Source organism: Mustela lutreola, chromosome 7 (assembly GCF_030435805.1).
Source record: "Mustela lutreola isolate mMusLut2 chromosome 7, mMusLut2.pri, whole genome shotgun sequence".
In the NCBI taxonomy this organism is placed as follows: domain Eukaryota; kingdom Metazoa; phylum Chordata; class Mammalia; order Carnivora; family Mustelidae; genus Mustela; species Mustela lutreola.
Window position 1 is genome coordinate 143,348,303 of NC_081296.1, and position 70,012 is coordinate 143,418,314.

Here is a 70,012-nt window from a genome sequence, read left to right on the forward strand (position 1 = left end):
TTTATCACCCTGGGTTTTGTGCGACTCACTGGCTCCTGGGACTAGGCGATCTTGGAACAAGGGTTCTGGCCATTACCTGTGACCAGGCTCTGACCAGGTACTAGGCACCTGTCTCAGGTGTCCATGGATTCTTTCTCCTTGCTCACCTCAGCCTGCACCAGGGGCAAATGTGAAACCAACCTTCTCTTGGCAGTAACTTTAAAAGATCTGGTAAAAACATTATCATTTCTTTATCACTGCCTGGGCTTAGGTCTCATATGCCAGATATGCCAAAACCCAGCACAAATTATTCTATCTACATTTAATGAACGTTGGCTATATTAGGTTTACATTTACATTTTTATGTGTATTATAATTTTTTTACATATGGTAGAAAAATTCTACAATGGTCCTTTTACTCACCTTTCTTGCCCTCTTTAGGACTGGTATTTTTGTTATTTAATTTTTCCTTGATAAATTGGAAGATAAACACTTGGACTACTCTGTCAGGGCTTGTCCTAAAACCTGCAGCATGTGTCCTTTGATTTGCCAAGGTACAATACTAATTAGTACTTTGATAATACAAGGAATTTAGAGCACTTAATTTCACATACCTCTGTCCTAACATACAACTTATGGTTGTTGTGTATTTTCAATTCCATATAAATTATGCAGTTATGTTATTATTGTTGTATACAGTCATATTGACTTAGGTAAGCCCCTGTTTGTTGGTTTGCGTTCTCCACTTCTTCCTGCATTTGACCTTCCTTGACCTTCCCTCTTGCTTATTCTTTCTTTTAATTTGCTGTTGGCAAATTTTCTCTGCTTCTCCTCCTCTGAAGACATTTTATTTTACCCTTATCTAGGAAAGTAGTTTTGCTGGTTGACAGAATTCTATTTTCTCTATGAGCACTTATTTTCATTTCATCTTTTATCTGTTCCCATTGCCCTTTGGTTTTCATTCTTGTCCTTGAAATGTTAGAGGTCAGTGTCCTCCCCCTTTGAAGACAGTGTAACCACACCACCTGGGCTGCTTGAAAAATTAGCTTTGTTTTTTAATTGTGTGGAGTTCAAAAAGATGTCTGTCTGTGTTTGGATTTCCTTTTCTTTTAAAAATGTGATTCTCCTTGTGATTTATTAGGTGTCTTAAATTTCACGAGATCTTTTTCATCAGTTCTGGAAAATCCTTAGCTATTATTAGAAAGTGCTTCTGTCCATTCTCTCTTTCCTGGCTTTCTTACTTTAGTTATATGTATCTTAGGTTTTCTCATGACATGTTTATATCCATTGACTCCTCCTTGTATTTTTAGCCTTATCTCTCCATCCTGCACCTGGGAGAATTTCTTCTGACCCATTTTCCAGTTAACTTAATTTCATCTTCTCTTTTTTTTTTCAGTGCTATAAATTTATTTTAATTTCATCCCCCCGAGATTGAACACATAGTAAAAAAAGGTATAACATATCATCCCTTAAAATCTCAAATGAAAAACATCAAAATATACCGATTATACTTTGTTTAAATAACCATCACAAGCAACTGGCTGAAAAACAGAGCATGAACTGCTTTTACAAGAACACTTTTGGAAGTGTTCTTTTGGAAGTGGAAGGACCTAGGATGAAGTAGATGAATTTGTGCTTAAGTGCCATGTCATAGAACATATTCCTCATATTCTAAAACTGGTTCTTCCACAGACAATTTGTTTGTGAAATATCACACAACCTCCAAATATCCAGAGGAAAATACCTTCCTCCTGTCATGAGGACAGTGAGTTGCTCTCCAACAGGTGGCAATGCTTTCTGATTTTACAACATGATTCTCTATGTAATCTGCAAGATGGTCTTTGGTACCCATTTCCTCCTTCATGTGGATTATTCCCGGAAGCATTCCCCAATAAGCTTCCTGCAACCAAATCTCCGAATTGAGTCTCAGAATGTTTGCTAGGACCCCCAACTGCAAGGGTAAGTTATGAACTACTCTGAGCTTCTATTCTTTCACCAGAGATGATCATTGCAACTATGTCAGAAATTCTTGCAGGGGTTAAATGAGATAATACATGCAAAGTGCCTGGGAAAGTGCTTGACACACTTAGCACTCAAAGGAACTCATTAGTAAGATTATTAATAAAGTGGAGACATCATTATCTCCATTTTATACATGAGGAAACTAAGGCTCAGAAAGATCAAGTAAGTTGCCAAAGTCACATAGTCAAAAGTGGAGGTGAGATTTAAGTTTATGTATGAGTGTGTGCAGTTATATAAATGTAAGTACATATATATATATTTATACTTATATGTGTCTATGTGTATATGTGTGTGTGTGTGTTTTATTTTCCATGTGGGTTTTTTTCCTTTTTTAAAAAAGATATTATATATTTATTTATTTTGGAGAGAGAGGATATGAGCAGCAGAGGGAGAGAGAGAATCTCAAGCAGATACTGTCCTGAGTGTGAAGCTCGACAGGGGCTCGATCTCATGACCCTGAGATCATGACCTGAGCTGAAATCAAGAGTTGGACACTTAGCTGACTGAGCCACCTGGACGCCCCGGTTTTATTTGTTTGTTTGTATTTTTCTCCTGATACTGCTTTATGTTGACTGCCATTCTTTGAAGCCAACATAGAAGTTTGGGCAAAAGTTTGATTAGAATAAACAGTTTGTGGAGGAAGTTGACAAGGGCAGAGAGAAGTTTGTCTCTTGAGGTTTATGGAAAACGATGTGACAATCAGCTTCAAAGAGGTGGAAAGAAGAGCCAGGTGTACAATAGATCTGTGATAAAGGGATGGAACTAGAAGGATGATTGAGCGAGGGAGTGAAAGGAAACGATTCTTCGCTACCGCCATTGGTATTGCAGAAATTGAAAAGCTGAAGCAGTGTGCTTCTCAGAAATTTTGGTGATTTTCGGAGTTATTTTTAACTAATTGCCAAATTCGTGGAACTGGGGGGAAAAGTTATTAAAGGTTGTGTTCTCTAGACAATTTGCACAATCCACATGCAGTTTTTCTTTTTCTTTATCCACTCCAGAATAATGGAAATAATAACTTCTTTTTGTAAAGGATTCTCTTGAACACCTGCAGCTGAGAACATCGGAACATAAAATGAAAAGAAAAATGAATAAGAAGCCCTTTCTATTAGGGCTGGGAATCAACAGAAAGAAGCAGATGAGGAGACAGTATTTAAAACATCATTCATGCTGGTTCTCAACATCCATCCCTCCCAGCATTATTCTCCCAAGACACCTACTGTGGCCTGAAATCTCGCCATTGGTTTGGGGTAGAGCAAAATCCAAGAGAAAATCAGTGAAAACCTCCTGGTCTTTTATCTCTTCCTGCTCTGTCAGACCTCTTTTAAGGAAAGCAAAGCTCACATTGGCAGAGTACGTGCTAGAAACACAATTAACTGTCCTGAGACATGCCCAAGGGACAGGAGAGGCTGGCAGCACAGTAGAGCACGGATGGGCCACCTCCACTGGAAGAGAGGGGTGGCTCTCTCAGGCTGAGGCAAGGGGGCTCAGAGGCTATCAAAGTTCATGCAAGGGAGGAGTAAAGAGGAACTTTTGATCAGGAGCTGTTTTGTGCACAAAAATCACACATGTCTATAGGTGCAGACGAATCATGACCTCTACAGCTAAGGAACTAAAGGCTTTGCACCAGGAGAGTAAAAATCCAATTTTAGAACTTTCCAGCCAAGGCTACCTTTTGCTGAGATAATGGCTCAACTCAGACCCTGCCCTGCTTACAAATCCAAATTTCAAGATTCTTCCTTCCGTCTCTGGTCTGAGTGGAACAAATCATCTGAACAAAAAAATAATCATTATATGCAGATGATCTACATGACAGCAATGGAGAAGTTAAGAAAACCTGAAAAGTTTGTTGGGCCCAATCCTTATGCTCAGAATGTTCATGGAGGTGGTCAGTTAAGATGTGAGCCCACAGTGTTCCTATGTGTGGTGTAAAAGGCAGCTAGCCAATGGAAGAAAAGATTTTTATACACAAGAGCAAAAAAACACAGGGTATGCCCTGAATGATATTAACAAGAAATGTACAGGAGCTTTAGGAAAAAAAGAAACAGCAAAAAAGAAAACCTGGTGAGGGCCACATAAAGATGAAGGTAGGAAGAGATTCCTCTTGTCCTTAGATGGGAACAGTCTGCATATTATAGGGTCTAAATTTCCTTGCAATTGACTTATGGATTCAGGATAATTCCTATCAACATTCCAGCAGAACTTTTCTTGGGATCTGACAAAAAGATTCTAAACTTCATCTAGAGGGGCGCCTGGGTGGCTCAGTTGGTGAAGCATCTGCCTTCGGCTCAGGTCACGATCCCAGTATCCTGGAGTGGAGTCCCGCACTGCTCCTTGTTTAGCAGGGAGTCAGCTTCTCCCTCTGCCTGCTGCTCTCCCTTCTTGTGCTCGCGCCCTTTCTTCCCTTCTCCGACAAATAAATAAATAAAATCTTAAAAAAAATAAAATTCATCTAGAGGCTCATTTTATTTTTTAAAAAATTCTAGAAAAATCTCTTCAAATATAAGAATTACATGGGACACTTATTCCATGGAGTCAAACCACATTATTAACATGTAAGGTACTAGAACACAAAGATAGAGATACTTTGCTCTAGCCAAGAGAATTGAGACACAGATTGTGTGTATATGAGAATTCGACTTCCAAAAGATCACAGTTCAAATGAACTATGGCTTTCCAGTTGATCTGATACAATTTTCTGGGAAGGAAATCAGTAAGAAAACCTTTGATATCCTGTAATCTGCATATCCTTTGAGTGAGCAATTTGACTCCCACCTATAGAGTTAAAGGCTATGCATCTCGGTATTTTATAAAATTTGAAAACAATTGAGAAGCCCATTCAAAGAGAAGTTTAAAACTAAAAACTTAGGGCCCACCTCAAATATGGTATATGATACAGTCATAAAACAATACATTATTGTGTCAAAAGGTGTTTAAAAAGCAGTGTGGTGAGAAGGTTTCTATTACGGTAAGTGTTTGTGGTTGTGTGTGTGTGTGTGTGTGTGCGTGCACGCGTGTGTGTGCTAGCCTGCCTCTATTTTAGTATGAGTGTATTTACATAAGAAAAATATATAATAAAAGGCTAACAGGACTCACTCTGGATGGTGGGTTTTTGCGTGACTTCATTTTATTTTTCGTATGGCTTTTATGAAATGTGTATAATGATCGCCTATGACTCCTGTAACTAAATATTAATAAAGGCAGCTTTCGTAGAGAGGATTGAAAAGCCCTCTACCAAAACCTGGTAGAATAGTTCTGTCTCCTTTGCTAAACCCTATGATCGATGACATCAAATGTTTTACTCATCTCGCCATGGAGTGCATTGGTCCGGAGGAAGAGCTCTCTCCGGGGGCAGAAGTGTCTCCGTGGTCAAGTGAAAAATCCGCATCCTGATTTAGCTTCCTAATTTGTCTCGCTTTCCTGAAACCTGAACTTAAAATTCAAAGCCCGGTTGTTCAGATGGTCTTATCTCGTTCAGCAAAGCCAGACGTCTATGGCATAGCCTTGACCTTTTTAGAGCCATTGTAGGTGCCACTCATTTGGACAATAGTTCAGTGTCTTTTACAATCAGAGCAGAAAGAATTGTGCTCATATAAAGCCCAAGTGGAGCCGGATTCCAGGAAGAGACAATAAAAGCATTTGATGCCCACAAACATCCACGAGTCACTAAAAGCTCAGTAGGTTACAGATTCCCCTTTGCTTCACAAGCCAAGATCTTATAACTGAATTCTGCGCAGTGTGGACAATAGAAATGATTGGCAACATTGATTTCTGCATTTTTAAATACTCTTTAAAATGGCTTTTCTTGTAATTATTTTTAATCTTGAGATACATTATTTCATATGACTTCATTTTGTAAATAGCCTCAGGTCTTCTTGGAAGAAGCTTCGATTTGGAATCCCTTCCCAAGGGCAAGATGACCAGGAAACCGTGACCTTCAGAGACATGTATAGCCAGTCTGCCTTGTAGGAGGCTCTGTGCCTCAGGTTCAGACTCAGCCCCTAGGACTAGTGGGGGCCTGGGGTGGGGTCCTCCTAGTAGAGGCGTCCTGTGCAGCGGTTTCTCTCACTCTCTGGTTTCTCTCACTCATGAGTCTTGGAGGGAGCTTCCCTGAGTGCTCCCAGGCTCTAAGACTCAGACCCCATCCTTGGGGGGTGGTTTGACCCCAGAGAGGGGACTCTGTGCGTGGTGGGGTAGAGGCCTCTGAGCCAAGAACAGTGTCTCCTGACACATGTGGAGGGTGGTGGTGGCTGCTGAGATACGGGAGCTCACTCCATCACTCAGCAACTGTGGACCTGTGACCATGGTCCTGCTCTTCAATCCCAGGGGCTCCAGAGGCTCGGATTCTCCAGCCAGGCCCCAGCCCTGCCTGCCCATCTGCCAAATCATTCAACCTGCTCTGGCTGGAGGGCGCCCTCTGACCCTGGGGCCCTGCCTCTGTGTCCCTGGGTGCAGAGCTTAACAGAGTGCCTGTCAGGGATCTGGCCAAATGCAGAGCTGAACCTCACTAGGAAGTGTGTCTGTCCTTTGGTGTCACATCTCCTTCAACCCAGAGTTTTCTCTTGCCTGCCTCTCAATCCCCACAATATCGCAAACCAGTGCCTTTGACTTAATACTGGGCAGCAGAGACCGCTGTTCTAGCTTTCCTATATACAGGTTCAGTGGTTTCTAATGCTGCCTAGTACTGTATGCTGGTGGGGCACGAGGCTTCGTCCAGGGACTGGGTGACCTTGGGCAGGCCACCTTTTGTCTTTCCGTCTCAGGTGCTTCGTTAATAAAAGGGGTGGGAGGAAGAAGGAAGAAAGGAATCAGACACGATGCAGAGCACGGAGTGCTTCCTTAGAGTGGGACACACAGAGCACCAAATCTATGGGACGCTAAGAAGTTTTATAAGAAAGAAATATTTCTGGGGTGCCTGGGTGGCTCAGTGGGTTAAAGCCTCTGCCTTCGGCTCAGGTCATGATCCAGGGTCCTGGGATCGAGCCCAACATCGGGCTCTCTGCTCAGCAGGGAGCCTGCTTCCCTTCCTCTCTCTCTCTGCCTGCCTCTCTGCCTACTTGTGATCTCTGTCAAATAAATAAAATCTTAAAAAAAATTTCTGTGATCAAATGACATTGAGAAACACTGGGTTAAACAAAGCAAAGCAAATTTCATAGCAGGATTTTTCGGTGTCTTTGATATGATTATGCATTGAAAATCTCTGAGGGAAGTAGTGCTGTGCCCACCCCCCCACCAAGTTATTTAATTCTAAGCTTTTCATGGAGCCCCTGAGGGACTTGTGTGTCATACGATCCCTTTCAGGAAACTGACAATAGTGACTCTACCTTGTTCTCTTTTCGGGCACCACCTGGCATCAATGAATGAACGAACGTTCAATGAATGAATGTGCATTTAAGCACCCTAGGAACTCAAAACTTATTTTTAAGTTGAGTTTAACTGATTTCGCTGACATCCTTCCAAACATTTGATTCTGCTATTAAGGGTTTGGCATGGCCTCTCCTCGACTATATTCAATCCATAAACCTGAATTCTTTATGAAGCAGGATTTTGGAAGTGGGGACATAGTCTTAGTCAGGCAGGTGTCCCCATGCTAATGAAGTTACTGCAGAGGAAGTAAGTCAATCAATGCAGTGAAAAAAACCAGAAGGGTTTCTGGCATTGAGACATCCCATGAAGGAGAGAAGGTTCTGAGGTGAGCGTCTGCAGCTCTCTAGATCCAGAGATCAAGAGCAAATTCCTGGGGCCCGTGCCAAGTACGAGAAGGGACCTTCTCTCTTGGGCCACTGTGAGTCTTTGTGCATGTGTACTTCTAAATGATCTCTGCTTCTCCATTTCTCGTGTGGCCTTCAGTGACGGGCCCATGACCTTTCAGCTCTAACCCCACAGTGCTCTGACAAATTACCAGAAAGGCCTTGACTGGTCCAGGCCACGCAACTCATTGGTGGTCAGCCAATGGAGCATTGTCTGAGCTCGGTTGGCCCTTGAGGGCTGGCAGATCCCAGAGATGGGGGACATGAACAGGTACTTGCTGCGTCAGTCCTTAAGGAAAAGGTTGGGAAGGACTCAGAAGACTTGGGTGTTCTATCATATTGCCTTCTCTGTCTGAAATTCCCAAGTCCCATTCCCCACCCTTGCCCTCCCCTTTTCATTGGTCACCTATGTGGTATTAGAAGCCCTCCAGGAGATAGCTCATGAACCTGCAGGTCAGCTGAGCAGTTCTGGCCTGGGTTAAGCTAGCCTGACCTTGGCACGGCTCAGCACCTACAGTCAGCTGGGCTACTGGTCTAGGATGGCCTCTTTCAAGGTTTTGCCATTGGCTAGATGTCAGCGAAGGTGTTGGTGGCACTGAGCCAGGAGTGTCTCATCCATTGGCAGACTAGTCCAGATTTGCTTACACAGCAGACACAGCATGCTCAGCTGGCTTCACCTCATAGCAGTCTCTCCTCTGAATCCTCTTTTAACAAAACTCACTGCTCCTTCCACCCTGATGCCCAAGCTAACTTGCCTTCAGCTTGATGAACTTTCTTTCCTTCTGACCCTCTCACAAGTTTTGAATCTAGACACCCCTCCCTGGCTAGCCAGATTTCACAAGCAAAAATATAGGACAACCTGGTCAAGTAATTTGAATACTACATGCACAACAACAACAACAACAACAATAACACATCTTTTTTTTAGTGTAAGTATGTCCCAAATATTGCCTAGGATATATTTACACTAAAAGGTTATTAAGGTTTGTTAAAATTCAAGTTTAGCTAGACATCCTGTATTTTATCTGGCAACTCTCCCCTCCCATAAATCCTGAGCCCAGCCTCAAGAGTGAAGAGGGGGCATGGACCTGTTTCTAGGGTGCATTGAGGACCCTCTGTAACCAGTAGGGTATGGGGCCAGCCTTTGGTATTAGGGCAGTGGGTGGAGGATCAACATCTTTTTCTCTCACTGCCTCTTTCCAAGTGACTAGTGGGTGATAAAATGGAGCTGAGGGTAAGCATTATTTGAGGGATCCCAATTAATTTGAGAAACACTGGGGCATCCCTTTCAAACATGGAGCTGATGGAAGGTATTGGCAAGAACGTATGACAGCGTCCATGTTACCCTGCTCATCTTACTCTGTTTGGGACTGAGGTGGACTCACTGGACTTCTCATCCCAGGCTACCCTGGTATTATTTAAACAGTTAGAAACTTAAATGTTTTATAATATTTCAAACCGGTGGCCTACAAGCTGAATTTGGGACTTGGACTGGGAGCTTTGCCCAAGCGTGCAGATGTCATGGGTTAAAATGTCAGTCAAAGGACATGCTCTCATCTTTGGCTCTCTGCCCACACAGGAGAAGGCTGGGCTATCACACCTACTTTTTAACATTTCTGTGTAGGTCTTATAATGCGTAGGTCCAGGGTGGAGCCCTTCAAGCAGGCTTTGGCCATCCCTTCCTCTAACTTGGGGGGAGGGCTTTCTTTCTTACGTGGACAGCCAGAGCAAGATGGCTCCCCTGTCACACATTCAGCACGAGGCATTGGGGCAAACATTTGGCTGTTTTCCCCCACTGGAATGTAAGCTCTATGAGCTGGGCTTGCTGTTTGCTTAGTTCGCTGCCCCATTTCCACTGCCTAGACAACAGTGCCTGGCACATAGTAGGTGTTCAGTAAATCTGGGTTGAAGCAGTGAATGCACGTGTCCCAAGAGCAGTGGCTGTCTACACTTTAATATAAGTTATTGTTCCATGTCCATCTCCTCTACAAGTCTACAAGTCTGTGAACCCCATGGCATGAGACCCAGGTTGTCAGGTTCCTACCTCTCTCAGAATCTTCCAGAATGCCTGACCCAATTAAAAAAAAGTGCTTGATTCTGGAACCTCTTCCTTTAATATCTCTGACGTGCGTGCCCCCAGGAAAATCCATCACTTACTTCTGCAGGAACCAGTTCCACGACTGGAGTGTTGGCAGCTCTTCAAACATTTGAACATACTTATTACTCAATCTCTAGTCCAAAGCAACAGAAAAATATTGCATGTGCCAAGTTGCCCAGGGCATGGGGTGGGCTTTTGGGGGTTCCTTTCCTTCAAATAAGAGAAGTGGTGTCCATAGGACCAATAGGCAGGGCGGGTAGGATGGCGGTTGCTGAAGGCCACAGGGTGCAGGCTGGGACAAGGGGTTGTGGGAGCGGGTGGTCTGAAAGAGGAGGGATGTGGGATGGGCCAGGGCAGGGCATGGTGGCACCTTCCTAGCTGCCCCTCACCCTGGCCTCACCACACTGTCTTATCTATGCTCGGCTATCGGTTAATTTTCCCATCACACTTTGTCCACAGCCATATGTGTTTGTGGGCATACAGCTACTAACTCCAGTCTCCAGGGCAACGTCCACACTGCTTATCTGGCCTCCAAAGCCTTTGAACTCCAAATGCCTCTTGAGCATTACCTTCCACTGTTATCCAACATCAACTTTCTATTACTGCAAAACTGGGTCTCTCTCTTTCTCTCTCTCTCTTTCTTTTTTTTTTTTTTTTATCAGAACTTAATTTTCCTTTCTTTCCTCACTGCCCCCGCCCACAGAGGGTCTCCTCCACCCTCCCCCAAACTGCCTTACCCTCTTATCTTTTGTTTAAAACCTACCTGGTTTTGAGGATCCAACTCAGGTCTGACCTTCTTAGGGTGTGTATGAGTGTTTCTTCCAAAGGCACCTTTCAGGATGACTCCTTCCTAGACACATACCACCCACAGCCACTCTCTAGTCTTGGCACTGATGTCATTGTAGGGGTGTGGGGATGGGTATTTCCACAAACATGACACATACATGCAGCAAAGTTGGCATCCCACTGAGTTTCCCCATTAGATTTGGACAGATGCCTCCTTGAGACCAGAGGGGCACATTTGTGGTTCACAGACTCCAATAGCTAAAGATGCCCCATTGCAACCGGATACTGTCCCCAAATTCATCCCACTGACCAAGTTTGTGCCCACCTGGCCATGTGAACCCTCTCATGTTCTTTGATCTTGGGTTTACCCTTGGCCAGTTGACCTCCCGTGCTACATCAGTCCATTATCACACCCCCTTCTTAGAGCATGATTTGGAGCCCTGACCCTAGTCCCAGTCTCCCCTGAAGGTGACCTATTCTCAACCTTCCCTTGTAAACACTGCACCTCAATGTTCACACAACCCAAAGTCAAATTTATTAGGATATTTGCACATGTATTAGCTGGTCCTCACTGCAGCCTATGGTACAGGCTGGTGCTGGCCTTTCTGATTGTTCAGGAGAGTGGGAGACAAGCTGCCACCTGGCCTCCCACTGTGGTCACCCTGCAGCAGGGTTGACGACTTTGCCCAGGAAAAGCAAGCTCTGCGTGGTCACCTCCCACAGGAGCACCAGGAAAGGCCGGTTGAAATGGGTCTGGGGGGCCGACGTTGCATTCAGAGCCTGGGGCTGGGAGAGGAGGCCGGAGGCAGCCCCTGCCCGGGTTCCCCACACATTCATGTCCATTGTCGCCTTGTGTGACACCTGGAGGAGGAGATGGGGACAGAGCCAGTGTCAGCTCAGGGTGCTCTCAGGGGCCAGATCCCACATGTGTGGTTCTAGGGAGCTGCAGGGAGTCACCCCCTCAGGTCCCAGGGCCCTGTCTTCCTAGGAGGCAATGCCAGCCTTCACTGCTTCAGCCTCTTCCCGGCATTTTCTCCCTGCCACCACTGCATCCTTGGGGATGGCCTTAACAGTGCTGTTTGCTCTCTGGCAAACCACAGATGAGCCTGAGCAGGGCATGCAGAAATCAGGTTGCAAACTCCCAACAGCAAGTTTTAGGAGCGTGCTGGAAACACCTGGGCACCGGGATCCTGCTCTGAGCCTCACCCGCCAGGCCCTGCTCTGAGCTGCACGCACGTCTTTAACCCTTGCTGGCCTCTTCTTTTAAGATGACCTGCTTAGCCTAAATCAGTGGTTTTTAACATGAGTTCAGGGAACAGGGTTGTCTCATATGCCAAACCCTCTACCAGCTTCTGTAAGGATTCCTTTTTTAATTTTAATTTTTAAATTTAAATTCAATTAATTAACATAAAGTGTATTATTAGTTCCAGTGGTAGAGTTCAGGGACTCATCAGTTGCGTACAATACTCAGGGCTCATTGCATCACGTGCCCTCCAAAATACCTGTTACCCAGATACTCCAACCTCCTCAACCCCCCTCCAGAATTCCTTTTTTTAAAACTGTCACCTTCACATACCATTTTAGGAAGAAAGGATTCTGAAGCTTTAAAAAAGGGTTGAAACATTTTGGCCTGACAAGCCTTTTCGTTCCTAAAAAGTTCTATGAAGAGACACACCTAGCATTTAAGGTCACTGCTAAAGGAATTCTTTAAAAGGTGATGTTATTTCTTCTCCTTCTTGTTCACCCTGTCCACCACGGGCATACACACACGCACACACACACACACACACACATGCATTCATGTGCACACACAGGACCCCATCCCTATTGCCTTGGTTCAAGTTCCTAATCTCAGCTGGCCTTTCACAAGCAAAAGACAGAAAACCTTCCTTATGAAATTCTTAGCAAAGGGGAACCTGGGTGGTGCAGTTGTTTTACCAACCAGCTCTTGGTTTGAGGTCAGGTCATGATCTCAGGGTTATGAGATGGAGCCCCACAGAGCCTGATGATGGGGTTCAATCCCAAATCTGCTTGAGTTCTCTCTCCCTCTCCCTCTGTGCTCTCTCTCTCAAATAAATAAATAACTACATTTTTAAAATGAAATTCTTGGCAAAGCCTCAAACAACAATTAATGACTCTATCCTAAAACAGAAAAGATAGAGCAGGGAAGGAAAATTACATTGTTATACCCAGCTATTAGCTCTCCTTTCCTAGTAGAGTCATGGATTCCCAGCCATGCCCTGTAACTGGTAATGCCTCCTACAGGAGGAGACCAGAAACTGCCCCCCTCCCAAAATGATGGCCATCTTGACTATGGGATTTGCTTTAGCCAGGGACACGTGACTGGCCTTGGCATAACCCAGAGTGAAAAGAAATGTGAAAAGCCATCCTACAGTTTCTCTTACTTTTTACCCATTGCCCTGCGAGTGTCATGTCCCAGATAGGGACTCCTCCTTTCACCTGCATCCTGGAGGGGAGAAGCAATGGGAAGTAGGTCTGTAGCCCCATGGTCATGACACACTTCGGACATGGAACATAAATAAGAAGTAAGCCTGTTCGGGCTCCGAGATTTGGGGGGATGTTTGTCTCTGTAGCAAGGCTGACACATCTTGCCTTCATGCCTCACTACTCTCTATAACTATGACAAAGAAAGAGTTTCACTGCCTGCCCTGGAGGAAGTATAAGGAATGAAGACAAAGCTAATCCCCACTACAGAAATTTTGGGTCCATGGATGACCCCAAATGCATGTCTACTTTATACAGCACTCAGTGTTCCTGCTCTGAAGAATCCAGAGGAGAGACAGAAAGGGAACTTCTTGTGAAAAGAAGCCTCATAGATTGGAATCAAGACCCAGAATGGGAAAAAGAAAGAGAAACTTGACTTTCAAATGCACACTTCAGAGGAGAAAAGACCCTCTCCTCCGTCCATGTTCACCACCTTACCCGAGAGATGGTTTGGTTGAGCTGTTCAGTGATTCCTGATAAGTCAGCTTCTAACTTGAAGATGTTGTTGAGACCGATGTGGGGAAGTATTTCTTCAAGGTTATATGTCCCAGAAATGGAAAACCTTGGCAGATGTAAATCCAGGAGGCTGCAGAGAGAACCAGCCAGAGAGCCCATGCTTTCAGGTTACATGGGCTGCTCCCACCCTGTCTGTGGGCAGTCTGAGCTTTGGGAAGAAGTGTTTCCCAGAAGGAGGGGGATCTGGTCCTACCACAACACTCCCCACTGTACCAAAACATTCCAGAAACCCAGACCCCCCTTCTTTTCACACCTTGCAGGCCTCTTGTGTCTGGATCTGAGAAGACTCCTGGCATGTCCATGTGTCTTCATCTCTGGGACGTTTATGGAGGACTTCTTCCATGCCAGACATCGGGCAATGGATTTTACAAGGCGTAACTGATCAGATCCAAAGAATAACCATGCAGGGGAAATACTGCCCATGTTTTCCCACCTCCATGTCTGGTTCATTGGCAGGTTCTGCTGGCTCCACTTCTCAACTGTATCCTAAATCCAGCTCCTGGCAATGCCCCCGGAAACTGTCCACTCTTACTGTCTGAGTTTTGGGCCATTGATCTGAAGAGAGATGGAGTGTGTAGACTGTGGGCCACTCTCTGTCCTGAGATTGCCCTTGCCATCGGATCACTGCACTGCCATCGGTAAATTCACTGCCTGCGGTGAAGTTTTATTTGACACTGAGCAAATCTGACCTTTTCTTCTTGGGATTGTTCTTCTAGATTATTGTTTCACAGTTGTCAGGGCAGGGGGCCCTGCAAGTCTGGCCAGGTAATAACCTGCTTGGAAACTTCTGCCTCTGATGAGTTCAGATTAGATAGCCTAAATCAGCTTAGAGATTCATTGCCAGCTAACTTCTGGGATAATGTGAGTGTCCAGATGTCTAATCAAAGGGATCAAGGGGAGGTCAGGTGTCAAACACTAAAGAGGAGGGAAAGGATATGGAGAACAAAAAACAAAGCTACCTTGGCCCACTTGGCAAATTTTGCACAGGCAGCCCTTGTGGGCAGGCCCAAGACATGGAGGGGTCTGAGCGGAGTCTAGCACAGGAGCCTGCTAGAGAGCCCTGCACACAGCAGGTGTTCAACCCATGTAAATGAAAAATGAACAGTTAGTGGGGATAATGATTCCCCTGGACAAGTGAACCTTCTTCACAGCTCAACAGAGGGAAGCCTGGCAGTCTGAAGTTTTCATGTTGGAAATCCCATTAACATGCTGCTGTGATATTATAACTCTCTGGCACGAGACACAGTAACAGCGTGCCCTGTTAAATCATCTGAGATTTCGAAAAATAACTTGGGTTGGTTTTGTTTTTTGAAGGTCAAAGTGAGAGGCCAAAACAGACCTTCCTGGGTTTCCTGGGTGGTTCAGCCCAATAAGTGTCTGTCTGACTCTTGATCTTAGCTCAGATCTTGATCTCAGGGTCATGAGTTCAAGTCCTGCATTTGCTCCATGCTGAACATGAAGCCTACTTAAAAACAAAAACAAAAACAAAAAACTCCAGACCTTCCTGAGGGAAAAATCTAGAAGATTCTGTGGTAGTTCCTCCTCTGCTGGGGGAAGGGACAGGTTCCCCCCAAAAGACCTAGAGAATATGGAGCTGGAATCAGAAACTGATCATTGCCATGTAAGTTCATAGACAATAGGAATAGTCTCTTATCCTGATCTCTGTCCTTGACTTGTATCTTTTTTATTTGGTATTTGAATCTCTGCCCAAATACGAACACATTTTCCTATCCCTCAGTGTGGTTGGGGAGCTGAGGGAAGGCTTTTGTGGGTACTAGGGTTGATTGGTGTCTACCAACTGCTGGTGGGTTAAGATGAAAGTGGCCATCAAGAGCTTTGGTCTGTACACCCTCCCTCTGAACTGGGGGTGGGGGGAGGGGTCCTGTGACTACTCTGACCCAAAGCATATAGCAGAAGAGACACTTTGGAGCCCAGATCTTAAGAGAGCAGGAACTTTCACTTCCTATCATTTGGAACACTCCTTCCTGGAGCCCTGAGCTGCCATATAACAACATCAATTATGCTGAACCAGTGTGCAGGAGCCCAAGCTAGCCTCATGGAGATGCTACAGGGAGAGAGAGAGAGAGAGGGAGAGAGAGAGAGAGAGACCTGCTCAGCCCTTATCTGAGCAGCCAGCTAAATCAGGCACGAGACAGCCCATAGAAAAGCCTTCAATGCTCCAGCCATAGCCAGTATCCAACTCCAGTGCAGGAAAGCCTCACATTAGAACCACAAGGCTGAGCCCAGTCCACCCACTGAACAGAGAGAGATAATAGATATTTTTTTCATGCCATTCCATTTTGGGGTGGCTTATTATGCAGCAAGAGGCAATTAGGACTCAAGGCCAAATGTTGTATCAGAGCTCTCCTGAAATAAGATAGATCCCATGAAAGGGTTACCTAGAAAATGGAGTCTAAAAAAAAAAAAAAAAATTGTAAGGAAAACCACAAACTGAAAGGTGAGATAAAAGGTGGTGGGGGTTGAGATCCCATAAAACTAGCACTTTGATTCTTACAATACTCTTCTTGGTATTTAATTTCATTAAGAAATATTTTAATAAAAATAAGGGTATTTTTTTTCAAAGAGGACCTATCAAAAATACTGCTAGCCATCAATAATTGAGCAATGTTAGCCAAACATTGGGCAGGGTGGGGGGTGCGCTCTGACTGCAAGTCAGAGATAAAGTAATTGACCTAGCTTTATCTCTCCTCCATACTTCAATAAATGCCAAATTGAAGATTTACCTAACCAGGTCTCTAAGTCCTTCTTCATGACCAAGTTAATAAATGACCAAGAACCTCCTTATTAAATTGGATATGGACTATTTTGTCAACAAGGCTACACATTTTGGTGCTGTTTTATTTCTGCCTTCTTGGCCAACATCTTGGAGCTGAAACAGTCCCCACTCCTTAGCACTGTGGGGGCCAACTCAAGTTTACAGTTCTACAAACCTGCTTCCAACTTATCCAAATCCTTTACCTCTCACTCTTATTTATTAAGCATCATACAACCCTGGAGGTACACTAGCAAATTGTGCGATTGAATAAAACCTACACTTTTCGTTTAGATTCTTCCAACTGTAATACATGTAATAGTATCACCTTTTCTACATTTTGGTCAAACAATTTTTTACATAAAGTAAAAAAAGAGGGGCTCTTTTAAGAAATATATACTGTTGCGTGGGAGTCATAATTACTCTTAATAATTATCCTTAATCTGATTTTTTTTGTTATACTTCTCTACCTTCTGGTAGTAAATTATTATGGAATAAGGGAGAAACAAGAGGAAAGAAGGTTGGCCAGAAAAACACTCAGGAAGGGATAAGAATTATTAACACCTGGTGAGCACTTATCATGACCAATCTCAAAGGTTTATATGTGAGAACTTGGTCAATCCTTTTACCAACCCAATGTAGCAGTGATTATGGCTTCATCTTACCCACATACTTAGTTAAAGGGCAAGATGATGAGCCAGACCTAGGGGTTAGGCTTTTACAGTTGGTGTTGATCAAGGCCTTGTCTGGATTCTTGAACCAAGTCTGCTGGAGTCCTTCTGCTCTGACACTTACCTGGGCAGAAGCCACTGATCCCATTTCCTCAGGGTCTCTGGCTGCAGAGCTGCCTCCACCTGTTCCATTTTCCCTGGGTCAGGTAGGATAAGCAGAGCCAGGGCGTTTCCACTGTATTCTATCTGGAGGACAGTGCAAGCCATTTCTTGATCATAGAAGAGCCTGTGCATTTCCTTTTGGTGCATCATGGGAATGCGGAGGGAGGTCCTCTCATCCACAAAGAAGCTCTCTTGCTTCTGGGTCTGGTAGCGATTGAAAGGATGCTTCCACTTAGCTTAGGACACAAAATCCATAAAACTATGAGAACACACTGCAGGAGAGCAACTCTGGGTAGACATACACTAAGCCACACTGGTTCCATGACTTCCTCTTCGATATACATAAATATGAGGTGGATACAGAATCAGGGGCCAGAAGTTAGGGCTGGCTCAGCCACTAGAGTGAGTCCCCAGAGTTAGGCTCTAATGGTCTATAATTTTGTTCCATTCTAGTTCAACTTTGCTTTCAAGAAGCTAAAAGGTATTTCCATTTACTAACTATCTTCCATGTGCAAGGCATTATCTCTTTAGTTTTTCATGAACATTAATATTAAACAAGTATTATGACCTCCATGTCAACAATGAGAAACTTATTCCCTGTGAATTTAGAGAAACATATCCAATCTGCAGAGCCATTAGATGGTAGAGCAGGGACTGGGGCTTGACTGGCTCCACAGGTCATGTTCTTTGCAAACATTGACTTGACCCCTCTCTGCCCTGCCTTGAAACAGCAACCCTCTACAGAGAAGGTCAAGAGCCACCCCCCCCCCCTTGAACTTCCCAGTATTCAAACTAAAAAACGAGAAAGAATTCAGTTAATAAAATGTTAAATATAATGCAAAAGCTCTTTATGACACAGAAACAGAGAATCTGTTGTTCACAGCCATGTTCATGTGTGTAATAGTTTCTCTCTTTCTACTTAACAATCTCCATGCACAACGGCCTCCAGGCTTGACCTCCTGAAAGCACTGGTCTTGCTGATGAAAGCTGGCTCATCTTGTTCTTCTTGCCCACCTCCTCTCACTGACCATGCATTGCTGATTCTACCTCCAAAGTGGCACCTTCATCCACAGCTGCCATCTTACTTACTTTGAACTGCTTCAGGAACTTCCTGACTTTTCTCTGCTCTCCCACCCTTCATCCCCTCCAAACCATTTTCCAAATTGTAGCCAGACTGATTTTTTTTTAAACAAATGTAATCATGTCACTCTACTGCTTCCAATATCTTGGTCATCCTGGGGTCCTACAGATAAAGTACAGGATTCTCAACACAGTTCCTCCTTACTTTTTTATTGCAACTCTTGGTACTGTCCCCTAGGCATTATGCTATTGTGTTCTATGTTCTAGTCCAACTAAATTCATTTCATTTCCTTGAAAATGCAAAGGTTTCTCTTTTCCTTGGATGTCGGCACATGCTGGTTTTTCGACCTGAACCCTCTTCTCCACACCTTTCCCGCAACCTTTTTGCCTGAGTAAATCCAGCTCATTCTTCATGTCTCAGCTTAGATGTCTCCTCTTCCAGGAAACCTTTTCTTACTCCCCAAATCTGGAGAGGTGTACCTTTTGAGAGCTCCATGGCACCCATATCTACTCAATCAAGCATCACTTTCCCATTGAGTTGCAATTGCCTTTTTACTTATTGTACTTATTTGCCTATTTTCCTTTTACTCTGAACTACACAAGGGTAAGAAAATTATCTTATTCATAAATTTTTCTAAGATGCTAGCTAAGGCCCTGAACTGTAGTCAGTCTTGTTGTATGTTTTTGAACATTAATGAATGCCATTCCTAGACACCTCAAACACAAGACCTATGTTTAACTTGAAATCATTCATGCAGCAAACATTCAAAACATACTCGACCCCTCTTTTTCTTCAACAAGGTATCTAAGTGGTTTCGTGGTGGTGGTGGCCTTGTGGCAGAGATAGAGAAGCAGATCTTTGCAAAGACCCTGATGGGCAAGACCATCACCCTCGAGGTCAAGCCCAGTGATACCATTGAGAGTGTGAAAGCCAAAATCTAAGACAAGGAGGACATCTCGCCTCACCTGCACTAATCTTTGTTGGAGGATGGCCTCACTCTCACAGACTCCAATATCCAGGAAGAATCTTCCCTGTACTTGGTGCTTCGCCTGTGGGGTGGTATCATGTAGCCTCCCTTCTGTCAACTGGCCCAGAAATACAATTGTAGCTATGATCTGCCACAAGGGTTTTGCTCACCAGCACCTCCACACCATCAACTGACCCAAGAAGAATTATGGCCATACCAACAAAATATGCCCCCAAAAGAAAGTCAGATAAGGCCACTCCACTGGCTCTTCCTTTGTCCAAAGGGAAGCCTCCAGCCTGAGCACCAAGGCCCCAGAGCCTTAATATAAGTCTCCTATTCATTGATTAGAAAAAAAAATTTAAAAAATAAAATATACTTGACCCTGTGTCAGACTCTGGAGAATTAAAAATGATTAAGACTTAAGACCTTGACGTGAGGCAGGAATCTATCAAAATCCTAGAGGAGAACATAGGCAGTAACCTCTTTGACATCGGCCACAGCAACTTCTTTCAAGATATGTCTCCAAAGGCAAAGGAAACAAAAGTGAAAATGAACTTTTGGGACTTCACCAAGATCAAAAGCTTCTTCACAGCAAAGGAAACAGTCAACAAAACAAAGAGGCAGCCCATGGAATGGAAGAAGATATTCACAAATGACACTACAGACAAAGGGCTGATATCCAAGATCTATAAAGAACTCCTCAAACGCAACACACACAAAACAGATAATCACATCAAAAAATGGGCAGAAGACATAATAGACACTTCTCCAAAGAAGACATACAATGCCTAACAGACATGAAAAAATGTTCATCATCATTAGCCATCAGGGAGATTCAAATCAAAACCACATTGAGATACCACCTTACACCAGTTAGAATGGCCAAAACTAACAAGAGAGTAAACAACATGTGTTGGAGAGGATGTGGAGAAAGGGGAACCCTCTTCCACTGTTGGTGGGAATGCAAGTTGGTGCAGCCACTTTAGAAAACAGTGTGGAGATTCCTTAAGAAAAAAAAAAAAATAGAGCTTCCCTGGTGCAATTGCACTACTGGGTATTTACCCCAAATATACAAATGTAGTGAAAAGAAGGGCCATCTGTACCCCAATGTTCATAGCAGCAATGGCCACAGTTGTGAAACTATGGAAAGAACGAAGATGCCCTTCAGTGGACAAATGAATAAGGAAGATATGATCCATATATACAATGGAGTATTACGCCTTCACCAGAAAGGATGAATACCCAACTTTTGCATCAACATGGACAGGACTGGAGGAGATTATGCTGACTGAAATAAGTCAAGCAGAGAGAGTCAATTATCATACCATTTCACTTACTCATAGAACATGAGGAATAACACAGAGGACATTGGGAGATGGAGAGGAGAAGTGAGTTGGGGGAAATCGGAGGGGAAGACAAACCATGAGAGACTGTGACTCTGAGAAACAAACTGAGGGTTTTGGAGGGGAGGGGGGTGGGGATTGGGTGAGTCTAGTAGTGGGTATTATGGAGGGCACGTATGACATGGACCAGTGAGTGCGGTGCATAAACAATGAGTTCTGGAACACTGAAAAATAAAATAAAATGACAAAATAAGAATAAAAAAAAAAGGCTTAAGACCTTGAGACTTCTGATCAATGTCATAGACTTAGTTAAAGCAGAAAACCTGTTTTTTTTTTTTTCTGCATAAACACACAGAGAAGCTGGACAAAATAATGGCTGAATAAACAAACAAACAAATAAATAATCTCTGAGATAAAAAATAAGAATCAAAGCTTCCGGGTACAAAGCTGGAGTGTGTAACTCTGATTTAGAACCAAAGTCATCTGGCTCTCAGGTTATCAGAATCAGATACAGCCCCAGGGGTGGTATTTAATGTCTTCTCAGGGGACATAAATAAAACTCAGGCCCACACGTAGAACTGATCTCTCTGCAGAGTCAAAAGCTAAGAAAAGCAGTCCCTTCCCCATCTGGGAAGCTTGGATTAAAAAACTCTGCCCAGCAGCCCAGGTTGAGTTAGGACAGGTCACTCCATTTCCAGGTAGAAGTGGAGGGGAAGAGTCACTTGCTCTGGGCTTTTTGTTTTTACTACTCATGCAGTGTAGGAACTCTCCAATCTAAGACTGGTCTATGTTCTCATTAATTCTTCAGTTCAGGGACTCCCCAACTTAGAAATTACATGAAACAGGCAAACATATCAAAAAATTGGAAGAAGATATTAACAGACACTTCTCCCATCAAGACATACAAATGGCTATCAGACACATGAAAAAATGTTCATCATCATCAGCTCTCAGGGAGATTCAAATTAAAACCACATTGAGATATCACCTTACACCAGTTAGAATGGCCAAAATTAACAAAACAGGAAACAACATGTGTTGGAGAGGATGTGGAGAAAGGGGAACCCTCTTACACTGTTGGTGGGAATGCAAGTTGGTGCAGCCTCTTTGGAGAACAGTGTGGAGATTCCTCAAGAAATTAAAAATAGAGCTTCCCTATGACCCTGCCATTGCACTCCTGGGTATTTACCCTAAGGATACAGATGTCGTGAAAAGAAGGGCCATCTGTACCCCAATGTTTATAGCAGCAATGGCCACAGTCGCCAAACTATGGAAAGAACCAAGATGCCCTTCAACGGATGAATGGATAAGGAAGATGTGGTCCATAGACACTATGGAGTATTATGCCTCCATCAGAAAGGACGAATACCCAACTTTTGTAGCAACATGGACGGGACTGGAAGAGATTATGCTGAGTGAAATAAGTCAAGCAGAGAAAGTCAATTATCATATGGTTTCACTTGTTTGTGGAGCATAACAAATAGCATGGAGGACAAGGGGCGTTAGAGAGGAGAAGGGAGTTGGGGTAAATTGGAAGGGGAGGTGAATCACGAGAGACTATGGACTCTGAAAAACAATCTGAGGGGTTTGAAGTGGTGGGGGTGTGGAAGGTCGGGGTACCAGGTGGTGGGTATTGTAGAGGGCACGGATTACATGGAGCACTGGGTGTGGTGAAAAAATAATGAATACTGTTTTTCTGAAAATAAAAAAATTGAAAAAATTTTTAAAAAATTAACAAATAAATTAAAAAAAGGAAGGCATAAATTTAACAAGAGTGGGTCATTATGACAAAAATGATAGGTAGATTTGAGAAAAATAGGATGTCAAAGTGAAAATATAGTCAACGAAGTTGAAAATTCAGTAGATGGGTGAAACACTAGATACTAATTCTGTTGAGAGAATTAGTAAAAGGGAAGAGGAGCTGAAGAAATCAGCCAGATGTCAGCACAGAGAGACAAAGAGAAGTTTTCAAGGGAGCAAGAGATATAAAAGATGAACCTGGAGTGTCTTGTCGTTCCAGAAATAAGGAAGTGCTCTAAAAAGAAAAAAAAAAAAAGAGTCGGCAATGATGAGGCCATGTCAAGGGATGCAGGAACCGATGGAAGGATCTTCTCATGGTCAATGTTAGAAAATTTTAAGCCAAGGGTGCCTGGGTGGCTCAGTGGGTTAAGCCTCTACCTTCGGCTCAGGTCATGATCTCAGGGTCCTGGGATCGAGTCCTGCATTGGGCTCTCTGCTTGGCAGGGAGCCTGCTTCCTCCTCCTCTCTCTCTCTTTCTCTGCCTACTTGTGATCTCTCTCTGTCAAATAAAAAAAAAAATAAAGTCTTTAAAAAAAAAAGAAAGAAAATTTTAAGCCACAAAGCTAAGTAGCAGTAGATTACAACCTCAAATATAAAATAAATATCCTTGAGTCCATAATGATGTAAGTCAGTGATTGAATAAATAAATGCAAGCAAAAAGAAAAATCTCCCATACAGAAGAATTCCAAATACTTTAGGTAGATTCCCCCCTTCTCATGGATATGGAGCATAACACCCCAGTCTCTGAGTATGGGATATATGCAGTGACCTCCATCAATGGGGAAAAGGTAACTTTGCAACAGAGAAATCTGACAAGCATGACCTCAGCCAGATGGCCAAAGTCAACATCAACGGTGATAAGTCATGCTGATAATATGCATCCTTGGCTTAATGTGATAAAAATGGCACTCCCTCTCCATGGCCCTCCTCCCCACGTGCCCTCACTCCAGTCCTCATGAGGAAAAAACGGGCAAACAATCCCAACTGAGAGACATGCTACAGAGTGTCTGGCTGGTACTCTTCAAAATCAGCAAGGTCATTGAGAGCAAGGAAAGTCTGAGAAACTGTCAGAGTGCAGAGGGGTGTACTCTGACATGATGACTAAATGTAATGTGGATCCTGGAACAGACAAAAACACCAGGTGAAAACAAAGGACTTTGGAACAGACCTGTGTTTAAAAAGTGGAAGAATTCATTTTCCTAGGATCATCACAGAGATACATGCTATTAAATCAAGAAATAACATGAGTAGAAAAAAGGAGCCCCACAAGTATGACATGCTCAATGCCACAGCCAAAATAAGCTAACAAGCTATGTATATGAATTAAGATATGGGGAGCCTGGGTGGCTCAACTGGTTAATGGTCCAACTTTGGTTTCAGCTCAGGTCATGGTGCCAAGGTTGTCCCAAGGTCCCAAGGACAGAGCCCCGTGTCAGGCTTCATACTCAGCAGAAAGTCTGCTTGAGATTCTCTCCCTCCCCCCTCTGCCCCTCTCCTTCCCACCCCCAACTCTCTCTTTCTAAAATAAATAAATAAATCTAAAAAAAAGATGTGGTGAGAACAGTAACACCTTAGTGCGAGATCATTTGTACAGATGATACCATTCTCATAAAATTGAGAACACATGCAGTGCATTAAACAGGGTCATGGATACTTAATGTGTTCAGGGTGGGAACACATGGAGGAGAGGGTTGCGTGTCATCCCCTAGGATACTGGTTGCCTCTGGGGAGGGACGGAAGGAGGCAAATGGGGCCAGGGAAAGGTTAAAAAGGAACTAAAATCCCTGCAATATGGTAGTCCTGAAAAAAATAAAAATCTGAAGCAAATTTTAAAATGTTAATATTTCTCCCTTCTTGGTGGGGATTTTGTATTATCCTCTGTATATTTTTCTGTGTTCAAAATAGATAATAAAAAAAGTAAAATTTTTCTTAAAAAAGGGGTTATTCCTAAAAGCGTATGATGGAATGTTGAACAAAAGAAGATCAGGATAAAAAAGAACAGAAGAAACATGGCAAGAGAAAACAAGTACTGATAAATTAGGACGTAGTCTGATAGGAAGGTTGTGTCAGTACATAGGGAGGAACAGCTGCAAGCCTTGAGGACAGGTGGCTTCCAGGGGCATGACTGCAGGTGGTGGAGGTGACAGTGCTGCTGCCCGAGCCAGCCCTCACCTTTGAAGAAGATGTAATTCAGGAGAATCATGAGCGTGTCTTGCGTGAACTCCTGGAGGCTGTCCGCCACCTGCCCGTACGTCTGCTTTCTCACGTACTCATTGATCTGCCTCCTGGTCATGGCCGAGTCCGTGAAGTTGGCAGAAAACGCAAATGCTCCGTACAGCTCCCTGATCGTGTCCAAAAAGGGCTGCCGAGGTTTCCATTGCTTGTCCAGGAACAAGGAGTTGCCTACTTTCAGCTCCAGTTTGGGGCTGGGCAGGTCAAGGGTGTGGATGAGGCTTTGGAAACCCCGGTGGATGTCAGCTTCTGGGATCTCTGTGAGGTTGAAGCCGAGGCCCTCCAGGATCTGAGCTGGGGTGTCAGCCTGGGCCCCAAGAGAGAGCAGGGCCAGGGAGGTAGAGATGCTCACGGGGGAAAAGAAGATGTTTCCCGAGGTTTCCGCGGCCAGCTGCTTGTACAAACGCAAGGCAAAGTTGGTGATGGTGGGTGTGATCTTGTGGTAGGCGGGGGTCTCTGGCACGGAGAGCTGGTCACTGGGGGCCCGAGGCACCCCCAGACTCTTGTCTCCATGGGCAGGAAAGGGCTGACAGTAGACAGAGGACAGGATCCCTGCTCCCAGCAGCCACAGCCAGGCTGGACCCATCCTCTGAAAAGAAGATGTTGAACAAGTCATTCTGCTTCATAAATAACTTTGGTGCTCCCCATTGCTCGCACGGTGAACCTCACATCCAAACTGTACCCCACACAGCTACCATGAGGGTCCCTGCAGGGGATGAGGCTACAGGCTGAGCAGCAGCCTTCAATCTGCTTGATGTAGTCATCGTCTGTCTACAAGATTTTGTTGAGAAAAGCACTCTGGGCTCTAAAAACAAAATTCCACTGTTTATTCTCCCTCTCTCCCTCTCACTTCCTCCCTCCCCCCTTCCTTCCTTCCTTCCTTTTTCTTTTCTTTCTTCTTTCTAGGCATTCTTGGAATCACTCATGAACTTTCAAGGACTGGGAGTGGCCACAGAGCGGAGGCTCAGGGCACCGTGACAGAGAGTGAGGCTGGGCCTTGCTAGAACCCAGGTGTGGCCCTTCCCATCACTCTCACCAGGGGGAGGGGAGAGGAGGGTGTGTGCAGCTCCCGGGTCAGATCCTCCAAGAAAGGGGAGTGCCCTCTCCTCTTCTGGTTTTTCATTAGCTGAAGTGTTGAGGTGGTGGGGAGACACAGGGACCTGGTGGATGGGGGCCGCCCATGAGGGGCGCCTGGAGCCCGGATGGATGGGTCAGCTCTGTCCCCATCAAACTTGGCATCTCGAGCTCCCCTTGTCACATGCAGCGGTGGAAAACTATATCTTAATTGACTCAGTTTCAGGGAAGAGGTCTGGTATGGGTTGAATTGCATAACCCCAAATTCGAATGTGGAAGCTCAAACCCCCGTATCTCAGAGTGTTTGTCTGGAAATGGGGCTGTTGAGGTGTACTTGCTTAAGACGAGGTCGTTAGATGGGCCCTAATCTAATAGGACCGGTGTCCTTCTAAGGGGGCATTTGGGCCCAGACATGCACACAGGAAGAACGTGCTGTGAAGACAAAGGCAGAGATCGGGGTGATGCTTCCAGAACCAAGGATGCCAGAGATCGCCAGCAAACCCAGCAGCTCAGGGAGAGCTCTGCGGCAGGTTCTCCTGCCCAGTCTCAGAAGGAACGAGCCCCACGCCCAGCACCTAGATCTCTGACTTCCGAACTCCATGGTGACACGACGATCTATTTCTGTCATTGAAACTATCCAGGTTGTAGCGCTTTGTTGGGGGCAGCGTTAGGAAATGAACCCCATCTCTCCAGTACTTTAGGTCACAGAGTGGGGCCGAGAAGCCTTCTAGCTCTAGGGAGTGAAAGCGGTGCGGGAGTGGGAGAACCCTTCCTCAGGGCAGGGAAGGCAGCTCCAGCTCTAGGAGGTACTGCCGTGTAGACGCAGCTTATCTCTGCTCACTCTGGCCCGAGTCTGGCGCCCCTGTCCCTTTCAGGATCTCCACACACAGCCCTCGCACGCCGTCACAGAGCACGTGCTGTCACATGGCCGCGGGGACTCCCCCACACCTTGCTATCCCCAGTAAGGACAGCGCCGTCCCCTCGCTCCCGTCAGAACTGACTCTTCCACAGCTGACCACCCTCTCGTTGCTGTTCGCCGCTCTTGATAACGTTTCTGTCTTAATGGGCGCCTTTTGCCCAAACCAATGACCTCTGGCTCTGTTATAGATGCCACGGTGGTGTGGGAGAGATCATATTTGTAGACGGTTTATAGCACCCTGGGCCCTAAAAACCCCACAGGCCAGTTGCCGGGAGGGATGAATACAGCCTGCTTATCAGTTATGTGGAAATAAGTTTGCTGAGCAAAGTACTGCGGGCCATTTCCCAAGGCCAGGTCCTTCCTCCCTCTCCCAGAGCTCTCCTGGGCTCCCCTAACGACGGGTTCCATCCACGTTGGGAAGCGGACCGATTTAAAAATCCGTCTGCTCCTGGGGAAAATCAGAAATACAGCTGTAGTAAAACCGGTTCTGGTTTATTCTTTTTCTCCCACTGAACTCACCATGTTTACCCTTCCGAAACCCCAGTGATTCCCAGACTTGCAGAAGGCTTGTTTCCCAAAGAGGATGGAAAGTCACAGGGCTTGGGTTTGAATTAGACGTCGCGGTATCTCCCTGTGGGATCTGCACAAAGGAACCTCTCTGACCCGCAGTGTCCCCATTTACAAAAAGAAAAGGATAATGCGAAACTTCTGAGGGCCGGAGCACCTAAGGATTACAAGGCGTATGGTGTGGAACGCCCCTGATCAGTAGAAGGCAGGCAATGTGAATTTCCACCCCTGTCTACAGTTGTCTGGTGTAATTACACCCAATGTCTGTTTTTATTTCTTTTCTAGAAAGATCCGAGAGGAAAACTAAGAACTCCATCAGTTAATGGTAATATTCCCATACATTGTTTATTTTGTGCAAGGATATTAGATCCACCATCTCACAGGCTCTCAGCCGAATGTGTTCTCAAATACAGGGGGATGGTATTTGGGATCCGCTTAGAGTCTGGGGCAGGGGGTGTTCCTGAAATTTGATGGGAGAGAGAAAGCTCTCGAAATAACAGAGCGGTGACATGCAATGCAGAACAGTCTTGTGCAAATCCAGTGCCTTTGTCGAGAGATCGCTGATTCATGTCATTCAGTTGAATCCCTATGAGAACCTGAAGACACAGGGATTTGTACCCTTGCTGTGCCTACGGGGAAACTGGACTCAGGATCAAGATCAACACCTGTTAAGTGGCAGGAGCGTGATTCAGACTCTAGACAAGGGCTCCTGAAGTGCGAGCTTTTGCTACAACCCGTCTCAGGTAAATTTGTTACTGCAACGTTGTCATTTGCTTTGGGTTGTATCGTTCCCTTTTTTTTTTTTGTCTAACCACCAGGAGCCCTGGGAGTTCCTCTCTCAACATTTTTGTTGGCAAAGTTTTCCATAAAAGGTTATTTAAAACCTGAAGTTCCCACTTAGAGCCTTAGAAGCAGGGTATACCAGCACTTGTCCTTTCGGGGACTCAGTTCTCCCATCCTTGCTGCCAAAGCCAGAGAGAGAGAGGGAGGGGGAAAGAGAGAGAGAAAGAGAGAGACAGGGAGGGAGAGAGAAAGAGAAAGAGAAAGGAGAGAGAGAAGGAGATACAGAAAGACAGAAAGAGGGAGAGAAGGGAGAGAGAGAGAGAGAGGGAAGCACCCCCACCCTCACCTCCATTTCAGGCATAAGCATGCTACTCACAGAAAGCTCCCTGGGCTGGGGACCCCAGGTCTTCAGCACCGCGTGGCCTCCTACCTACAGGAAAGGCTGTTAGACGATCAGGGTGGCCCGGTCAATATTTGCCAGGTCAGTTCCTGGAACTGGACAAAGGCCATGTGCAGCCATCAGGAAGGGACCTTTTTTATTTGGAAGGATCTGCCCTGCTTGCCCATCCAACAAGCCGAGGGGATGGTGATTTTGGACCCCACTCCACTGGAGGGTACTGCAAGTCCCAGTGACAATGGCAGACGTCGCGATGTGGTTGCTGCGGACCCGTCACTGATCTGATCTGGGCAGTGATCTAGGCAGTGTTCTTTCCACATCACCCTAAGCGAAAAGACCGGGAGATGCTGACCCAACCTTGTCATGATCACCATTTCACAACACGTGAACCAAGCTGCCTTGCTGCTCACCCTGGTTGCGTACAGTGATGTGTGTCCATTGTTTCTCAGCAAAACTGGACGGAGAAAGAATGTGAGCGAGGCACAGTCAGTCCCACCTCACAGACGGGATGCTGAGGCTCTGGGAGGTTAAGTTACCTGCTCGAGAAGTGGGTGGCAAGGCTCCAGTGTTTTACGGATTCTCTACCATTCCCATATTTTTATGATATTTTAAATAAATATCACCTAGGTACAAAAAAAGAAAAAGACTGAAGGAAATTAGAACATAGAGCAAAGCTTTCTTGCCTGCTGTTTTGAATCCCCATAAAAAGGACCATTTTCTCTTGTTCACCATGAATCAGCCAAGATCTAGAACAAAACCTGGAACAAATTGAATTATTTCTTGTGAGTGAAATTTTGGTGAAAAGTCACCTTGGGGTAACTTTTATTTTCTTCTTTGTAGATTTTGTATTCTTCTCATTTCTCACAAACAACGTGTACCTTACTTATATGAGAAAACAATTAAACATTGTTAGAAGGTGGAATTATTTCATCATATGCATAAAGCCAAATAAAACATGTCCAGGTTGGCACAGTGGCTCCAATCAGGAGGCACTTCTCAGACATGAAGGCCCCCCAAGGAGGCTGAGTCTGCTTCTCCAGGTGCCCTTGGCCTGTCTGGTATGTGAGGCAGGAGCTTCTCCACCAGCCCCAGGTGGAGAGCTCCAGGTGGGACTCAATCAATGTGGGCTGGAAAGGTGAAGGCCAAGGACGTTTGGACCAGGCACTGATGGGGCCTGCTACTCCCACCAACATTTGAGACCTTACCCCTGGATCTAAAACGTGTTGAGAGCCTTCTGCGTGTTTTGTAAGGACACATTTGCGCTACAAATAAACAAGACCATTGAAGTAGATGGTCAGAGTTTTTGTTTTTGTTTTCCCTCATCTAATAGGAACCCAGTTCTCTCTAGCTTGCACATAAATCACTTGGCTCTTTTTAGTCACTTATCACATGCTAGGGGAAGAAGAATCAACTCTAGGATCTCCCATTTTGGATTCTATGCTAGACCCTGGCACAAGACGCTCCCCTGAAAGAAGAGCAATAAGGTAGATTGTTCTAGAAAATGTGGAGGAAGTGGTGTCCACAGCATAATCAGATGGTGGAAGGCCTGGAGATCCCCACCTGTGTGGGTTTCAGGTCTTAGCAGATCCATGGCAAAAACAGAGAGGGTGCACTGAGGGCCTCATGTCCCATGGAGTAGATGGCATCCAACAGAGGACAGCGAGAGCGTAGTGTCCCTTGTGCTGAAGGGTGCTCATGGGTATTATTCAGTCCTAATATCCCATATGCCGAAGTGTGAGCATGGACAATGGTAGGGAGCTGGTGTCCCGTATGCTAAAGGAGAGTGGGCAGTGATCCACAGAAGTGCTGTAGACTGAGCAAAGTCGGCTGCTCAAGTGTCCTGGGGAGCTGAGCCACCTCACAGACCTCAGTGCCCCAGTGTGTGGTACCTGCGAGCGGGAGGCCAGGATAGGCTTTATCCTGAGAGGTTCATCCTGGTGATGAGCTGGTGTAATTCCAAGGTGGAGTCCCAGTTTCTCCTACATGCACGTATGCACACGCGCACACACACTCACACACGCTCACTCACGCCCCATTCTGTGTATGCCCATCCTCCTGGCTCTTCCTATCTTATCCATGTTCCTTCTTATCCCACAGGGCCAATAGAAACTTTCTCATAAGGGGTCTGCATAGAGCAGATGCATCCAAAATATTTGGGGGTCTCTGCCTTTCTAGGTAGCCTATCTCCCCTTGGAGCTGGGGAGACACACAGAGGCCCACTGAGGTGTTCGTGGGTGCCTCTCTCTGTAGTGGGACCCTGCCTCTGCCCACCCAGCTTCCTGCCAGGGGCTGCCTGGTGGAGTTATATGGCTCCTGTTGCGTAGATAAGCGAACAGGCTCTGACTGCCACGTGGGCAGGAAGCGGGGCCAGTTAGACAGCTCCGCGCTAAAGAGACTCTCACATCCTGCTCGCGCCCCTCAGAATTCCTTCCCTGCATATATCTATCCTTTTTCAGGACAGAAGGTGCACCTGCCAAGTGTCCCCAGCAGGCCCCCCACCTCTCCTTATACTGTCCTGTTCCGAGGACAGACGACCAGCAAGAACCCGCCCCACCTCCATTCTCAGCCCACACGTCTCCGACTCAGCTTCTTTTGACTCAATCGTGTGTATTTTATTCCCTTTATTCAGGAGCAGCTGAATTCCAGCTCTGCAGAGCCCAGCCCCATCTCTACTCAGCTATGGGGTTGAAGACCTTGCCCATGAGGATTGCTCGTTGAGTCATCCAATCCTCCACAAACAGGAAGAAGGGTCTGTTGAACTTCACGACAAAGGGAGCTGCGGTATGTGTGTGATAGGGGATGGCGTTGCTGGAGACCATGTCCATCTTGCCTTCCTCGCTCACCTCCATTGTGGCTGCATGTATCGCCTGGGGGGAAACAGGTCGTGCCTCAGCTCCAGGCACGGTGCGGGGAACGCTGGCTCCCACTGCTGCAGAACCACCCGAGGCTCTCAGCAGTTGGATCCAGATGCCTCGGGGGAGGGGTTCACACTAACTGCTGAGATCCGTCTCCCCCAGTGCAGGCAGAAAGTTCAAGTTTAGGAGTTCAAATGAGAGGAAGGAGGAATAGAGCTCAGAGGGAAGCTGGGTGGTCTGAAGGCTTAGGAAAAGGTCCCATAGCATCCCTGAGTGTGGGCCTCTCAAATGCTTTCAAGAAGGATGTGGTAGAGAGAAGACAAGGGAGGGAAGGGGCCGGTGTTTCCTGTCTCCATCCCAGCATGGACCATTTTCTGTCCGTGTGGAAGTGCTTGAGCCAGAACACCGGTGTCTGCCCCTCTGATCTGCAGGAGGCCCTGCCCGTCATTGGTGACCTTGCTCCTGCCCTCCTGGACCATCGTGAGGGGTGTGGCATCCCTGAGCCCCAGCCCCCCTACCCCCAACCCCCCCACACCACACTCAGTGTGAGTTGACCCAGGGATTCTGTGAGGAGGGAGAACTGTGACTCCAGAAGAGCTGTATCCCAGTGGGGACCTGGCCCTGGAAACTGCTTCAGGTGTCCTCTGTGGGACAGCTCGCTCCTCCCTCAGTTAGAGAGCAGACACTGCCCTCTCCCCAAGGTCATTGGGAGTCTCAGGTGAAAGAACTCTGAAAAACTGCTTTATAATCTATCAAGTGTTGTACCGTGATGAGGAATTCTGATCCCTAGGCATGTGTCACAGGGCAGCCGCCAAGCAGCTAGCCGGTCTGTGACCTTGGTGGAGTAATCAGAGGCAGCCCCCTGTGCCCACAAATACTCCATGGCATCTGGATGTCTTGCAGGCATCTCCAGTTGTCAGAGCCAGTCCTGGCTTGCTCATCCACACCCCCAACCCCCGCCCCATCCCGCTGCTCCTCCATCTTTCCTACCTCGGGCAGTCTCCATTGTGGACGAGGCTCCAGCAACAGAGCTGGCCTCTCTCACGCTTCCTTCCCTGCTCTCCAGTTCTGTCTTCAAAAGTCACGTTGGTTCTCCTCACCACCGCTAACACTCCCACCAATGCCCCGTCAACCTGTGTTTACCTTTTACCTGGGTTATCGGCCACACTTCCTCCACACCACAGAGCATGGATTTATAAGACACATGTCAGTGTATGTCAGCCTTGGTGGTTTCCCGTGTCAGTTAGAATAGCCCCCGGGGCCAGTGAAGGTCAGAAAACAGGACCTCACCGGCCCCCTCTCTCGGTCTCAAACACGATGCTAGCTGTGTGAGCCTCCTTGGGGTTCCTCAAAGATTTCAAGCCCATGTCCCCCTCAGGATGCCCTTGAGCATGGGTCTCCTTGATGTGCTCCCTTGTTCTCTTCTTTCCTTCTTCAGGCCTCTGCATGAAGGCCAACCCAGTCTCTGCATGAAGGCCAACCCAGCCCGACAACTTTCCTGGCCAGCCCACCCCAAGCCAGCCCACTGTACCCCAGCATGCAGTTCAGTTTCTTCACTTTCCTGCCTTCACAGAATGTGTCCCTGGCTGACACGGGTCACACCCATTTATTGGCACATTCACTGTCTGACCCCGTCAGGAGAATGGAACATCCATGAGGCTAAGACTTTGGCTTATTCATGACTACCCCGAGAGCCTCCAAAAGAGCTTGATGCCATTGTTTACGAATGTCTGAATGACCAAAGAACCTCAAAAGCCAAGGGACCCAAGATTTATAACTACTTTTTTAAATTGGTTTTTCATTCAGAACTGTTGTGGATAAAACAGAAACTCTGTAAGTTGCTCTACTCACCTCAAATATAGCTGGGAAATTCTCTTCTGTGATGCCTGAGAAGTTTGCTGCTGTAGTAAATACATTGCTGATGCCCATCTTGGGAAGCATTTTTTTCAAGTTTATCTTGGAGGAGATCTTGAACTTGGGCATAATTATGTGCACCCATCTGTTAGGAGTGAAAACGCCAAGGAAGCTGAACACGTCTCTCTCTCCTATGTCCAGGGGGAGGGACTTTGCTTTTGCTTTCAGGCCTCTTCCAAGGGAGAGTTAAGTGAGGCACGGGTGCTTGTGTGGGGAGAGGTTAATGGTGCTGGAGCACAAGCCGCCGCCGTGCATTTCCAGACTAAGCACTTGGCTAAAATACACAATACTATTCAAGCTATGCCCTTCACAGTCTCCCTAACCAAGAGAAGATGAGGGTCCGGCCAGGGATCCAGCCCTGAGTCCTTCCAACCCTCCAGCTGTAAGCAGGGATTTAATTGGGCAGTGGCCCCAAATATGGTGCAGACCTAGTGCCTAGTGCCCACCCCTTCCCAGCACTTCATGTTGTTTATAAACCAATACATGTGATGCTGAGCTTCTGAATGGATCGTAACCCACTCAGCTGGGTTCCTCTATTGAGGTGCCCCCTGTCCCAAACATGACATTGTGTTAAGTACGGCTGTGGCAAATGATGGAAGACACACTCCGCTGTGGCCCTCAACCACATCAGAAGCTGCCCAGACAGTAGCTTGTGCTCCTACGTGGCACAGTGAGAACACTATTTTGGAAATTTTTTTTTTCCCGGTCTACACATTTACTGCCTGAAGACTGGAGTCCTTGCCAAGATCAGTGGGCTGTTGGGAATCATGCTTTCATTATATAATTTGTCCACAATTGATTGGACCATGATGGATACCATACCTAAGCTGGATCAATCCAATTCTCCCTTCCAGGAATCTGTCAGTGGAACAGAAATACGTTGGTTTCACTCTGGAGTGGAGCATTTGCTTGAGTAGAAGAGAGCCAAGTCTGTCCACCATGGACTCAGCTTGAAATTTACCTCTTAGGATCCTTCCCTGATCATCATATCTAATTAGGATCCTCAATTAATATTCTACTTCTGATCCTCTATTCTATCACCTACTTACTTTTTCCATAGTTTTACTGCAATTTGAATTTATTAGTTGACTTACTGCCTCTCCCACTAGACTGGAAATCCCGCAATGGCAGAGACTTGTGTGGTTAGCCACTATATTCCCAGCCCTGAGCAGTGTCTGGCATGGAATCGACAGCTGGTTTGCTGAGCCAGAGAGGACAAATGACATCAGAGAGGTGGAGTTCCCAGTGATGTTGCTGTCCCCCGTCCAATCCCTAGTGACTCCTGGTTGTGTTTATCCCCTTAGGTACATCTTTCCAATACATTCTTTTCTTTACCCCCATGAGTTTTTGTGGGGTGGGTTTTCAATACATGTAAGAAGAACCATAATTTAGACAGTTGAAGGGGCATGAGCTGATAATGGAAGCCAGGCCACAATTTTTCCTGCTTGGCTTATTTCATGTTCCACAAATATGCCAGGAAATAAACAAATACTTAATTCCCCTGAAATAAGACTTGCACAGAGGAAGCAAGATCTGAGCAAAATTTCAATGTGAATCTAGACTGTCCCTCCAGAGTAGCATACCTCATGCCACTGGATTTCAGAAGTGTAGCTCTTTGAACAACCATTTCTTCTACAGAAGAGTCGGGCTGTCCTACATCTGGGAGCATAAGGACTATGGACATGTTTCCAATGAAAGGCATTTTAACCATTGTAGTAAACAACTTCTCTGATCTGCTATAAATCATGCGTTCCTTCTTCCACATCATGTCCACCCGCACTGTGGTGCACTCATCCACAAAGAAGTCCTCCTTGTGCATGAAGTTGGTATGAAAAGCCATTTCCCAAATGCCTAGGAGAATCAGGAAGGAAAAAGTCAGAGTGACCTGTTGGAGAAGGCATCGGCACCTCCATGTCTGGGGATGCCAGGGGTAAGGGGCTTCAGAAGGGAGCAGCCTCCTCCCAGTGATACCTGGACTTCAGTGAACAGAATATTTAAAATTCTAGGTGGATGCAAGGGAAAGAAAGACAAACGCATGAATTTTGACCATATTCATCATAGGATTTCTTTAAATCTGTATTCCTCAAAAGATATTTCCCAAAATACTGCCTGCTTCTGGAGCTATAACATCAAGAAAGGATTTCATTGTGAAATAATTTAGGAAACAATGACCACAACATCCCTTCTTTGAAAATTCCCACCACATTTTAATGGACTAAGAGTTCTGACAGGCAACCGATGAATAAACTGAACTCTGTAACAGCAATTAATGATCTGCTGTATGTCAGTTAATTAGATTTAAGTAAGATAATGGAAAAAAGGAGTTCTGAGAAGTCTGATGACAAAGAAATCTGCCTTAAATTGTTTAACTTATTCAAGGAGGGAGACTTTTCATCAGAAGAACATATGCCTGCGTGCACACGGGTGCACACACACTCCTGCTCGGAATCCTCTTCAGCCATCAAGAGTTACTCCATTTTACTCCAAAATATCTTCAATTTGGCCAATGATATGACCAAAATGGTTGGGAACAGAAGCACTTAGAAATGCTAGATAGATAGCACAAGGAGATAAAAGCAAAAGAAAAGTTTTGAATCTATTGGTCTATGGGACATGGGATAGAATCACAGAAAATATTTCTTTTTTCTGACTGGAATCTTCCAGGAAACCCAAGGGCTAAGGTTACCCAAACAGGAATTCATGGACTTGAAATGCCTTACCTTTGAAGAAAATGTAGTTTATAAGAAACAGGAAGGTATGAGGGTTCAGAGAGGTGATGAATCCCTTGGTTCTCTTGTGCATTTTTGCAGCCACAAAGTGCTTGATTTGCTTCTTGGTCTTTCTTACGTCTCTAAAGTCAATCATCTGGGCCTTCACATCATATATCCGCTCTGTGTCCCACAGAAACGGGGTGTTGATCTTCCTGTTGCTATCTATAAAGAGCATGTTCCTGTACTTCAGGTGTCCCTCTCTGTTCAATTGCTTCAGCATCTGGACGATACTCTGGAAACCGTGGTGCATGTCCCACACCCTCATGACTTTGAGGTCAAATCCAAGGCCCTTGAGGAGGTTGGTGAGTGTTGTGGATCTGGTCCCCAGGGAAAGCATGGCCAAGGAGGTGGAGATACTCAGAGGGGAGAAGATGATATTCTTTCTGGGATGCTCCATTAGCAGAGTTTCAAACAGTTTGTGGGCAAAAGCCTTATTGCCTGCTTCTATGTTGTGGTGGACAGGTGACATTTTCCATGATGAGACTGGGTAAATATTCCATTTAGATTTCCTTTTAGTTTCACAGCAGGTGCTATTAAAGAGGCCACAGAGGATGAGGACCAGAGAGAGAGCCAGGGGCATTTTCCTGTGGGACATTGCTGCAGAAATCCAGGGAGCTCTAACTGGAAGGAAGAGGTGGGTGGATGAACATGCCATGGAATGTGTTCTTGATGTTAACAGGCTTGAGAAAGGGCCCGTTATTACCTGAGTGCTGGGGTTACTTTTAGTCCTCAATTGGGGGATGGTAACTAAGGCTAATGAGGAAAGGCTAAAGCATTCTGGAACTTTAGACAAATTAAAGATAAATGACCTGATGACAAGGGATCTAATTCTACTCTGACCTGTGCTGCAGGTGGATCCTAATGCAAGTAGCTTCCCAGCCTGGTCTTGGAAAGTCTTGTCACTATGATATTCTATGATTTTGAGCAGCACTCTACACTCTTTCTGTCTCTTTCTTTCTGTTCATTTTTTTTCTTTCTTCATACAAAGCTCATGACAAAGTCCTGAAAAGTGTGGAAAGGGAAGGACCAGGGAGAAAGATAAAGCAGGGAGTGCAGATTCAGTTGCTACAGAGATCTGGCCAGAAATACACCCAGACAAGGCCAGCAAGTGTCATGTAGTAAGGAGTGCTGGGGACTGTGGCAAAGGGAGGGACAGGTCCAGGCCAGAGGCAGGCAGGTGCCACTCAGTTCCAGCAGTGTTCCCATGTGGAAGTGCTGGTGTTGGTGCCAGATTTTTTTTTTTTAATGTTTCTGAAGAAGCTGGAAACCTAGATTTTTGCCTGAAAACTCAGTCCTGTCAAAAGCACTTGCTAACACCATGTAACCCAGATGGAGGCCAGATCTGGCTTCAGGGCTGTCAGGTGTGAATTCTGAAAGAAAGCCTGGGTGGTGCTCAGGTGACTGGGTCATGAGCTGAACAGAGGGCCTGACAAGGTCATCTCAGGAGATCCTGGCCGTCTCCCGTGGGCCCTCTCAGTTCTTACAGCTACTGCTCCGTCCCACCGTTGGGGTAAAAACCTCTCTGTGTCCCCAGATGTGCCCCCCATGACTGACTGGGACCAGAAATCAGTCCTGGAATCTGACAGGTGCTCTAATGGTGGGATTTCTGGCACCCCAAAGGGAAGGGAAAAGATGTGAACCACGCTCTGAGTTTGTGTTCATTTCAACCTCTTTAGAGCAGGGCCCTGTCTTCCTCCCTGGTTTTCCTACAGTTCCTGACATAGTTCTGGGCACAGGGTCCATTCCTCTGCATGTTGTCTGGTGATCCAGCACCATGGCGTCTCTTGTCATGGCTACAGAAATAGCATTTGCTCAAAATTTGTGTTTCTCAAAATTCCTATGTTGATATCCTACTCCCAAATGTAATGGTATCTAGAGGGAGGGCCTGTGGGAAGGAATCAGAGTCAGACAAGGTCACGAGGGTCCCTTTTATATGGTCATAGGTTAGTGCCCATGTAATAAGAGGCACCAGAGTACTGGCTCTTCCCTGCCTATGACCCTGTGCATGTATCTGCAAAGATGAAGTCACATGAGGATATTGCCAGAAAACAGTCATCTGCAAACCAGAGAGAGCACTCTTACCAGAACCCAACCCTGCTGGCACCCCAGCCTCAGTCTTCCAGCTTCCAGAGCTGTGAGAAAATAAATATCTGTTGTCTAAGCCCCCCAGTCTGTGGTATTTTGCTATGGCAGACCAAGCTGACTGAAATAGTATCTCTCAGTTCTCAGTCTTGCCCCCCACTGACCCTTCCAACTACTTTGCAGTCAAGGTGGGTTCCCCAAAGTATAATTCGTCGTTTCCTCTTCCTTGCTCCCCATGAGCTTTGAGGGGATCAAGTACAATTTCTTCAGGTGACAGAGAACCTCCATAAGCCCTGATTCCTTTCAACCAGACTCTTGGCCCTGAGCAGCCTTCCCATGCCCTTATTGTCTCCTCCAACCCCCCAACAATGGCTCCTGCCCCCAGCTGCCCCATCCCTATCATTCCCCCAGTAGCTACCCCCCTTCCCAGCCCCTTCCGTCCACTTGGTCTGCATGGGGGAAGGGGCAGTAAGGGATGGAAGGCACGGTGGTTGAGAGGGGCTATGGGGGAGAGGGGTTCATGGGGTGGGGAAAAGAGCATATGGAGGAGGTTCTAGAAAATACACACACACTTATCACACTGGATTTTTCATCATCTTCCCTAAGGCAAGTACTACCTGAAACATGGCAAAAAGGAGCAATGAAACACACACTCAGGTGGAACCATCTCTGTCTCTCAGAGAAAGGTCACTTACCTTCCAGAGGAGCTGCTGTTGTTGAGAGCTCTTTGTATCTGCCTGTGCCTTATTTATACTGCTGCAGGAGTAGTGATATGGATAAACCTGAGTTAATATTAACGACCAACAGATCATGTTCAAATACTGTCCAAAGCAAACAACAACAACTGAATCATTTATGTTATTGTTCTTTGTACATCAGTCCCCAATGAGACAATGAGCAAAGTAATGGTTATGGCACCATTTGTGTTACTGGTCATGAATTTGCTCAGGCAGAGTTTTGGCACACATCCACTTAACCCCTCCCAAGAACCATGCTTTGGCCTCGCTACTGAGCTAACAAAATGCTCAAAGCCTGCCTCCACCTTGAAGAGAAATCCTGACCCCAAGGAACTCTTGGTTTAGAGAGAGAAACATACATGTAAAAAGATGGTGGGGCCCATGTGATTGGTCAGGAAGAGTATACATTCCCAGGAAGGAGCTGTGCTAGGGAAGAGAAGGACCCAGTGAATGACCTGGGACCATCAGGAGAGGGTGGATACCTTTCATCTAGGTCTTAAAAAGATAGGCAGGAATCTACACATCTTCCTGAATGTCTGAAATCTGAAGAGGGAATTATAGATTGTGGGGTGGGATGGAGTTGCCTGGAAATTGCAGGGAGGGTCAAGGCTCTATGTATAGGGTTATTCCAAATTTAGAAGGAATTGACTTCTGGCATGATGGAGAGAAACCACCAACAAATTTCTCCTTAGCAGCAACTAAAATGCTAGACACAATTGTCAAAAACAACCATTTATGTGCTCTAATACTCTAGTAATCTACCATAGGTCTATGACAAACATAGAAGCATTCATTCATGAAAAGTTCTAAACTTTGAGGAGGTGCAGAGTGAGCCTGTGACATTTTTGTCTGGGGCTTCCTCCTGATCCAGCTCTGCTGGTGGGTGGTCAAACCAGAGCAGAGCCAACTCCCCTGATTTGGAGTCTTGCCTATTAAAGTGATGATCTCAGTGGTAAGCAGTGTGTGTATGTGCAGGGGGGGTGGGGTTTTTTGGGGAGGGGACAGTGGTTTCGATGGTTTATGGTTGGGTTTGGGGCAATAAACAGGCCAGTGAAGTAACAGGAGGTTAAACAGGGAGGCCCAAGAGGTGTGGTAGGCCTAGGTGTCTGATGAGTCCTCTGCACATCCCAGGCGGAGGGGAGACTCTGCATGTGTACAGCAGAGACTGGAGCGGGTACAAGCTACACATATCTCTGGTCCATGGAGAAGCAAGAAAGAAGAGTGGAGAGACAAATCTGGGTGGTACTTGAGAACTACCTGAGCTTTGAATGGGCTCATCAGCCCACATACAAATCCATTAGTGGCAAGTGGAAGCTTTATTGGCTCAAGGTGTTTGAACACAATTTGTGATCAATATGGGGTTGAACAATAAGAAATAGAGTCAATTATCACATGGTTTCACTTATTTGTGGAGCATAACAAATAACATGGAGGACATGGAGAGATGGAGAGGCGAAGGGAGTTGAGGCAAATTGGAAGGGGAGGTGAACCATGAGAGACCATGGACTCTGAAAAACAACCTGAGGGTCTTGAAGGGGTGGGGGTTGGGGGGTTGGGGGACCAAGGTGATAGGTATTAGGGAGGGCACATACTGCATGGAGCACTGGGTGTAGTACAAAAACAATGAATACTGTTATGCTGAAAAGAAATTAAAAAAAATAATAAAATACTTCTGCCAAAAAAAAAAAAAGAAAAGAAAAAAAAGAAATATAATCACAAGGGTGACCTCTAGGAGGCAGGCTTAGACATAAAATAGTAAAAACAAGAAACTCCAGTGGCCAGAAGTTGCAGGGGAAACATGTTTTATAGATTTAATCCAGGCAAATTACTACATAAACACAGAAAACCAAAAACGCCCAGGAGGGAAGATTCAGAATCCAGCGTTACTACAAATTGTTTTCTAAAATGTCCAGCACTCAAGAAAAAAATCACAAGACATGCAAAGAAACCAGAAAGTGTGACCCCTACTCAGGAGAAAAGAAGTCAATAGAAATAGCCTTTGAGTATCCCCAGATACTGAATTTAGCTGCCAAAGACTCCACAGCAGATCAATAATAATAATGACAAAAAAATCAATTTAAAAAATGAGCAAAAGACTCTAACTGGCATTTCACTAAAGAGGACATATATGAATGGCCAGTAAACACAGGGAAATGCAAATTAAACCTACAGTGACATAACATTACACACCCATTAGAAAGGTGGTAATAAACAAGACAGAAAATATTAAGTGTTGGCAAGGACATGGAGAAACCGGAATCCTCTTTCTTTGCAGGTTGGAGTGCAGAACACTGAAACCTTTAATGCATATATGGACTCTGATGGCTCTCTAGTGAGAGAGAGGAGCCACTCAGAAGACTGCACTGTTGGATTCTATTTCTAGGAAAGTTCCAGAAAGGTAAATTTTTAGAGAGAAGGCAGATCAGCAGTTGCCTAGGGTTGAAAGAAGTTGCTGAGACAGACTGAAAATGGGCTTGAGGACAGGTTTTGGTATTGGAAGTGTTCTAAAACTGGGTGGGAGTGAGGCTGAATTTACTAAAAAATGGAATTATACACTGACAATGGGTGGATTTTATGGCATGCAAATTATTCTCTTGATAAAGCTGTTAAAAAAAAAAGATGAGCAGAGGCAGCAAGATTTATTGGAAAGAGAGTGGGCCTGGGGTCATGTGGACCAGTAATGGTGCCATGTTTTGTGCTCTGTGTGGCACCCCTGATTGGCAGGGTCTCACTTAACCTTCTCACGACAATCCCACTGGGATGGTACTATTATTGCTGACTCCATTTTAGAGGTGTGGATCCAGGCTCAGAGAGGTTCAGTAACATAGCCACAGTCATACAGCTGGCAGGGAGCAGAGCTGGGACTCACACTCACATATATGACACCACAGCTGTGCTCCTAACCCAGAGCCCCCTGACCAGAGATCTCTTTTTGGTAATAGACTCTAAAATAGATGGGCAGTGGACAAACTTTTATAGGTAAGATGCTAAAACTTCTTTAAATGCTGCCTCTTGACTTTATAAGTGTGTTATGTTGTATGGTAATTTTATTAGTTATCAAGAGTCACAATGTCAGCATCCTATTTTAAGCGCCCTGGTGCAGGGAGAATTTACTTTTTGACAGTTAAGAATAAACAGACACTGTGGTGTGTCATTTTATTTTTTTAAGATTTTATTTATTTATTTGACAGAGAGAGAGATCACAAGTGGACAGAGAGGCAGGCAGAGAGAGAGAGCGGGGGAAGGAGACTCCCCTCTGAGCAGAAAATACGAGGCAGGGCTCGATCCCAGGACCCTGAGATCATGACCTGAGCTGAAGGCAGAGGCTTAACCCACTGAGCCACCCAGGTGCTCCGTGGTGTATCATTGTAAAGCTGGGCCTCTGAACAGGTTTTGCGTGGGATTGGTGGGCTGATGGGCAGGGAGCATGTTGGTACCAGAGATCAGATACACCCCAGGGAACAAAATGGGGGCCTCCCTTTGCAGATGGTTCTGAGATGCGTGGGACAGAGGATGCTGGCCACACCATGTGAGAGATGCTTCAGGGGGCAGGGTGGGTGGCAGGGAGCATTCTGCCCCAAATGCCTGCATTTTCTTCCCAGCTAAGAGTGGGGAAATGGGCTAGAAAGGAACACCTCTTTTTGGAAAGGTTTCCAATCTGAATAACAAGAAACACAATGACATTAGGGTTAGCATTTCCTGGACAAGAACAATGCACAGGGCATTGTCCTAAGCACCTTTCTGTGCTTACTCCCAGGACAACCCATGACACAGGAGCTGTGAGGTTTTTCTGAGGAGGAGAGAGCAGCACAAAGGGTTTCCCTGAGACCCTGAAGGTCACGTGGTTACGCGATGGCAGAGCTGGGCTTCTAGACCGGGAAGATTTGTGAAATCCTCTTTCCTGAGCTCTGTCCCTTGTGCCCTCTGTCTCCGAGCCCTGTGACTATCCTGCGAGTGGGGTCCCCAATGTTGCATCCCCCCCCCCGAACATCTTCTGCCTGCCTTGGCATGGGAGTGGCCACCATTCCCCCCAGGGACAATGACACCAGTTGGGGTGACTTCTCTACACTCGGGGGACCAAGTGAGTACTTTTGACCACATCAAGAGCTTCATTTGCTAGTCCTGACATTTGGTGAAGGGCCCTATTGAAGGGTCACGCTGGCAATATCTTCCTCTCTTCTTCTCTGGACTGTAAACACCACGAAGCAGGTAGTCCCTGAAGCCTCAGACTCAGCTCAGTTCACCTGAAAGGCTGCACATGGGTTCACCGGCAGGAGACTGGGCAGGTGAAGAGATTCCTACTTGGAAAACTGAGATGCCTGGTGGGGGGGTGGGGGGGGTGGAGTAGGTGGGGGCTGGGAGGTCTGCCAACATTCTGACTCTGAAGCACTTTCAAATTCTCCAGCACAGACGTGAAGGAAGGGGCGATTACTTCCTTTGACAAGGAAGGGACAGTGAGTTAAGAAGCTGACAGATCAGGAATTCACGTGGGGTCGGCGTGGGGGGTACTTAGTATTTGAAAGACTCTACTCAGAAACCCATACTGCAGAGGGGGCCACCACAAGCTCTGGCTAACTAGAGTCAACACGAGTTGATCTAGAATACAAGATTAGGAGTCAAGACTCACAAGCCTAACAGAAGATTCTTTAAAAAGTGATTTTCCAGCAATGAAATGACCGGTGTGTTAGATGTATGGGTTGGCTGTGAACTCGTATGGGTGCCCCTGTCCTTGAGTGAATGGTCCCTAGACTCAGGATTTGTTTGTTTCATTAGATGCTTTCAGGGGGTTTTGTCACCTGGTTCTAAAGAAGCTCTTCGAATCTGGAGATAGAAGTTCTCTATCTGCCTGTAGAACACGGTCACTTCTGCCCTGAGGGAAACCTTGCTGCAATTCTATAAACATCATTCCTGAGTATTCTGAAGCTCCTGATTTGGAGTCTTTAAATCACAGGTCAGATGAAAGCCTGAAGATTTTGGCATCTACAGAATGACTGTGTTTCCCCCGTCATGCAAAAAAATCCTATCACCAATCTCCCAACAGTGACCTCAACATCTGCGTCCCCCCTCCAGCTCAAGGGGGTGCTGTCCCCACCTAACCCACCCCCCACAGTAAGAAAGGCTCTCGTTCATGCTTTCCTTTTGCTCCTGCCTCCTGGTGCAGCCTCATGAGGCCCCGCACAGCGGGTGTGCCTTCTCTTCTTGGGAATCAGAAGTCACACCATTCTTTTAAAAGTGGTTGTCTCTGTGTGTCCACCTGACCATCTCTGATTTGCAAATGACAGTACAGGCGAAAGGTTGATATCCAGGATCTATAATGAACTCCTCAAACTCAACACACACGAAACAGGCAAACATATCAAAAAATGGGCAGAAGATATGAACAGACACTTCTCCAATCAAGACATACAAATGGCTATCAGACACATGAAAAAATGTTCATCATCATTAGCCATCAGGAGATTCAAATTAAAACCACATTGAGATATCACCTTACACCAGTTAGAATGGCCAAAATTAACAAAACAGGAAACAACATGTGTTGGAGAGGATGTGGAGAAAGGGGAATCCTCTTACACTGTTGGTGGGAATGCAAGTTGGTGCAGCCTCTTTGGAGAACAGTGTGGAGATTCCTCAAGAAATTAAAAATAGAGCTTCCCTATGACCCTGCCATTGCACTCCTGGGTATTTACCCTAAGGATACAGATGTCATGAAAAGAAGGGCCATCTGTACCCCAATGTTTATAGCAGCAATGGCCACGGTTGCCAAACTATGGAAAGAACCAAGATGCCCTTCAACGGACGAATGGATAAAGAAGATGTGGTCCATATACACTATGGAGTATGATGCCTCCATCAGAAAGGATGAATACCCAACTTTTGTAGCAACATGGACGGGACTGGAAGAGATTATGCTGAGTGAAATAAGTCAAGCAGAGAAAGTCAATTATCATATGGTTTCACTTATTTGTGGAGCATAACAAATAGCATGGAGGACAAGGGGTGTTCGAGAGGAGAAGGGAGTTGGGGTAAATTGGAAGGGGAGGTGAATCAGGAGAGACTATGGACTCTGAAAAACAATCTGAGGGGTTTGAAGTGGCGGGGGTGTGGGAGGTCGGGGTACCAGGTGGTGGGTATTTTAGAGGGCACGGATTGCATGGAGCACTGGGTGTGGTGAAAAAATAATGAATACTGTTTTTCTGAAAATAAAAAAATTGAAAAAATTTAAAACAAAACAAAACAAAACAAAACAAAAAACAATTCCTACACGTGTCTCAAAACAAAGGCCAGGGTTAGGGATCTGGAAAAAAGCAGAGAGCTGCGAGCTCACCAAGTTGGCAAAGTCTGTTTCAGGACCATTCTCGTGTCTTCTTGCTAATGCAAGTCTGAACGGGCTCTGCAAAACGCGAGAGCCTGACTTTCACTGCTGTGGTCCCATGTGGGGCAAGGCTGAGGTGGGGGAGGAGGCTGGCGGCCCTCAGTCACCCCTGACTGGTGGGGGTTCCTGATGGTCACAGAGCTAATAGTCCTGCCCAGCAGAAGTGTCTTTTCCCAGTCCCTCACACCTGTGCTGTGGTAGGGCACCCATGCTGTGCAGGCCCTACCCAGGGTTGTCTCTGCACAGTGCTTTCCTGGCATGCCCATGGGCAGAGCACAGTGTATTTGGCAAGCATGGTGAAAGTCAGCATTGGCGACCCCAATACCTGGGCTCCAGTCCTGGTTCTGATTCTTCCCAGGGAGCCCCTGTGGCCTGGGCTAGTTGCTTCTGCTCTCTGTTCTCCTGTTTGTAAAAGAAGGTGGGAGCGTGGGTGGGGAGGCTCGGGGGTCCCATGAAGCTCCTCTCCAGCTATCCAGCATAACCCCCTTTTGTTTGCTTTATTCCTGGGTAGAAGGGCTCAGGAAAGCCGGTGCAAGGGCCCTGGCATGTTAAGGTGATATAGGGCACCAGTGCCCTCCCCCGCAAAAGAATCTCTGGATCTGATGGCCTGGGGGCCTCCAGCAGAGGCTGCAGGAGAGGCCCTTGGTAATGAAAGGGGAAGCAGAAAGAGCCAGGACAGCTTGTGTGGCAGAGAGCAGGGAGGGATGGTGGGGTTGTCTTTGCCCGGTCCCACTGTTTTCTGCTGCACCACATGGGGGCTTTTGGGATTCAGAGTCAGGGAGCCGGGCTGTGGTCCCCAGGAGTCAGCAGGGAGGAAGCTGGGCACCCAGAGGGCTGTGTGTGTATGCGTGACAGCATCAGAGCCAGGATGGCAGCCAGCTCTGATGAAGCCTGGCCGGAGAGCCATGGCACCCCCCGCCCCAGAGAGGTCGTCACGACCCAGACGCTAGCCCTTCCGTCTTCCAGTCTGAGGCACTCACCCGGTTTTGGGGAGCCCCTACCAAACCCACCAATGATGCTGACCTCCATGGACTTCTCTGGCCTTGGTTATACCATGCCAGCCTCCCGGACCTCTTTCTGTCCCTGCCTGACTGCTCGTTGCTAACTCAGGCTTTGCGCTCTCAGGGCCCCTCTTCTGTCTCACCCCCTACTCGTAAGCACCCTCCTCTATGTCTTCACAGCTTTCGTCATTAATTTACTTATAAGTCCGTGTGGTTGTCATGGGGTCCATCATCCCCGTTTAGGCCCGGGGTGAGGCAGGGACCTTGTCTGTCTGACTCACTCACTCTAGGCACAAAGGAGGTGCTCAGTGAGTTCTTGTTGAAATGGATGAATGAGGGGCGCCTGGGTGGCTCAGTCGGCTAAGCACCTGCCTTCGGCTCAGGTCATGGTCCCAGGGTCCTGGGATGGAACCCAGCGTTGGGTTCCCTGCTCAGTGGGGACCCTGCTTCTTCCTTTCCCTCCACTGACCCCCCTTTTTTTTCTCTCTCTCTCGGCAAATAAATGAATAAAATCTTCAAAAGAGAAAAGGAAAGAAAAGGAAAGGAAAGGATGAATGAATTCAGTCAGCTCCTGAGATGTCATATCGTGACAGCTGGGCCACTGGGAGTTTGCCCATTACCACAATCAGATTTGGGCCTTCAAGGCATGTGGGAACATTGTTGTTGGCCAAATCCTCATTTTAGGTTTATTGACTTCTTTCCTATAACTCTGCCATGCTGTGACTGCCCTGCAAATTACTGTTCCTGGGGGCTTCGAGGAACAGGAATATGCCCACCAGAAACGTCCATGAGGCTAGTTACTCAGGAGGATTTGTAGAGAAGAGAAGCGATGGGGGGATGCACGGGCTTTGTGACTAGGGGTTGTGACCCATATCTCTGCTGACTTTCACTGAGTGAGCCCTCAGAGGGGTGTCCCAGGAGCAGATGCAGCTCTGCTGGGGTCAGGCAGACCCTCAGAGCAGAAGGAGACACATCTTCAAGTCATACTGAGATCATCACAACACGGTTTTTTTTTTTTTTTTAAAGATTTTATTTATTTATTTGACAGAGAGAAATTACAAGTACACTGAGAGGCAGGCAGAGAGAGAGAGAGAGAGAGAGAGAAGGAAGCAGGCTCCCTGCTGAGCAGAGAGTCCGGTGCGGGACTCGATCCCAGGACCCTGAGATCATGACCTGAGCCGAAGGCAGCGGCTTAACCCACTGAGCCACCCAGGCGCCCCCACAACACGGTTTATTTCCTGGGAGTTTTCAATGTGGACTCTGTCAGCAGGAGGTTTCCACCTAGAATTTCGTGGGATTTTCAACTTTCCCAAGGAAGAGAATGGCCTCTGTGGCTCTATTGATCAGCAGCAGCAGAAAGGGCCGATCGAAGCGGACAACGGTGTGAGAGGGGCCGTCCTTCGAGCGGACTATGAGCTTGGTGGCCGTGGCCGCGGTGGCTTCTGTGCCCTCCTCGCTGACGTCCAGCACAGCCTTGTGGGCGGCCTGCCAAGGGAAAAACAGATGTCAGCGGCCCCCTCAGAGGCAGAGCTACTTCACTGAGCCTCGGGCTTCTGCCTCGGGGATGGTGATGCCCCCTCCAGAGACCTCCAGCTCACTGCTCTCGATGCCGGGCATGGGGTGTGCACCTGTCGCTGAGATGGTGAACTGGATCTCTACGAGTCCAGTGGTTGCAAGTGCACACCAGAAAACTTAGGGCTGTGTCCCAGTTCTGCCACTTTATTGGCGTGGAGGTTACTTAGGGGCTGCTGATGTCATTTTCCAAATCTCTGAAAGGGTCATCGTCCCGGTGTATTTCCCACAAGGTCATGGGTGAATTAAAGAAGATCAGGCAAAGTACGGGTGCCACTGTATTGCTACAAGGTTGCCCAGGAGGTGCAGGGTGGTGTCATTACATAGTGGGCCCCTTCTGGGTCTTCTAGGGAAGAGACTTCACCAGGGGCTCATGCCCTCCCAAGCCTCAGGGGACCTGAGAACTTCAGGCAATTACAGCTGCTGCCGTTCGTATGTGCACATAAGTACATGGATGGGAAAATGATCATTACACTCAACATATGCCATTGGGACCTTTGTATTCTTTCCCTGGACACCAATGACAAAGCCCCCTTCAGTGACCCAGGACCAGTTCTGACCATTATAGTCTATCATCAAGATACATTTTTCGGTCAGGGATCAGAAACTCCTATGCAGACAAGAACCAGACTTTTTGGAAGAGCAGCGGGGACAGGCACAGAGGGCCCCTGGAGGGTTCCCTCTCCCTAAGAGGGGTGCTCACGGCTCAGGTCTGGCTGATGGATTCTACATAGAGGTTTGGGTTCACTGTTGTCATGTGGGAATTGGACTCAGTGATTTCTTTCAAGACAATCAGAAATCTCTCCTTTGAGGTACAGTAGCCTACATGGTAGAAACAGGCTCTGTCTTTTTCTTTTTAACATTGCAAGCCAAATACAGCACTTCTACAGGGTAGAAATGGCCCCCGGGCAGCCGATGTGACTTCAGTGTGAGGCCCCAGGATTCAGGGAGGTAAGGCCAAATGCCAGGTAGGCATTTGCTCATCTGTAGCAGGTCTCGAGGTGGAAGTGTTGCCTTCCTAGGACAGGTCTAATTTTCAAGGAACAGTAGCTGGATCTTAGGAAAGTTAATTGGAAGAGGGATGAAAGTTGCCTGTGTATCAGAAGGATGATGGCCATAAAGCCACAGGCGTGGAAACCTTGAAATTCAGCCCTACTTCTGCCATAGAGAGGTCACTTTGCCTCTCAGGGTCTATGTTTCCTTATCAATGAGATGTGAGGGCTCAATTAACCAGTCACCATAGTCCTTTCCAGCTCAGGCAAATGTTCTCATGGGTTAACTCACTTTGGAAAGCTGCAGGAAGTCTCTCTTTGTAATTCCGGAAAAATCAGCATTTTTATCAAAGGCATCCCGGATGCCCATCTTTGGGAGAATGGTTTCTAGGTCATAGGAGGCAGAAATGGAGAATTTTGGAATGAACACCTCTATCCACCTGTAGAGATGGGGAGAAGGACAATGTGAGGTCACAAGCTCTTTGGTCTCTAGCTCTGCTTCTCAGAGGCATTTTGGGAGACTTTGTTCTTCTTCTAGCTTTTGCTGGTTGCTGTTAAAGTAGTCAGCATATCCCAGACATCCAACCCAGGTTGCTCCGGAGGCAAGCCCCCTGGATGAGCAGGTCTGGCTTCATAGAGAAGTAAGAAGAGTGGGGGGAGAGTAATAAGGTAAAAGACAGATCATAGACAGGGGCCCAGCAAGGGGTCCTGTGGCAATGACCAGTGGGGGGCACCAGGCAGTGATGGACATTGTGTCCACCATCTCCCCTAGCCCTTCCTGAGACAAACCTTGCCAAACACTGAGAGCAGCAGAGTTCAGTAGAACTTTCTGCAAGGTTGGAAAGATTCTGTCTGTGCTGACCAGGATGTCGGCAACTGGCCACACGGGGAAAAACCCGTAGTTTTACCAATTTTTATTCATTTAAATTTAAATAACTGCATGGGGCTAGTAGTTGGACAACACAGCCCTGGAGTGCAGCATAATTTTTTTCCTTCCTCTGCAATGGTCTCCCTGAACCAAGAATGAAAAGCCCACATTTTCTGAGCATTTACTGTGTGTCAGGCACTGTCCCAGGCACTTTCATGAGCTTCATTTCCATTTTAAAGATGTTAAGATTATTTTATTCCTTTTCCCAAGGTCATGTACTTGGTAAGTCACAGAAATGAAAGCACAGAAGTGCTGGGTGGACACTTACATCTTCATTGATGGGCATCTAGCACAATGGACAGCTCTCTCTTCCTGGTTACGGTCCCCTGTGCTGGCCCGGCCATCTCCTTCCTGGTCCATCTGTCGCTCTTCACACACTGCCCCCTGCCCCTGCCTCCATGCTGCCTCCTCTGTCCAGCTGTGGTGGCAGTCAGAGCACAAATCTCTGAAGCATCCTATAATGTTCCTTGGTTCCCAGCTATGCCTCTTTGCCAACACTGTTTCCTTTACTGGGAGTGCCCTTCCCAATCCTATCTGTACCTTCACGTCCTACCTATGCTCCTGACTCACGTCACCATCTCCCTGAAGCCCGCCATGGATCCCAGCTAAAACTATATCTTTTTGCTCAGAAGCTCCTCAGCATACTGCCTGGGCTTCCCCTGGGGCACTGAACTTAGTCTTCTTGAGTTACGGTTAACCCTGTCCTGTCTTGTCTCCCCCTGGATCTTGGGCACCCGGGAATGGTGCCAACGAGGCCAAGAAAATATCGCTAAGAGACTGTACATAAGACTTTGACTTTCCTTTTTATCTTATGCTTAATAGTCTTTTGATGGTCTCCATAATAGATACAGAAATAATAATAATCTTACTATTAGCTAACATTATCGATCACATATGATCTTTCTGGCACTGTTCTAAGCACTTTTTAAATAGTAACTTGTTTTATCTTTTCAACAACTTCTGGGTTGAGTATCAGTATTACCCTCATTTTCTAGGTGACGATTGGTGCTTTTTTTTTTTTTTTTTTTTTGCTGGTTTGTTTTTATGGAATCATTCCATAGAATTTAATATCATATTGGCTGGTAGAGTGAGTTCTCCTGGGATGGAATCACTACAAGGACATAATAGTGTTGTGGGGTTATATTAGCTACATGGCCTTGGGCAATTCATCTCCCCTCCTAGAGCCTCTACTTCCTTGTCTATGGATGGGGATGATAGCACTCTTCGTCTGTCAGGTGATTGTGAAGTTCAAGTGAGACCACAGCCCCAAGTTCCCTTTCCAACAGGCAGCTGGGGCTCAGTTGGCATTCAAGGGCTGCTATCATGGTCTATCCCCTGTCCTTGGAGGTACCCCACCACTTGCCTCAGCCCCCAGGAGACTGACACAGATTCCCACCTTTTCTGGAGTAAGTGACCCCAATTCCTCAGTGTCCTGGCTGACAAGGCCTGTTCCAGCTGCTTCATCTTGCCCTGGCCAGGGAGGACAAAGAAGGCTGTAGTGTGTCTACCGTAGTCCATCTGCAGCACGGAGCAGTCCACTTTTGGGTCCACTCCAAAGGCAAACTCTTCCACCTGGTGCATCATTGGAACCTTCACAGTGGTCTTCTTGCCCACCAGGAATGGGGAGCTCTTCCTTGTAGAGCCAGGGTTAAAGGGCTTTTCCCACTTGGCTAGCATGGAGGGAGAAGAGAGGTCTTTACATCTAAGTACAGATAGTAAGTGGAGGACAACAAAAATGATGAAGTAAGGATCTCTGAAAACTCTCTCCTTTGTAAAAGCCATGAAAAAACTGCCCACAATGGTCAGAATAAACTTCTTTAGAATTCTGGAAGTTAAACAAACTCTTTAAGCAGATTATGGGACAGTTTATTAAATGGAAGCAGCTAAATCTTGGTAAGAAATTGAGCTTTGTGGTGTTTTAACTTGCCCTAGTTCCATTCCTCTTGTACTAGCTCTTCAATAATAGCATTGAAAAATAATAGCCTGCATTTGTGGTGAAATCCAGCAGGCTGGCAGCCACTGAAGGGGAAAAAATAGGGCTGGAACCCATTCAAAGACTCATTCCCAGAGAACTGTTATTTGACCCATCTTGTGCTTCCCTGGAAGGCAACACTTGCAAAATTGCCTGTGTTTGATCTGATTTGGAGTTCAACCAAGGCAAAAAAGATTATTCCATGGAGGAAATTAGTCAAAAACAGTCACAGGTGATGATAAATTTTGCAGCTTCTGGAGGCAGTAGATAAAGATGGGACAAACAACAGATTAATCAAGAAGGTTAACAGGATGGGTTGGGAGCAGGGTGGCATCTGCAAATATGACAGAGTAAGGACCTCTGTATATTTCCCCTTCCATTAGGACAATAATAAAAATTGGCAAAGATATTCAGAATCAGCTTTTTTGGAACTCTGGAAATTAACCAAAGGCTTACGGCTACCTGGGGAGAGTTAATTCAAGAAAAATGGCTGAATCTCAAGAACAGTCAACTTTATGGTTATTTTAACCTTTATGGTGCCAGTTCCACCCTCTGCTCTCCAGCTCAGCAGTAGCCTTGAAAAATAGCAGCCTATATTCCCCAAATCATTGACAGAATAACTTTCAAAGACTCATTTTTATCGCTTGACCTCTGTAGTTATCTGGAAGACCCCCATTTCCAAGGTTGACTGCTGCTCACTCAGTGCTAAAGCCTTCTTCTCAGGGGGTTGGAAATTTTTGTTAGAAACAATTACAGGCAAGTGTTTTAGTTTCATTGTTGTCCTGGTGAGGATAACAGATGGGACGAACCACAGAGTGATCAAAAGTTCTGAAAGGAGAAGCTGAAGACAAAGATGTCCTTAGGACATTTGGATAGTTCCACAATATCCTGGGCATTTTGAGGCTGCATGCATGTATATACCTGGATGTATATTTGAGAAAAAATGTGAGAAGGCTCTAAGTTTCTACTTATGGCTGACTTTGAGGATTTGCATAAACAGAAAGTGAAGACTGAGTCAGATTTATAAACTGGCTGGGTGAGTGTTGATGGCACATTCCGCTATGTACACAAAAGCTCTCAGCAAAGACTAAGAGATTTATTTGTTTTAGACACATATGGAATCTCTGCCCAAACATAGTTAACCACTTAACTAAACAAGAAGACCCTTTGGTGGCCACACATCACAAAGTATAAACTTCAATTATTTCAGAAAAATCACTAAACAAACAACTATTGCAACAAGAAAAAACAATCAGTCCTTGAAAGGGTGAGAATCTGATTCTCAGAGTTGTTGCACTACATAATTTTAAAAATCTAGCTCTTACAAAAAAAAATGTGAGACATAAAAAAGAAAGTATAGACCATACAATCTACTAATATCAAAAATAAGAGAAGAAACAATGCCATAGATCTTGTGGACATTAAAAGGAAAAGAAAGGAATACTACAAACAACTCTATGCCCACCAACTTGATAACCTAGATGAGATACTCCAATTTGTTAATGCATAAGAAGAAATAGACATATGAATAGGCCTATATCTATTAAAGAAATTGATAATAATTAATAACTTTCCAAAACAGGATTCCAAAACAGATGGATTCACTGGTGAAGTCTACCAAACATTTAAGGAAGAAATTATATCAGTTCTTACAATGTTTTTCAGAGGATAGAAACAGAGAAAATACTTCCTAACTTGTTCCATGAAGCCCGCATTATTTTAATACCCAAATCAGACAAAGACATAGCAAGAAAGGAAAACTACAGACCCATATCTGTCATGAACATAGAAGCAAAAATGCTCCACAAAAATATTAGCAATCAAATTTGATAATGTATAAAAATAATTATACACCACAATCAAATGGGGTTTATCCCAGGTTTGTAAGGCTGGTTCGACATTTGAAAATAAATTAATGTAATCCATCATCAAGAAGCTAAGCAAGAAAAAGTAATCATTATCAATAAATGAAGCAAAAGCATTTGACAAAATCTAACACCCATCATAGTAAAAATTCTCAGTAAACTAGAAGTAAAAGAGAACCTCCTCAATTTGTTTTAAAATATCTACAAAAAGCCTATAGCTAACGTCAGACTTAATGGTGAGAAATGCAAAGCTTTTCCACTAAGTTCAGATATAATACAAGGATGTCCCCTCTTGCCACTCCTTTTCGGTATTTTACTGGAAGTTCTAGCTAATGCAATAAGATAAAAAAAAAAGAAACAAAAAGTATACAGATTGGGAAGGCAGACATAAAACTGTCTTTGTTCACAGATGATATGATCGTCTATGTAGAAAATCCAAGAGCTGACAAACAAAAGAACTCCTGGAACTCGTAAGTGATTAAAGCAAGGTTGTAAGATATAAGGTTAATATGCAAAAGTTGATGCTTTTCCATATGCCATCAATGAACGAATGGAATTTGACATTAAAAACACAATACCATTTACATTTGCATCCAAAAACAACTTAGACATTTAGCAAAATATGTATAAGATCTATTGAAGAAAATTATAAAACTCTGATGAATAAAATCAAAGCACTAAATGAATGGAAAGATATTCCTTGTTCATGAACAGCCAGACTCAATATTGTTACAATGTCAGTTCTTCCCAATTTGATCTATAGATTCAATGCAATCTCAATCAAAACCTTAGCAGATTGTATTATAGATATTAATAAACTAATACTAAAGTTTATATAAAAAAACAAAAGACCCAGAATAGTCAACACAGTATTGAAGGAGAAGAACAATGTTGGAGGACTGACAATAACCAACTTCAAGATTTACTCTAAAGTTATGGTGCTCAAGATAGTCTGGTATTGGTGAAGAACAGACGGACAGATCAATGGAACAGAGAGCTTACAAATAGACCCATGTAAATACAGTCAACTGATCTTTGACAAAAGAGTAAAGGCACAAAGGAGTGGAGTGAAAAGAGCTTTTTCCACAAATGGTGTTGAGACAGCAGCATTTATATGCAAAGAAAAACAAAGGAATCTAGACACACACTTTTTAATCTTTCACTGAAACTAACTCAAAATGGATCACAGACCTAAAGGTAAAACACAGAACTGTAAAACACCTAGAAGATAATATAGGAGAAAAACTAGATGACTTTGGGTATGGCAACAATTTTTAGAACACCAAAGGCATGATCCCTGAGAGGAATCAGTGATAAGCTGAACTTCATTAAAATTTAAAACCTCTACTCTGTGAAAGACAATGTCAACAGAATGAAAAGCCAGACGACCTCCTAGGAGAAAATATGCACCTGATAAGACTGTTATCCAAAAATGTACAAAGAACTCTTAAAACTTAGATAAGAAAACAAGTAACAGGATTTTAAAAAGTGGGCCAAAACCCTGAACAAATAGATCACCAAAGAAGATAGGCAGATGGCAGATAAACATGAAAAGAAGCTCCATATCCTATGTCATCAGGGATATGCAAATTGAAACAACCACAACGCACCCGTTTACACGGCCCGCGTCTGGAGCACCCGTTTACACGGCCCGCTTCTGGAGCACCCGTTTACACGGCCCGCGTCTGGAACACTGACAGCACCAAATGCAGGAGAGGATGGGAAACCACAGGGCCTCCCCCACTGCTGGTGGGAATGCAAGATGGTAGAGGCACTTTGAAGGACAGTCTGGTGGTTTCTTCCCAAACCAGCACTCTTGCCGTACAATCCTGCAAGCAAGCTCCTTGGTAGAAGGAATTGAAAACTACGTCCACACAAAACCCTCCATGTATTATATGATTCTATTTATAGAAAATGTCCAGGAAAGGTAAATCTACGAAGACAGAAAGTAGATTGCTTGTTTCTGGTGAAGGAAGAGCAGAAATGAAGCGAGTCTCAGGGATAGAGAGTCTCTTTTGGAGGTGATGAGAATGTTCTGGAATTACGTAGTGGAGGTATTTGTACAACCTTGTGGATGTACCAAAACCCAAACCCACTGAATTGTGCAATTTAACTTGGCAGATTTTGTGGTAGGTGGATTATATTTCAATAAAAAAAATACGATTAAATTAAATGGAACAGCATATATAAAGCACAGGAAAATTAGAAGGGGCTCACAGCATGTTAATTCCTTTTCCTTCCCTGACCTCCTTACACAATGGATGGATACATGGGTGGGAAGCTGAAGAGGCAGATAGAGGGAAAGAGAAGTGGGGGAGGGTTGAATGGCAGGGGGAGAAAGGAAGGGAAGGAGAGAGAAAGGGAGGAGGGGGGATGGTACAGTAGTGTCCCTGACGATTCTGCCGAAGTTGGCTCTGTCATCATTCATCCCGGTCGCACAGAGGCTCGCACACATCAGGCTCTCAATACAGGAGAGATCTTTAAAGTAAGGCAGCCAGAATCATGAAGCAAGTAAGGGGAACATGGAGCATTCAGACCCAGGGCTGTCTGACTTCAAAGCCCATGTCCGCTCCGCTGCAGCAGTGTGTTTGTAAACTGCAACGTTCTAGACTGACGCGCTGAGGGGGGTGTCTGTCAATGGCAATCATCCAGGCCTGTCTGCCCTTGCGCACCTCTAGAAGTGCTCTGGCCTGTGGATTTCCCTCTGAAGCGGGGTTGTCAGAGAACTCTGCACCCCTCCTCGAAACCTTCTGGAGGTACCAAGGACGCTGGTGGGAGCAAGAGACGAGGTCCTTACAAGCTCATTTCCAGAAGATTTTCCCCGTGGGCTGCCCACTGAGCCCAATGTCAGCCCCTCGGGACACATAACCAGACTATCCAAGGTCAGAGCTGAACGAGGCCCCGTCATCAATCCACTGAAGCGGAGAGCGGGACTAGGATGTGGCCACAGTCACGCAGCCAGCTTGTTACAAGACTGGTCCGAATCCAGACTTCCCACTCCCTGACTGTGCTGTCTAGGGTTTGTTTAGCTTGCTTATTCAACTGGAGAGTGAAGGGGAACCAAGATTAAAATAAAAATCAAGCCCTCAGAGCCTTACCTTTAAAGAAAATGTGGTTCACCAGGACCATGACCGTCAGAGGTTCAAGGCCTTGGATTAAGTCCACCACCTTCCCTTTGGTCTCCTTCTCCACATAGCTGTTGATCTTCTCCCGGGCAGTGGAGGTGCTTGAGAAATCGATAGAAAAGGTTTTGGACTCATACAGCCTCTTGATGTTGTCCAAGAAATTTGCCTGCAGCTTCAGCTCCTTTTTGAGAAAGAGGACACTCCCCATCCTCAGGTCCAGGTCTGCGCTGGGGGCTCTGAGCAACTGGAGCAGGTGCTGGAAGGCCTGGTGCATGGCGGGCTCTGGCACATGCGTGAGGTTGAACCCCAGGCTCTGGAGGATCTGGGTCTTGGTGGCTGAGCGGGCCCCAAGGGATAGCATGGCCAGGGAAGCGGAGACACTCAGTGGGGAGAAGAAGACGTTCTGGTCCGGAGTCTTCAAAACCAGCCTCCGGTACAGGCGGAAGGCAAAGTTGGTGTTGCTGGAGGACAGCCAGGAGGCAGCCGTGCTCCTTGAGGAGGACGGGCAGAGGGATCCCTTGCCCGGGGTCCCGGGTGGGGGCACACAGCGGATTACAGCGCAGATGCTGACAACAAGGAAAACTCCATAAAAGGCCGATGCCATTTTGAAACGAGCTAAGTCTGCAAGAGAAGAAAAAACCATTGAGGGAAGGTGAGCGGAGCGTCTGGCCGCCGAATCCGAGACCTGGCAATACCCCTCCCCTTTCAAGACAGAATGGGGACAGGCTGGACGGTGAACAGGGCAGTTCACTCTGTAATCTCATTGGCTCTCATGAACGAGAGGCAGGTAGTATCGTTGTCTTTAGCTTACAAACAAGCAAACAGGCCTCAGAGACATTGTGTCACTGACCTCAGGCCACCCAACTAGTTTGCGTTCTGTCTGGGATTCAAAGTCAGGTCTTAAATCCCGAATCTCAGCTCCCACGCTCTTTGCTGTTTCTGTTTGGTAGGCTTCCCGTTCAGAAAGGAAGACAGTAGAACCAGGCTGCAAAGTCCCAATCTTAGCAGCCACCGAAAGGCATCCTCTTATCCCTCAGAGATCCCTCGAGATATTCTTGGTCCCTTTTGTGTTGAACTGATCATTTCCTTGCCGTGGCTGCCCACTCCCAGCCACAGGCATTTGCTGGCAGTGTCACTGTCCTTCAGCAGGCTGGCCTGGGACCGTCGTCCTCAGGGGCCTTGAGGACAGGTGTCTCGTTGCTGGTGGGCTGCTAGCTCTAGCTGTGAGTGCCTGGCCCCTGCACGCCCCGTCCAGCTAGACTGATGCACCAGGAGCATTTTGGACTAGGCGAGCTGGAGGCAGGTGGAAATGCCGGTCGTTCTGGAACGGAGCAGGGCTGGACTACATCTCACTCTGAGGCTCACAATGGGCAAGTTTTAGCTTCTCTGGACTTCGGTTTTCTTTTTGGCTCTGGGGGGATGGTCTGTACCGTATCTAGGTATTCAGAGGATCAAGCATGATGAGGTCACTGGTCCCTGTAGGGACAGTCCTAAGGACCTAGCCATGCTCCCAACAACCTTTTGGTCGAAATGCAATTTATGTAAATCGAGTAATACTTGATCACACCAGATGTGATGAAGAGCAGAAGGAACTGTACAAAGAATCTTTTTGCCAAGTGAGTAATTCCTTGGTGAAACTGCAAAATCATCCCCATGGCCGTTTATCTAATTGGGCGATTTTTGTCTTATAGGCAGGGGCACGTGAGGCAGGCTGCAGAGACGGGGCCACTGGCAGGAGGTACAGACTTGATTCTGCCCACAAGACCCACAGAGAGAATGCTGAGGAGTGCTTCTGTCCAAAAGGAATGTCCAAGGACTGTTCTGGGAGCCACACGAGTCCTTCCCTGCTCCACCCGCCTCGGGCACACGGCCCCATGTAGGGGCGGCAGGAGACGCTTTGTGCCCTGGCCTGTGTGGAAGGGTGTTCAACCAGGGTGGAAGGGACTGAAAGGAGGCACTTGGGACGAAAACCCCGAGTTCCTCCTGTTTGATGAATTCTGTGACAGGCTGCGGGTGCTCGGGATGCCGTGTGAGAACACGGGGTCTGTGGGACGGCTCTGGTGGGCAGGGGGCCTGCTGTGTTAGCGTGGGTCGTGTGAAAGAGGAAACCACGGGCCCACCCTGCTGCCACTCCCGCCGAGTTCCAACCAGGCTGAAAACCTCATCCAGCCGCAGGTTCTGCCTCCCCCAGAAATGTGGTCTTAACCAGTCAGTTAGGAATCTTTCCATCAGGCCAGGGAGTCGGCCACATGGGGCCTGTCCCCCCAAGGGAGATGAGGTCATCCTCGTGGGAAGACCCCCTGCCTTTCCCTCTAGGGCAAAACCCCTGGCCTGGAAAAGTCTCTTTAGTTGGCCAATAATGACCTTGCCCAACCCTCCTTCTGTGAAAACTCGCCACTTCGTGCACCTCCTTGGAGTGCCCTCTGTTTGCTGCCCAAGTCACGGATCGCTCAGTAAAGCCAATCAGACCTTTAAATTTTTCTCGGTGGGACTGTCATTAGCAGGAGGCCTGAGCTCAACGGGCAGTTAGGAATCAGAGCCTCAGCAAGACCCCTGCTCTCCTACACAACCAGGATCCTGGTAAAGAATGGCAGCCTTGTGTGACCACCTCTGCGTTGTGTCCTCCCCGCCCCCACACCCTGCTCCATCTGTGAAAGGGGTGGCTCTGAGGAAGAAGGGACACAGTTTGTGTGACACCCAGCAAGGTGCCAGGCCCGCAGATGGCATGAAGTCAAAGCTGCTTCTTCTCCCTCATGGCTGTTGTGATCTTTCGTTCCTCTCTTGGAAGCAGAGGGAAGGGACAGGCTCGTCCCGCGGTATTCCTGACTGCGGGAAGGGTGGAGTTGGGGAAGCGAACACCAGCCGTTCTGGAGGGGAAGGGAGCCACCGCCGGGCCCCGCGATGAGATACCATGGAGAGGCGGGGGCCTGTATCCCTCTCGGGGCCTGTGGGGGTAGGAGTGGGGCTGTCGGGGCACCTGCTAACACCAGCTGTGCCTCCCAGAGGAGCCACACCCCACCAGCAGACATGGCCTTGCCAGAGGACATCCGACTCCATGCCCCACGTCCTGGGCTGAGCAAGGCAGACCAGCCTGGACCAGTAGCCCCTCAGTACATTAGTGAGTATCCAGGCGCCTCGCGGCCGTGGCCTTCATGTGACCTTAGGCGAGCTGCAGCTTCTCTCTGGGCCTTGGGGACGTGGCCTCGGAGGGCTCTACGGCCATGGGCCTCAAGGGGCAGATGCTTGTGCTCTTCAGGAAAAGCTCTGATGAAAGCTTTCTCGCTCGGCTCTTAAAATCCAACCGCCTTCCGCACTTGTCATCTTCCCACCCCCAACTCCTCTCATGGCCGCCCTCTCTCTCTCTCCCACGGAGGCCCCCCACTGCCTCTGTGCTGTGACAAGACTGTGCTGGGGTAGGGGGTGAGTCCTGCCAGTGGGCTTTGCCCTTCTTGATAAGAGGGACACTCTGTCCTCTCTGCACCTGCCCCTGTCTGGGCCCCTCTGGACCGGGGGTGCCGCTGCCTCCCCCCCACCTTTCATCCTGCCTCCCCTGCTCTGTCCCACACTGGGCTCCTGGCTGGGACACTCATCTGTACCACAGACAGGGGGAACTTTCTAGATGCAAAGCTCACTGTCACTCACCTACTCAGCTTCCTCAGTGGCTCCTGACTGACCTCCGGAGGAACGGCCAAGCACCTGTCCTTCGAGGTCCTTCTCGGCTGGGCTCTGACTTACCTTCCCGGCTTCATCCTCAGGCACGCAGCTGTTTCGGGTTCCTGGAAAGGTTGCGTGGCCCTCCTCCCACCCACCCTGCCCTGTCTTCATTTGCATCCTTGTCTAGCGCGAGCGCCAAAGGGCTTCATTCCATTCAAAAACCCTACGCGCCTGGTGACGCACAATTCTGGCAAAGCCCCAAACCTAGAGTAACCCACCTGTCTGCTCCTTCTCTGCCAAGTGCTGGAGGGAAGGTGGCTCAGGAAGGCAGTCTAGTCTGCGGTGACTTCCCAGTCACCGGTCTTGATGTGCCCGGCAGCAGAGCACCAACGACCTCACTCTCCCATTCACTGCAGGGAATAGCTCAGTCTTCCATTTCCCGAAGTCGGACTCCTCAGCCTGCCACCAGGTCATCTGTGCGTGCACACACACCTCAGACCGCCTTGCCCCCGACCTCCCACGAAAGACCATCAGAGAAGGAATGTATCCCCCTCTCCCCAGCACTCCTCCCAGAACTTGGGAGAGCATCTCTTATGCCCACCCAGGACTCTCACATCTGTATCTTCTGTTTTCATCTTTTGATGAAAGATGAAAGATTTTCAGCTTCATCTTTTGTTTTTTTTTTTTTAAAGATTTTTATTTATTTATTTGACAGAGATCACAAATAGGCAGAGCGAGAGAGAGAGAATGAGAGAGAGAGAGAAGCAGGCTCCCCGCTGAGCAGAGGGCCTGATGCGGGGCTCGATCCCAGGACCCTGAGATCATGACCTGAGCCGAAGGCAGAGGCTTAACCCACTGAGCCACCCAGGCACCCACCAGCTTCATCTTTGCCATTGGCTTTTAAACATGGTCAAGGCTTGCCCGCTAGGACAAACAAATCACTCCCAACAACACAATGGAAAACCCCCGTGGCCCCCTGTCTCCATCCTCTGCCTCCGGGCTCACATCTTTACCAGCTGTGTATTCACGGTCCTCAGGGTCTCACTTCTGCTTACCCCTGGCCCACTCCAGTCTGGCTTTCAGGTCCACAGAGGAGGGCCAGCCTGTGACTGTGGCCAGGTTCATCTTCACTGCCTCCCCAGAAGCAGCTGACCCTGGACACCACACTGGGCTTCTCCAGTCCCTCCCTGTGGCTCTGTGACGCTGTGATCTCCTGCCTTTCTCCTCTCCCTCCATCCCTCCTCCTTAGTACCTCTGTGCGTCCTCTCCTGTGCCTGGTCCTGGTGCGTCCCCTCCAGCCTGAGCCTTGGCGCCCTCTGCTTGGTGCTCTCCTCGCCTCCAGCAGATCTTATCATGCCCTGGGCTTCATTATCAAGATACCCATCGCTTATTATTTCTAATTCCCAGGCCAGGCCTTTCCTCCGAACTCCATATGTCTAACCACGTCTTTGATATTTCCTCCCAATGTCACAAATGAGCCGAAGCTCAGCAACATCCAGACTGAACTCAGACTCTTGCCCAAGCACCGTCTTCCCATCAAAGTCATGGCGGAGACCTTCTTTCCACATCTCCCTCCGCGGCACAGCCCTCATTTAGGTATTGGAGCCCAGGACTCACTCTTGTACCTCCTTCTTCCTCATTCCCCACACCAACACATCACTTACCTATTTTCAACTCTTCCAGTAGCCTCCCATTTCCCAGAGAGGGTTCCGGCATCTCATCCAACCAGCCCTGGCAGGGCTCCGCCAGCCCTTCTAACTTCGCTACAGACCTCAAAGCCATGCTCTGGACTGCTGTGTGCAGCTATTTTGCCCGTTTTTTACGAGGCTCCCGGGTGACCTTTGTTGTGCCCCACTCCCCTCCCCCACCAGACTCCCCCCCCCCCCCCGAATTAATTCCTTTCCACTGCTTAGGTCCTCTGCCATGTCACGCCCTTAAGGAAGCTCTCTTTGTGTGCTCAGATCAGGAAAAATCCCCCCTTTAAATGTTTTTATAGTACCATTAACCTCTTAGCGAAATACTTATCAAGGTCATAATTTCACAGTTATTTGCTTGACGGAAAATGAAATGAATCAGGGAACTCGCCTCTCTGTTCTCCCCGTGCACCTCTGTTTGGCCAGTACAAAGGGCTCCCTTGAAGTGTTTGATGAAGGAGTGAATTGAAGTCAATTAAATGGGCAATTTACCTCTGAGGGGTGATACTGGCGGGAAATGAGCAAGAAAGACCTTTCTGGGTCTTCATTCTGGCGCTAGTTACACAGGCATGTGTATACACATAACACGTGAGTTGACTTACACTTTTGGCCGTTGGACTTATGGACAGTTGTAAACAGAAAACTGGACAAAATACATGAAACAATTGAGACCCTGAAAAAAAAATTATGTGAAATAATTCAGGCATTGAATGGTAGGCAGAGAAGGCAGACAGATCAGGGGAACCCTGTGATTGTCCTGCTGTTCAGTCCAAAGACACTTTCTGGCTCCAGGCTGGGAAACCCAAGCCAAGGCTGGCGTGCTGGCTGAGCCCAGGGGACAGAGATCAGAGTTTGGGAAAGCTCAGGCAGGAAAGTGAGGGTTCGCTTTGGTGCAAAAGCTAAGTGCTCGGCTCTGCATACATAATGATACATTCCACAAGGATGGTCCTGATGCAACAGGAAAACCCGAACTGCCATAAAGATGTAGGCGGAATGCCCAGAGTTCACGTAGCTGGGAGGGAGGGAGGCTTTGACCAGGCTGAGCTAGGGGAACTCCAGGAACATCTAAGGTATTCAGGAGAGACCCTACAAGAGGCACATCTTGACATTAAGGCTACACTGTTCTAGACACCTTAACAACATTGTATCTGAAATAGGACACTTTGTCAGGAAGAAGGGATAAAATCCTTGACAGGATTAAAAAAAATGTTCTGTGAATATGTTAGGTGCCACCACAGTAGAATTCAGTGTCACCACAGTAGAATCCAGACCAGAACAACTGTGAGGGTAAATTTATTAAATTTACGTGGTAGAAGGAAAGATCGGGAAGCTTAAAAAGACAGCAACAGGACAGCTGTGCCCAAACGTAAGCGAACAGATGGGAGAAATGACAGAGGCCCAGGGATCCGCGAACCGAAAGCAGGTGGTCTTGCAGACGGGTAGCTGGAGTCCTGGGCACGGAACGGTGGGAGAGACAAAGTCGGGAAGAAGTAATGGCCAGAAATACTTACTCTATGGAAACTACGATACAATAAAGTGATTCAGCCCTGACATTTCTTCCCCCCGGGCTGTACCCTGAGACCTTAATTCTCAGTCTGTGTAGACGGCTCTCCCTCCCTCCCCTCCTGACCAGCAGCTGCTTTCCACCCTGCCCACTCCAGCTCCAGGCCTCCCACGCCGCAGAGTCTTCCAGATCCCACGGAAGGTCGGGCCCTCCCTTCGCAATCACCTGGAGCAAACCACAAGGATCTACCTCGTCACGTGTCCGTCTCCCCCAGTGCCCAGGCTGCACCTTGTGTGGTTTCCTCCGGGGCAGGGACTCTCCTCCGTGAGAGATGGGGACCGAGGAACAATAAAGGGAAGGCAGTGGGAGGCAGGCAGGGGGCCCCAAGGGCCCAGCTCAGCTCGACTGGCCCACACCCGACATTTTTGTAAAAAGGCCTCCGGTCGGTGAAACAGGTTGGCCTCCTGAAGTGCGGAGTTTCCCAAGCGTGGCTAATTATCAGGAGAACCTGTGTTCTCATTAAAATGCACATTCCCAGGCCCCACCTAGAGCCTCTGAGTCAGACTTTCTGGAGAACAGCAAGCCGACTTAACAACGAGGGGAGCTGGGGGTTCCTTCTTTGCACAACTTCTGCCCGGGGCCCCAGAGAGCAGCTCCCCGAGATGATTCCCCAGCTCCGAGTGCCTCAGGCCATGGCGAAAGCAAAGACCTGTTTCTTTCCAATTCCGAAGACCGACCCTGCCACCGCAGCAACCAGAAGTGGGTCCTCTGGGTGCATCCAAGGTCCCATCAAGATGGAAGTCTTTCAAGCTCACGTCTCCATCCTCCACCACAGACCTTCTCCCGCCGTGCCTGGGCTCCTCGGGACTCTTCTCTTCCTGGCTGCAAGTTCTGCCTGCCTAACGTATCTCTATGCTTCTGCCCCATTTCTGGATTATACAGATCTTCACGCCGCTCTTTAAATCTGGCTACATCTTTATACTTTGCTCTTTTAATATATATAAATATTATTATGTATTAATATATTAATATATAATCAACATAATTATATATTAATATGATATACGATTGATATAATATATTAATTAATGTGTTAATTAATATAGAATATTGTTATTGATATTAATTAAATATATTAATATAATTAACCAATATTATATACTAGCTAATATAATCAATATATAACATTTATTATCATATATAATACATAATTGCATATTATATGTAATTAATAAATATTAATAAATATGCTATAAGATAATTATATGGTTAATACACTATATTATTATGACTGATTAATAAACAATAATGTAATTGATATATAATATATGTATTATATAAAATATTTAATATTTAATTAATATATTTAATATACATTTTTTCAATTTCACCTATTCTTGCTCTAATTGTGGAGCACATTGGATACATCCCGGCTGGACTTGCCACATCGTCTTAACCAGAAGCTGTCGTCCAGAAGCTCCCTGAGAGAGACCCCACAATGCCTAGTGTGGATGTGAGCACCTGTCTCGGGGAGGGGGGGAGGGCACCCTGCATTGTTTTGCTGCAACACTGCTCATTCCTTAGCCTGCCCACAGGGGCCACGTGACTTCTAGGATCTGAGCCAAGCTGAGGGTGGAGATGGGGAAGCGGGTAGATCCAGACAGACCCTCCGGCCCTGAGGAATTTTGTCTGGGTGATCCTTTGTTTTCTGTTGGTTTTGGCAAAGAGGTCACTATTTCAACATTATGGGACGTGGGCTTCCTGCTCCAGAATGGATCTTCATCCTGGAGGGACCTTTTGCCAGCCCAGTCTTGGAATCTGAGATTCCTTTGTTCACATCGCACCGAGAGAAACCACAGACCAAAGGTTACCTGTGCTGGGAGGGCACGCAGTTTTCAGAGAAGCCCCCTCAGGTGCCTTCCTCCCCGCTCTGGATGCCTTTACACTGGGCATCACTGATGTGCTCTGGTGCCCAGCAAGTGCTCTGCAAGTTCACATGCATCATGTCATGTGAGTAGTCGATGAGATGAACAGGATGGTTCCTGATTCACAGAGAGGACAACTCAGGATTGGGCACAACGAAGAGGCTTGCCTCATATCGCAAACCCAACACATGGCGGAGCTCAGATTTGAACTTGAACCTGTCTGGACTCCAGGGCCTCCTGCCAGCCTCCCACCACTTGAGGCCCCCAACAAAGACCCTGGAATGAAAGATGACCACCCCAGACTTCATGGCATCCTGAGTTTGAGCCTTGAGCCAACAAAGGTCTTGATGGCCACTGTCTGGCCTGCCTTCTTCCCTCTTTAACCAAACGGCTCAGGTCTGGGTGGAGCTGAATCACCAGGTCATTTGTGTTGTGTGTATTAGTTATTTCCTACCCATGGCCTGTTTTCTGGTTTTCTATTGATGGTTGTGATATTAACTTTTTTGTTTGAACAAATTATTTCAATATAAATTGATTTAAAGATCCCTCTTGAGTGCCTAACGGCACAAAAGCCACAATATCAACAGTGGTTTGGGAATGAAAGAAATTTGGGGAATTGCAGACATAGAATGCGTGTTTCCCACCGAGAAGGGAGCCCTGGCCTCACACACTCCTACTGTCATGTCTGAGCACTGCCCTGACCCACCTGGGCCTGAACGGGGGGAAGCCGGCCATGGGTCCCTAAACTCTCACCTGGCCCCCTGCCGGGTGCATAGGAGATGCTTAATAAGTCTTTGTTGGCCAAATGAATGCATGGAAAAGGAACAGGTAGATGAAACTTTGCAGCAGATACTATCATTTTCAAGACAAACATCAAAGTGTGGTCTAAGATCAAGGGCTTTTGGAGATCAACCAGGGCAATCCCATCACCGCACAGGTGGGCAGTGAAGGCCCTGGAAGAAGGTGTTTGCCCAAATCACATAGTCAGCATCTGGGCAAAGCAGGGTCAGGAACTAGGGCTTCCTGTCATTATCCTCATCAGCGCACCAGCTTGTCGCCTCCAGAGTGTGCTCACATGAATGACTTTAGTCTGGGCCAATGGGAAACCAGCTTCCTGACATCCCGCATGCGTTTGGAAAGCTGCCTGCTCGGGAGCTGCACCAAGGCTTCCTGCATTATGTGGAAGGTCAAGCTGGATCATATCCAAGGGATTCTGCCCTGGGGTTCTGATGCTGGCTGCAGCTAATCCTCCTATCATTAAGTACACTCGGGTGGGCATCTCCGGGGCCAGAAGGCTCCAGAAACTGATCACACAACAGAGGCGGTGGAGAGCAGAATTACAAAATCTACTGTCTCAGCAGTGAGTGTCACCTTCTCAACGAGGCCAATCTGACTGCCACCAATACCTCCAGCCACCCTTACCTGCACTGCTTAATGTCCTTTTGCATTTGTTAACGCTGTGCTGCATTGGATGCCTCTGTCTACTGGCTGGGAACTTCTGCAAAGAGCAAGGAGCTTTGTGGGTTTCAACCCCACAGTGACCCAGAGCGGACACTCAGCCAGTATTTGCTAGATGCGTGGATGGACAAATGAAAGCTAAAATGCTCAGAGCACTTGCATTTAGTCTCAGATCTGCGGCTCTCCAGCCATGGGAACTTGGGCAAATGATGTGGTCTTTCCTGAGCCTCAGTTTTCTCATCAGTAGAGGGGAATGGCCCCACCAACCGGCAGGTGGGAAAACCTATGCAGTGCGAGTCCTGTGGGAGGTCGATAGGAAGGCTTGCTTATTTCAAAGGCAAAATCCATGTACTCATTTACTCTTTGGTGAGGTCAGTCAGTCCACAACAGGGGGCCTGTGAAGGCTTCTTAGAAGACTGTAGCGGGACTACCACTCCGAAAGAAGCCGGCGAGCATGGCAGAGAATGGGGAGCAGGGAGAGCAGCTGGGCAGGGTCGGGTGGGAGTGATGTGAGCAGGTACAGGGAGGTGGCGATGCAGAGCCTGTGCTTGGCAGAACCCCGGGAGGGGGCTGGCCATGTCTGGAGCCAGGGTGACCTCTGTGGTAGTTTTTCTTTTCAGCAAACACACTGAGCATGCTCTCTGCAGCCCGGCCTGGGAACTGGGTCTGGGGGACCCCCTGTCTGCAGCAAGAGGGACACTTACAATGCACAAGTGTGTCTGAGTCATCCTCCAATGAAATACCAGTGGCAGCTCACCATAGTTCTTTGGTTCAAGGCCAGCACTCTCCCCGTGGCCCCCGACACCCCAGCCCACCTCTCCAACCTCCCTGCCCACCTCCTCCTGAACTTTTTTGTTCTGCTGTTCACATTCATCTCATTTTAGTTTCTCATCCCTGCCAATTTCCCACCCCAGGACCTTTGCACATGTTGGAGTCTCTCTCTGCTACTACTCCAAGTTCTTCCCCTCTTTTGTTTTTTTTCCTCTCCTAGGCTAGAATTTATTTCTGAAGTGCAGAATGAATATATGGCTGTAAAGGTAGGAAATCACATACAAAATATTTAAAATTGTGCAGTGGTCATTTTTAGAATAAAGTCAGTTAAAGGGAAGATCAGTCAAGCACTAGAGCTTGTGAAAGACCAGCCAGCATGTTTTAGATTGTGAGATATGCTGGGACAAACATACCGGCGTGCAGGTTTAATTCGTAGTGCCAGTTCAAGAGCATATAAGCTCCCAGCAGTCAGAGCTCTCTCAGCCTTACTGAAGCCCCCAGCATGGGTCAGACCCCCATTCCGTACCCTCAAAGGCCCCCAGGGCTATCTCTCATCATGCTCCCTGGAGCTTGTGAACAGAAATGCCAGATTGATCCAAACAGACCTCGCTTCTGCCTTCATAGACATTAAAATCTTTAATATCTAGTGGGAGAAACAGCTGTGAGTGCCGATGTGACTCAGAGCTATTTCTCCCACTAGATATTAAAGATTTTAATGTCATGAAGGCAGAAGCAAGGTCTGTTTGAAACAGCAACCAGTGCACGATTGCTGCCCCATAAATGATTGTTTAACGCAGAATCGATCGCAGCCGACTTAGGGGTGGGAGGGAAATTCAGACCCAGGAACCATGGAGGTGAGTGCTTTATTAAAGGGCTGCTTGGAAGATGCCGGAAAGGTAGGGGAGATCTCACAAAGATGTCATAGTTGATGGGGCATTAAAGGATGAGCAGGAGCTCATCAGGCAGGATGAGGGCATCCCCAGTCGGGTGGACAGCACAGGCAAGTGCCCGGATCACCGTCTTTTAGAAAAGAGCTGGTCATCTTCGAGATGTGAGTGAGGATGGCAGAAGACCATAGCAGCAGCTCTCCGTGGATCGCCTGCTGCATGCCAGGCGTGGCATCTATGCAACACTGTGGAGCCCTTAGGTTCCTTAGCCCCATGACGTAGGTATGACTACCCCCTTTCAATAAATGTGGTTCAGAGGAGTCGAATGACATGTCCAAGTCCCCCAGCTACTCGGTGGCTGACTGGACTGTCCCATGTCACCCATGGATAATGCTACACACCTGAGCTGACCACTGAACATTTCTGTGTGTCAGGTGTCTGCCCACCCCCATCCCGGCTCCCCAAGGCTGGTGCAGTGTCCCACCCCCCCCTCAAAGAGGGGTGCTTACTCTTGTGCTCCCCCTTCTGAGTCTTTATCGCACTGTAGCTAGCCTTCTCTGCCAGCCTCCGTGGGGGGCTGGGTCTCCAGGACCAGCCATATGCCCAAGACACACATGCCAAAAGGGCCTGGGGGGCCTCTCGTCTCTGGGAGAGGAGCTCAGAAGGACCAGCTGGGCCTCCGAGTCCATGTGGAACCTTCCCTGCCTGAACCCAGCAGAGGAGTGTTTGCAGCGTGTGTCTAACTGTGAGGCCCTAGGACAGTCACCTCATCACCCTGCGAGTAGATCGGTCATATGGATGTCCATTCTGGCCACACACCGGGGAGCTGTGACCGGAGCACAAAAGGCACAGTGAGCTGTGAGTTACTAGGCACATCCAGGGTGACAGCTGGTGCTGACTCAGGCTTAGTAGTGCCACGCCAGTCAGGACCCCTCCTCTCAAACACGGGGACAGCAGGAATTCACAGCGGGAAGCAAAGGATTCCACCTCTGGAAACGAGGGCTCCCGCCGTCATTATCTAGGTGCCCCCTAGTGGTCATGGGTGGACCCTGCAGGGACTCGCTTTCCAGGGCAGGGGCAAGGGACCCGGTTCACTCTTCAGCTGAGCTTGCTAAGAGGTCCGAACCCCAGATTCGTCCTGGGGAGGCTCTGGATTCAGGCAATGATCCTAGCTGCTGCTACTCCAGGCTCCATCCCTCTAATGGCAGTCGAGCCCCACCGCTGCTTTGCCCTCCAACTGGATGCCTCGCTGAACCCTGAACTCCCAGGGGACCCTGTGGGGGACATGACTTTGTAGCTCACATACTAAAGACCCAAGGCTAAGGGCTCACCAAGCGGAACTAGCAGTGTTCGATTTTGCAGAGCCCCAGAGGGGGAGTATCCCTGTCCTCATGACAGGAAACAGGCTCGGAGGAGCTCCGTGTCTTTCCCAAAGACACTTTGTTACTAAGATTTGAACCTAGGTCTCTCTCACTCTAAAGCCCAGGTACTTGCCCTGTCTCACAGC

The 70,012-nt window shown here is 47.0% G+C and overlaps 3 protein-coding genes and 1 pseudogene across 4 annotated transcripts; 1 reads left to right on the forward strand and 3 right to left on the reverse strand.

Moving 5' to 3' along the window:
• Positions 1–11,144: 11,144 nt before the first annotated feature.
• Positions 11,145–28,685, reverse strand: SERPINA11 (serpin family A member 11). The gene is made up of 5 exons (XM_059183011.1): positions 28,402–28,685; positions 24,623–25,271; positions 17,222–17,495; positions 13,576–13,723; positions 11,145–11,493 (listed from the first exon to the last, which is right to left on the reverse strand). Exons 2-5 carry the CDS (start codon positions 25,266–25,268, stop codon positions 11,290–11,292), a joined length of 1,272 nt encoding a protein of 423 aa, XP_059038994.1. The 5' UTR covers positions 25,269–25,271; positions 28,402–28,685; the 3' UTR covers positions 11,145–11,289.
• On the forward strand, positions 18,191–19,558 carry LOC131835434 (ubiquitin-ribosomal protein eL40 fusion protein-like; annotated as a pseudogene).
• Positions 28,686–31,028: 2,343 nt separating the features above from the next.
• On the reverse strand, positions 31,029–38,787 carry LOC131836946 (uteroferrin-associated basic protein 2-like). 2 transcript variants are annotated; one of them, XM_059183009.1, is made up of 6 exons: positions 38,740–38,787; positions 35,912–36,583; positions 34,775–35,042; positions 34,014–34,049; positions 33,129–33,276; positions 31,029–31,289 (listed from the first exon to the last, which is right to left on the reverse strand). In XM_059183009.1, exons 2-6 carry the CDS (start codon positions 36,555–36,557, stop codon positions 31,092–31,094), a joined length of 1,296 nt encoding a protein of 431 aa, XP_059038992.1. In that variant the 5' UTR covers positions 36,558–36,583; positions 38,740–38,787; the 3' UTR covers positions 31,029–31,091. The 2 variants fall into 2 exon arrangements, with proteins under 2 accessions (XP_059038992.1, XP_059038993.1); XM_059183010.1 differs by lacking the exon at positions 34,014–34,049.
• Positions 38,788–47,439: 8,652 nt separating this feature from the next.
• Positions 47,440–57,123, reverse strand: LOC131837267 (serpin A9-like). Its single transcript, XM_059183443.1, has 4 exons — positions 56,586–57,123; positions 51,047–51,320; positions 49,015–49,162; positions 47,440–47,643 (listed from the first exon to the last, which is right to left on the reverse strand). Exons 1-4 carry the CDS (start codon positions 56,971–56,973, stop codon positions 47,440–47,442), a joined length of 1,014 nt encoding a protein of 337 aa, XP_059039426.1. The 5' UTR covers positions 56,974–57,123.
• Positions 57,124–70,012: the final 12,889 nt, after the last annotated feature.

Coding starts and splice junctions, on each gene's coding strand:
- LOC131836946 (XM_059183009.1), bottom strand. CDS start 36,557: ATGTCCCACAGGAAAATGCCCCTGGCTCTCTCTCTGGTCCTCATCCTC. Junction 35,043..35,911: donor AAACTACATTTTCTTCAAAG/GTAAGGCATTTC, acceptor TGATTCTCCTAG/GCATTTGGGAAATGGCTTTT. Junction 31,290..33,128: donor ATTTCCCAGCTATATTTGAG/GTGAGTAGAGCA, acceptor GTTTCCCCCCAG/GCGATACATGCAGCCACAAT.
- LOC131837267 (XM_059183443.1), bottom strand. CDS start 56,973: ATGCTATCCCTTGGGGCCCGCTCAGCCACCAAGACCCAGATCCTCCAG. Junction 49,163..51,046: donor GGTCACTTACTCCAGAAAAG/GTGGGAATCTGT, acceptor CCATCTCTACAG/GTGGATAGAGGTGTTCATTC. Junction 47,644..49,014: donor ACTTCCTGCAGCTTTCCAAA/GTGAGTTAACCC, acceptor TTCCCTTGGCAG/GCCGCCCACAAGGCTGTGCT.
- SERPINA11 (XM_059183011.1), bottom strand. CDS start 25,268: ATGGGTCCAGCCTGGCTGTGGCTGCTGGGAGCAGGGATCCTGTCCTCT. Junction 17,496..24,622: donor GAATTACATCTTCTTCAAAG/GTGAGGGCTGGC, acceptor TTGTGTCCTAAG/CTAAGTGGAAGCATCCTTTC. Junction 11,494..13,575: donor TCAACCAAACCATCTCTCGG/GTAAGGTGGTGA, acceptor CTCCTCCTCCAG/GTGTCACACAAGGCGACAAT.